Below are 62,404 nucleotides of genomic sequence, written 5' to 3' on the forward strand. Positions count from 1 at the left end.
ATAATGTGGCCAAAACAACACTTGGGGACACAAAATTCCTATCTCCCATCAAAACTCTACCTAACTCAAAGGGTATAACTATCAAGGCAACACTCCAAAGTCATACTAATCCATTAAAACCTTAATTCATTTCCAAACATCAATTAAAATTCAAACCTCAAGGACCCACTATAGGAATTCAACCTCCAACATCCCATTTGAGCAATTAAGGTTCCAACAACAAATCTAAACCGATTAAACATCCAATTTAACCCTCCTTAACATAACCCAAATCATAAAACTCAGAATCAACCTCTACATTGTCATCCTCAATCCCAAATCACCTATTTCCATAAACCCTAATGCCAAAAATTCGAGATTCTTTAAATCTAAGGAAACTACACCGATTAATTACTTAAACTAACCCAATGCAATCAATTAAATTCAAGACAATCGGTCAAAAACCTCAGTTCCATCACAACTTAGAAAATCCTAGGGTTCCACCAAAAATTCTCAGAAATTCCAAGAAATTCCAAGAAAGAAAGAAGATTAGAGGTTAAAATCACTTACTTGAGGTAATGGATCCTTAGAAATGCCCCCTCCAAGCCAAAAGTTCGAAACCCTAGCAGAGCTCCTCTCTCCTCCTTCAGATTTTCTTATTTTCGCACGCTGAACCCTCCCGCGACTATATAGATTCACGACTTTTCGCCGCGGCGAACTAATCCCGAGAGGGATTACTCGCCTGAAAACCCGACTTCGCCGCGGCGAAAGCTTCTCGAGAGGAAACTCTCGCTCGCCCAGAAAAACTTCGCCGCGGCGAAACCTTCCCGAAAGGGAAGCCTCGCTCACCAGAACAACTTCGCCGCGGCCAAACCTTCCAGGGAAGACACTCCCCTCTAAAACTCCCGGTGCATCGCAGTGAAGTAAGCTTCGCCGCGGCGAACATACCCTGAGAGAGGTACGTTCACCTATTCCTCCAACAAACCTCAAATCCAACCCAAACACCAAGATCAAGATTAAATTGCTAATCTATCCTCAAAATCAACCCAAAAGAGGCTATTAAAACCCGATAAAACTCAGGATGTTACACTACTCACCCTTGCTTAGTTAAGACAAAGTTGTCAATTCCTCTTGATTTTACAAATAACAGATTTGGTCATTGACCCTTTTTGTCATTTACACAATTCCGAAACCCCAATCAGAAATTTCCTATATTCCAATAGCTTTTTTTGGGATTTTCCCTAAATTATATGTAATTTAAGTTATTTATTTGTATGTATATTAAATTGTATCTACATTATTTGTAACTTATCTTGTACTTTAGAGTCTATAATTTATGCTCTTATTTCTCAAACTGTGCGGTTAAGCTTGGAATAGAGGTAACCAGGATTAATTTATTTTATATACATGCTTTGGATTATAAGGTGTTTACTATGCTTTTAGTTTCTCAAATTAATTTGTGAAAGCATGTCTATGAATAAAGTATGTATTTTCTTGTATGACAAATTTTGATGAAGTGTGAAGTATGTTGATTTAATTATGCCTGAATTGTATTTATTAAAAATTTTGTTTTCTTGTGGTGCTGAATTTGATATACTAATATTTTGTTATTAAATAAAATAAAAATGTGTTGTACTTTATTTGGAATTATATCATTGTAGTTTGAAGAATTATGATATTTTAATTTATATTGTGACTCTGCATGGGGTTCATATATGGAGGTTGGGATTTTTTTATGTAGAGGATAATTGTTCCTAAAGCCTGCGCGGCATGCCTTTACTATTGATCATAGTGTTTGGCCTTTTTGTTAGGTCCCTGTAGTTCTTCTTTTTCCTTGGCTTGGAATTGAGAACGAGTTTTTGATAGACACCTCTTGCACCATAGTCTATTCTTGGACAGTGTAGGTATAAGAAGAAGTATGTTGCTTGATGTGAGCGGGGTGACCTTTGCCCATATTACTTAGCACAAAAAGCTCGGGTCCTTATCAAAGAGTCATAAAGAGAAGTATGGTGATAGGAAGGCATATTTCATTATGTTATTGCATATGTGCATTTTTTTATGAATTGTGTTGTGGATGGTAAAACATACCCTTTCATGTGGTTGTATTTATTAAAGCATCATTTATTATTTAAATTATATTTAAGCACTACTTTACTAACTTGTCATCCTATTTGTATATCTCATAAATTAATACTTGGTTACTGAGACTTTATGTCTCACCCCGCTGGTCATCAATGCTTTTCAAGAAAGCTATCTAGTTTGGCTCGACGCGAAGGAAAGCAGCCAGAGGCATAGGCTAGTGCAGCCTAGTAATCCTCTTTTGGTTTGGGCATGTAATGTTATGTATATTGTCATTTTAGGGCCTATGATTTTGTTAACATATACTTTCTTTTGTTGGGTTGTTAGATGACTGTATTTGATAGAGTGCCGTTAGAATAGTTGGAGGCCATAAAACTCTATTGTTTGTGTCACTCTTATGTGTATGACTTGTGAGCTGGGTTGAGCACCCTGTGTTTCTTGTATCCTAAATCTTTGTGGGATGAATGTTTATGTTAGGCTTGTGAGCGGTTACTGTGTCCTGAGTCATTATTTTACGTGTTGTTAAACTTTTAGGTGTTTTATGTATCTTGAGCCTCTTAAGATGTTTTAAAAATAAGACAAACTCTTTATAACTATAGTAGTATTTTAACGCTTTAACTCAATTTTTTTTTACCATGGTTATCATCTTAAAAATGATTTTATAATTATATATTAAGAAGAGGTCTTTTTGTATAGCTTATCTATTGTAATGTAATAGAACACATAAAAAACTAAAACATACTACATTGCATTGTATTATTAAAAAAATATATTTGAATAATATTTAAAATAAATGAATCCCCAGCTTTCTTAGATTATACAGGGGGCTGTAGATGTCTTTATGTTTCAAGTGCCTCGGTTTTTCACCGCCCGGGGGGGCCTTATCTTTCCTGAGTTCCTCGTAAATCAAGCGAAACCTCCCCCTCCATTTTTCCTGTTCCCTGCTCGCTTTGTTCTTCTTTTCTCGAGAAAATAAAAGGTTAAATCATAGTACATGACTCCCTGAATCTGTCACATCTATGGGGATTTTTTTTTTGGTTATTAATTTTGTTTTATTATTTATTTTGTACATGAGTTATAGAAAGTTACTTATTGAGATATAATTGATTGATAGTTTGAGGGTTGTCTCTTAGTTTTGCATTAGTTTTTAATTAAAATTTGTCTCTTTTATCTTCTAAAAAAGTTGTCCCATCGACCCCTTAACATATAATTGATGAAAAATTCACTAACCTGATGATCCGGCTCCCACATGCTGATCCCATTTGAGGAGTGTGTATCAGAGCTTTCTGTCTCATGAAACTTTTATAAAAGAGGAAAGGAAATACAGGATCCCCCATTAAAATAGATGTTGAGACATAATGAACAAGTTAAAGGAGAGCCCAGAATTTGCATTGCGGAGTAACTTAGGAGGAATGTTATAACATAACCTTCTGGAAGTTGGACCTGACAGATGATGAAGAAAGCCAGTCCTTTCTGCAGAATTTTTTTCCCAAAACAAGATCAATATTGGAAGGAACCATAATAATCCTGGTGTTTCTGACAAAGCCAATCTGTTAACACGTCTAGCCAGAGTAACTAGAACTTATTGCATTCCCAGCTTCAAAATGAGATTAAGATCGTTGAAGACAATAGTTCGTTAAGCCAAGAAATCTGGACTTGGATTTCTTCCACTGCCCCTTTTATTCTTTTCCCCTCCACTATCTTTTTTTTCTCTTCATAGCCATTAGATCAAAACTCTAATAGTCCAGATTTAATATTTTATAACATTTTATAAAAATAAATGTTATTATAAAAAATAGACTAGATAAATTTAAATTGTTCAAATCTAATCTGAACAGTTCATAACTAAGACTGTTGTTATAAAGCAATTTTTTTAATTTTTTTTTTATTACAGTTGTAAACTGTTCAAATCAGATTTTAATAGTTTAAATTTATTTATTTTTATTTTTTTAATAATATTATTTTTATAAGATATTAAATCTGAATTATTAAAATTTTGATCTCTGTAAAAAGAAAAAGAGGATAATGAAGGGAAAAGGTAGTAGAAAGAATCTAAATGTGAGAAATTTGGCATCAACCTACGTATTTAGGCCAAACCAAACACCTGACAAAAACGTCGTAAGATGTTACTCACCGACAAGGCAAAACCATATCACATTCTTCCGTTATTGCAACTAAAATATAACGCTTTCCTCCAACCATGAACAAGTTCATTTCCAGCTGAAAACACACCCGTTTTTAAGTTCTTGAAAATGTCATTACTAACAGTGTGTTTGGATGAAATCAAACCGTGATTTAGAAAAGTGATTCTGGAGAATAGATTTCGAGAAGAATAGATTCTGAAAAGAATAAATGTTATGAAAAAGTGATTTTGAGAAGTGGGAGTGTTTAGATAGTTATTATCAGAAACACTTTTTATATATACAAATTATTAAAAAAAAGACATAAGTTAATATGATAATTACAGAAAAAATAGATTTTATAATATATTTTAATTTGAAGGAATAAAATTGTTAATAATATATTTTTTATTAACATAATTAATAATACATAAAATAATATAATTAATAATTAATTAATATGTATATATATTTATAAAATATAAGATTAAATATATTTATAAAAAAATATGTTTATAAAAAAAATAACAAGACACATATCCTATAGGCTCTCACACTCTTCCTTTTTTCTCCAAAAGCAAAAAAATTTTGCTTTTTCCAAAACCATGGTTTTAATCCAAAACCACGGTTTGTGCAAATTGGGTGGGTGTTTGGGTGACTTATCACCCAAACCATAGTTTGGGGTGTCATCCAAACAGTGCCTAAGCCTAGATAGTTGTAGGGGGTGTTTGGGTTTTTTGCCAAACCATGGTTTGGCAAAAAATATGCCAAACACCCTTATTTTTTTTGAAAACCATGATTTTCAGCAAAACTATGGTTTTGAGCTTGAAACTTTAGTTTCAGCTGAAGCAGCACGCGACCCGCTTTTTATTCTATACTATATATATTGGATTGAGTGGCCCCCACACGTTGGACTTTTCTTTTCGTCGGCAACAGCTCCGAAGCATTAAAACTTCTCATGCATTAATTAAATTGAATTAAATAATCATATTTTTTGGTTGGCAAAATAAATTATTTTATGAAAAACATATTTAATTATTTTATTAATATATATACGTTTTAATTTTAATTATTTTATTATATATATTATTTATTAATATATATACATGTTTAATTATTTTATTAAATATTTTGCAAAATAACATATTTATTTATTTTATTAATACATATACGTATTAATTTTTTTATTAATATTTTTTATTTACTTCAAATAAACATATATTATGAAATATATTTCATATGTAATTATTATTTAAACTTATGTCCTTTTTAGTAATTTTTACATATAAAAAAGCACTTGTGACAACAACTATCCAAACACTCTCGCTTTATCAGAATCACTTTTTCAAAAAAGCTATTCTTCCAAAATCTATTTTTTCCAAAATCTATTCTCCAGAAGCTATTCTCCAAACCATGGTTTGAGGTTATCCAAACACCCCCCAAGTTCATTTCCAGCTGAAAACACACCTTTAGGCACCGTTTGGGTGACACCTCAAACCATGGTTTGGGTGATAAGTCACCCAAACACCCACCCAATTTGCATAAACCGTGGTTTTAGCTCCAAAACCATGGTTTTGAAAAAAGCAAAAAAATTTTGCTTTTGGAGAAAAAAGAGAGAGTGTGAGAGCCTATACGATATGTATCTTATTATTTTTTTTATAAACATATTTTTTTAAACATATTTAATCTTATATTTTATAAATATATATACATATTAATTATTTATTAATTATATTATCTTATGTATTATTAATTATGTTAATAAAAAATATATTATTAACAATTTTATTCCTTCAAATTAAAATATATTATAAAATCTATTTTTTCTGTAATTATCATATTAACTTATATTTTTTTTTAGTAATTTGTATATATAAAAAGTGCTTCTGATAACAACTATCCAAACACTTTCACTTCTTAAAATCACTTTTTCATAACATTTAGGGTGTGTTTGGATGAAACCAAACCGTGGTTTGGAAAAGTGATTCTGGAGAATAGATTCTGTGAAGAATAGATTTTGTAAAAAAATGATTCTGAGAAGTGAGAATGTTTGGATAGTTGTTATCAGAAGCACTTTTTATATACAAATTACTAAAAAAAAGACATAATTTAATATGATAATTACAAAAAAAATAGATTTTATGATATATTTTAATTTGAAGGAATAAAATTGTTAATAATATATTTTTTACCAACATAATTAATAATACATAAGATAATATAATTAATAAATAATTAATGTGTATATATATTTATAAAATATAAGATTAAATATGTTTATCAAAAAATATGTTTATAAAAAAAATAACAAGATACATATCATATAGGCTCTCACACTCTCTCTCTTTCCTCCAAAAGCAAAAAAATTTTGCTTTTTCCAAAACCATGATTTTGGTTTTTAGAGGGGGTGTTTGGGTGATTGACACCCCAAACCATAGTTTGGGTCCCCAAACCATGGTTTGAGGTGTCACCCAAACCATAGTTTGGGTCCCCAAACCATGGTTTGAGGTGTCACCCAAACACACCCTTATTCTTTCCAGAATCTATTCTTCTCAAAATCTATTCTCCAAAATCACTTTTCTACACTACACTTTGGTTTCATCTAAACACACCTTTAGTCTGAATCAAATCACAATATCTTACCTTGTCTATTATTATCCATCATCACCTGCAATCACACTCTGTACATTCACAACGCCATTATATATTTCCCCATCTTGCTGCACCTGCTCTCATCATCAACGAATTTTCAAGTCCTTTGAGAGTTGCAGCAGAATTAATCCTTCTGCTTGCAACCTCATAATCGTCACAATCATCATCTTCTTCTTCTTCCTCGTGCAATGGGGTGTGGTAGTTCCAGGATGAATTCTGTTGAAGGGGTAGTACCTGAAAAAATTCGCCCCCTTTTTCTTCGTCGTTATGAGGAGATTACAAAACGCCGACAGAGACCAGCAGCCGCCATGCAGAGAGAAACCACCCTCTCGAAGAAAAAGCTGCTAAAGGAAGATGGAGATATTAACTCTAATTCTTCCGGTGAAGTTGAAGCAGTGTACCAGCCGGCGGTGACTTCTCCGAGCAAGGTTGAACCCACCAACAAAGTGGCTCCATTGCCTGACTCAGACTCAGAATATGAAACTTTCACAGATGCAGAAAATCACAATGGCAACACGAAACAAGCGCTCCCAGAAAAAGAGATAAACGCCGACAACGACAAAGATACTCAGGAAGCAGAGGAAACAGTTGCAGTGAATGAGCATGAACAAGTAGAAGAGAAAAATGATGATGGTGATGATTTTGATTTTGGCGGACTCGTATGTCCAGGCTCCCCAAGCGTTAGAATTTATTGTCTTCTCCCCAGAATGACAAGGACGAAAGTGAGTGTTTTCTGCAAATTCAAACAAGCTTGACTGTAACATGTTCTTTTGTGTGTGTGTGTTTAACAAGATCCTCGATATTGTGCTTCTGCAAATTTAAACAAAATCTTGTGTGTTAAATAAATGCAGGTAAGAGCCAAGAAATGATCACGCACCAGAAATCAGTCAGTGTTGAGAGTGTGCAAAACCCGGCTTCGGGGCACGTCAAGACATCGAGTGTTGACAGCACAGGTAGTGCCGCATCATCACAGAACTCAAAAATCTTGAACGAGGTGAGCAATTTCTACTTTCGCTCTTGATTTTATCTATCTATCTATCTGTCTATTTATTTATTATTTCACCAAATGCAACAATGACGGTATGCATAACAAAATGTTTCAAGATATTTTCCCCCCTCACATTTCTCTTCTTATTTCTCGATTCAGTGCGCTGAAACACAATCAACTGTTAAGAGAAGAAGAAACAGAAAGAAGAAATTCCGGGTTGTGAAGAATGCACTCGTTGTTAAATCATTATACGCGGGTTGCTCTTGCGCTGGCGTTGACAGAAATCGTCTTGCTGCTGCAAAAACAATGAAATGACTGTGACATTTATAGATATCAGAAAGAATAATGACCAGCCAACCGATACTCTCCATTTCACTGAATATTTCATTTTGTTCCTGAGTTCCCCTCATCAGGTGGATTATTAGGGAGCATGCCGTTATCAATAATACGAAGAACATAAATAGCTTGTCTTTGTTCTTCATGTAATTGGTATTATGTATTTTACGATTCTTTCAAATGCTAAATTGATTTACCCTACACAGTAGTCTGTCACATAATTCAATTTCTCTTGTCCAGACAAAAGACTTGGAGAAGGAATACTGCAGCTTATTGCAAACATATGTTGATTAGCATAAAACTTTATCTAGAACACTTTGACCACATCATCAAATCGAACTATAAGTAGCTCGTCCAAGTCTTACATGGCAACACATAATATCATATTCTCTGAATATGAAAACGCACACAAGGGCAAACATAAGAAACCTTTAGCAATTTATCAAACTCAAATAACATAGACTCTGCTACAGAATCGAAGAACAAGCGTTGCAGAAACTATCCACAGCAAACCTAGTTGGATGGAAAGGCAGCGTTGAGGAATTCTCCATCTTCCAAGAAAATTTGCAAATCCCTGGATTCCATCAGGAAGTCAACTGCTTCCTCGTCGAACTTCAGTAGAAATCCCAACTTGATCAGCTCAGAAAGTGCCCCTACATGATCAACATTCTCACACAGTATGCCCACAGAGATTGCTTCCGAGTAAAAAGTGGCATATTTGATCATGCTTGCATTTCCAGTTTCCAAGTCCATATGCTGGATGAAAAGTTTGGAATTTTCCCAACGCATCATCCTGTTCGCCTTCTTGGTAATGGTCCTCCCTGATGAAAGTGACAAACAATAGCTTACAGTGATTGGCTCAGTCATCTCATAAACTTTGAGCTCAAGAAGACCTTCGACAGCTTTGTGTCTCTTCTCTACTTCCATGTTGAGGCTAGAACAAGCAAGAAAACCAAGAACAAGCTTAACCAACCCCTTTCCAATGAAGATACTCCTTGGCTCCACCTCATTGAAATGCGCACCATCTAGTTGAAACGATTCTTCCTTCTGTACACATTCAGATATAGTGCAAACACCAATTTCCTTGTAGATGTCTAATAATTCAAGCCTGTCCAATGATGGCAAGCTTGGCTGAGGATACCAGACAAATACTCTCTGTTTCTCAAAAAGATTCTTCATATAAAGGTTGTCAGCAACAAAAACATCAGACTTGTCAGACAAAAGTATTCCACTGGAGTCTGATGTAACGGGTAGTTTCATCAAGCTCTCAGAAAGCTTTTTCCTTGTTTTCTGGCTGTTGTGCTGCAAAATAAAACTCCAGAACTTACAGCATTTGTCTTGTGAAATTTGTTCAACTGAATTCTCCCATTCTTTCCAAAGCTCTATGTAGTCATCAACCTGAGGATTGCTTCTCACGCCCAAAGCTGAGGAGAAAAAGTGAAGTAACTTCTTTTCGTAGTATCTCTCCAAAACATAGAACTTTGAACTAAAAAGATTATCCTTGTCATGGATGACACAGTTTTCAGGATTGACAAACTCTCCATTTTGATCTCCATTTGGAATCCACATCATTTTCCTTTTATCAGTTTCTTTCTCAGGCTTCCAATCATATTCACTCAAGTACCTGTAAATTCGCACTATGGTAGAAAATTCAGAATGGTAGCCGAGGTAACTAGCCATTACTGAGCTCCCTTTCTGACAATCATCAATAACCCCTATTGCCACGAGTTCTTTTTTGTAAGATGCAATTTTCGGTCCATAAAAAGTCTCATCAACGAATGGTCCATCCATTGGCTCCAATTTCCACTGAGAATCAAACAATAAACATCTTTTTGGAGTCTCATAACCACCTTTGGTCTTCAACCATCGTTTCGACAACTGTTTTGCAGAGTCCTCATCAAAGGATTGAAGACCCTCGTGCATTAAGTGAATGCATTCCAGCAATGAAAACACATTTTCAGGAGTTATGGAGGAAGGATCTGAAGGAAACCTTAGACCAGCAGAGATTAACTTGAGTCCGTCTTTCACTTCAATAGCAACTCCCATTCTTTTCAACTCTTCCTTGTACTCATGGATGCCCTTGCCATAAAAATTATCACTATCATCAATGAAGGGGAGACGGGTAATTGCAGAGAGAGACTCCCATTCTGGACCAAACAAAATGCAACCTTTGGAAGGCTTATAAGCACCAAATCGCGTCCGCAACCAATTGGCACTTCTTAACTTGGTCGAAAACTTTAAAGGAAATGAATATCGAGCTTCATTCAGTTGTCTGTAGCAGGAGAGAAATGACTCAACATGTTGCTTGGTCAAGGAAGTTTGAGATGCCTTCTGCTCAAAAACAACTCCAAATGCTTCGATTGCATCCTCAAAATCAACCACCACTCCCATTATCCTCAACTCATCCTTGTAACTCATAATCTTGTTCCCGTAGAATTTATGATCAATCACAGGAAAACTATTGAATACCTCTAGAATACAACCCCATCCAGGATCAGATAAGTAACAGTCACTGGGAGCTTTGAACCCCTTGCTTGTCATCAAGCAATTTGATCCTCGAAGCGCACTAACAAGCTTGCCGGAGTCACCTGAGAAATGCATGCATTCTAGTATCAAGATAATAGCATCAGCCGTGAAACAGATCAAATTAGAGGGTGAGTTTAAGTGGTCTATAAGAAGTTGGTATCTTCCACCAAAGCCAACCATCACACCCAACAACTGAAGTTCCTCCTTGAATTGATATATTTCTTCCCCATAGTAAGATCTGTTGATGAAAGGGAGATTGCTAATTTGTGATGCAGTTTCCCACTCACAATCATACAAGATTGCTCTACCAGGAGACCTATAACCGAGGTCCGTCTTGAGCCACCTTCCATTTTTTATGCTGCTCACAAAATCGTCCAAGGGAAAAAAATTTCGCCTTAGATATCTGATGAATCTAAGAATCGAAAAAACTTGATCTCTACTTAAAGTGAAAGAAGCTGCCCGAGACATCAGCTCATTCCCAATAAATGCACATGCCTCCTTACAACTGAACATCACTCCAATTGTTTTCAACTCGTCCTCGTACTCAGCAAGTTTATCCCCATAAAACCTCTGATCAACCAATGGAATGTCGACAAGAACAGATCCATTTTGCAAAAGGTTTCCCAATGTTGAGTCGACTAAGAATGACTTCGAAGGTGGCCTATACCCATTGATTGTAACTTTCAGCCAACTACCTTCCTTTATGGATTTCAGGAACCTCTCTGGCAGAATTCCCCTATACTTGAGATTCCGTATCCAACCCAGAAGCAAGAAAGCATTTTCCTTCGTCAGAGGATTATTAACCGAGGAAAAGCCAGCATTTGGAGGATATATGTGAGGTATATCACAGGCTCCAACACGAGCTCCAAGGAAGCCCATGAGCTCGTTCTGCTTGGTATATTGGCTTGCATAGAAGCGTGAGTGCAAATAGTCTTCTTTCAACTCAACATAGCCTTCATCCCTCCATGGATTAGAAACAATCAAATCTGCCCATTTACTCCCTTTAGCCGGCACAAGAACCCCCTGCCTGCATGTGGACACGCGACCATAATTGTCTATTAGTGGCAAGGACTGGCATAGATCATCAACCTGCCGCTTGGACAAATATCGCTTTGAGAATGAGTGATATAAGAAATGCGAATATGCAAGGGCGAGGTGGCAGTCACTGCTGATAGAATTGCAAACGCGATTTGCATAATGCTCTGCACCCAAAATTTCAACATTAATTTCTTTTTCCAGCCATCCCAACAAAGTCTGTTTCCGAGGGAATTGTTGTATTGCCTTCTGTGTATTTTCTGGCATAAAATAATGATTGCCCGCACAAGAGAATTCCTTGTTCCATGAAATGAGCCACGAGATAGGACAGGATTGATTCGGATCAGCTAAGAGAATCTTCACGGAACCATGGTCCCTTCTGCATTTCTCAAGATTGAAATAGGACATATTTCCATCCGAACCAACATATTTGATTGCAGAAATGTACTTCATGTTGGAGAACCAGATCCTGGACCCCCAATTCTCAGCAACAAACAGCAAAAGCTGCAAGTAGACTTCTTCTGATACTCCCATCACGAGATTAGAACTCAGAATACACTTTGCATACCATTCACTGTTGACTGGATGTACACCCAAGAAGTCCAGTATGTGATCATACTGAACTTGGTCAAACGAAGAATTTAGAATATAGTTTCCATGGGATGATAGGTTTCCCAAGTGCACTCCTTCCTCTTTGGCCTTTGTTAAAATATCCCAGAAAGCAGGCAATAGTCTGCCAACTTCACGAGGCTTATAAAAGTGCTTCTGCTTCGAGTATGTCTCACTAGGAACAATACTTTCTTCAACCACTTTTGCTTTGATTGTATCCCTCACATTATTCAACTCTCGATAGGAAGAATCATTGACCGGAAGGAATTGAAAGAACCGAGTCAAACTGGACACCGGAGCATCATCTGATGATATAACAAGTGATTTGAATGCATCCATGAAAGCGGAAGCAACACAGTTGAGTATGCCTTGGTTCCACTTATCATCCAAGAGAATTGTCTCTCTTGATGAAGCCAAGACAAAATCTGCTTGAATTATGAAAGGAAAGTTGGTTACCATCTCTGTAGGAAGAAACGCATAGATCCCAGGTGAACTCCTTCCCCTGTTAAGCCTCTCCTGATTTGGAAAGGCTAACGTGACAACCCACTCCTCCACATCCATTCTTCTTTCTACTCGATTTTCTGGCCTTACAGGAAATCTTTGCCTCCACATGTGGTACATACATTCCTTTTCAGAATCCTCATTCTCTTCAGCAGATAGACGGAGAATGTAGGACTCAGCATTCATGTTTTTTCTTGTCATAAAATCAATCTCACTCGAAATGGCTATGGCAGTTACAGTATTGAGCCTAGGATCGTCGTTATCTTCCTTCACTGAAAGTTGTTTGATTTTTGAAAGGAATAGAAGAATTTCTGGATGAATGATGGAGAGCTGCTGTTTCACTGGTCCCACTTTGTCTGGCTTCAGAGGCAATACAATGACTGTGGTTGGAAGGGAAGCACCCCCACCACATATTTGCTCTATGTCTTCAAGTGTTGGGTTCTCCTCAACCCATTCCGGCACTATATATCCAAGACCGCAATGGGGACAGGGCCCCTCATTGAACCGTATCTGATATCCATTGCTGAAAATATAAGGCGTTGCAGTAATCAAGAATACACTCTTGAAACCAATCCCTGCAATTTAACCATAAAATAGCTTTTATCAACATTGCTTCAGACGCTGCTTGTAAAATAGGAACGTGGTCAATTGCTCAGATAGTTGTAGATAAATTAAAACTAAAACTATCTATGTAAGTATATCCCCCAACCCTCTGCAGAACCTCACAATACTATTAAAACAAGTTGTAGTTAGTTATATGAATTGCCATTTATCTAGGCTTCAAAATACTATTAAACTATTTACCTCATCTTTAGTGATTAAAAGAACTTGAACTTGGTTCTTGTTGAAAGGAAATGCTCTGCTAAGGAAATATCAAGAGTAAGAAAGTACCTTTCTCCCCTATGTAACCACTTCTTCTGTTGCCCTTCTTAGTGGATCGTCCAACACTGCAGATGGATCTAATGTTTTCGGGAGAAAAACCCTTCTCATTGTTCAGAATGAGTAATGTGGCCGGAGCTCGTGTGGCTGTTATGTCCTTTGATGTTATGATGAATTGAAGTGTTGGATCAACCCCCTCATCATACTGATTATCTTCTGCATTCTGTAATGGCAAATGCAAGTTATGAAAAATATTCATGAATCTCATTTGTAAATGAGTAACCACAGAATAGCAAGTTAGGGAATATAAATATCAAACCATGAGAAGTTATGGTCTCATTAACAAGTTATTCCCCCCCCCCCCTATAGATAGGTAAATCTCATTTGCAAATTAGTAGTTTTAAAATAGCAAATCAAGGAATAAAAGTATCAAACCATTAAAAAGACTTTTGATACTTATTTTGGTGTTGTCAAATCTTTTGATCCTAATATTAAATTAATTCAATATTTTGATAGTCAAATGTCATTTCCCTTTCAAAATTTTAAGGAAAGCTGGTGAAACACATGGAGCTTAATTAATTTTAACTTAAGTATTTTAAAAACAAATTTCCCAGAGCAGTATATTAAAACGTACAAGGTTATGCAATCACACTGGAATTTCATCGTGTAGAGGGCAGACATACAAAATATCCAATACATATATGATAATAAGCGAGCTCTAATGCAGACATTGCTTGGTCACACACACACACACACACACACACACACACACACATATTCTAGTTGCAAGCTTTGAGGTATATTAAGATAAAGAAGGTAGAAGTAGTAAATGACAAGGTATGAAGGATAAGTAGAGAAGGAAACTAACCTGAATGAGCTCCATGAGAAAGTGAACATCTTTAGCATACAACTCGGCAGAGAGATTCTTGACAGCTTCGTGAAGATCGGGGATCACAGGGTTTTCTGGGCCTCCAATGGAGAACTTGTTCCTTCGTATCTCCTCTATGTGTTCCTTCGGACTTGGACTCCCCATTCGCAGTAGTCTACTTAATCACTCACTTCTCTCAAAGGTTGAACCAGATTTTTTCAGAAACGCATCGCAACTGGAACAAATATGAATGGATACACACACACAGGACAATGTGAGAGTGACTGATGGCTGATGAGTGAGTCGCCTTAAGTCTTGGTCCAGCTCTTCGTCTTTTGAGACTCCTTCGAGGAGAAGACTCCTTCGTTAGCAAGCAAGTAATCCCATACAACTTTTTCCATTCCGTGGTACGGAAAGTAACGTATTGTGCCCCCTTCTGAGACGCGGGCCCCTGTACGATGTCCACGTCGTCCCCCCCCCTTTCAAGTCACAATTCACACCCCAGCTCTAGGGAGAAGTATCTATGATCTCAAAAGTAATTTTATATTATATAAAATAGTTATATAAAAAAATTTATTTTTTTAGGGAAAATTGCAAAAAAAGACCTTGGAATTGCAAAAACGCAGATAGGGACCCTTGACAACTTCACTATGGGTTTTGACAAGAATAATATGCCCTGAAGTTGTCAAAACCCATAGTGAAGTTGTCAAGGGTCCCTATCTGCGTTTTTGCAATTCCAAGGTCTTTTTTTGCAATTTCCCCTTTAATTTATGTGAAAGTGTTTTAAAAAATATATTTGAAAAAAACCAAACACTCTCTTAGATCTGCTTTTAAAAATAATTTTATGAAATGCAAAATAATTACATAAAACAAATCACGTGAAAATACTTTTGTTAGGTAATTTTGAGGGTTTCTAAACACCACTTTACAAAAGATAAAAAGTAAAAAACACAAATATTATAATAAAAATCTACTGTTCTAAACAATTTAGATGAAATTTTAATATTTTAATTAATTAATAATCTATTTATTTATTTATTGCTACTCTAAGTTATTCGGGTTAAATTTTTAAATATTTAAATTTATTTATATATAGTTTTTATTTAATATTACAATATAATAATACTTTCATAGAATATTCGATCCAATCATTAAATGTTGGGCGTCGAGATAACAAGCAAAGGGAGAGGTTAGCTGAGAGATTCATTTCCTTCACATTCATGGCATTTAGGTCAAAACTCACAGTCTCGCCTTTTTTATAAAGACCGAAAGAAACAACATCGCATGAGAAGGGCCGAATATTATTATTTTATTTTATTTTATATAATTATTTTTATAAAAGAGATATTAATATTTTTTTTGGGGCCTCAAGATATTAATAGTCTATTGATTATTATAGTATATAGCTTATGTACTGGAATGTAATGGAACACATGAAAAAATTAAAAAAATACTGTATTGTATTGTATTATTAAAAAAATATTTGAATAATATTTAAAATAAATGAATCCCCGGGTTTCTTAGAGTATATAGGGGGCTGTAGGTGTCTTTACGTTCCAAGTGCTTCGGCTTTTCACAAAAGGGGGGAAAAAATGGAACCTATCAGCTCCCAAATAAGTGATTAATGAATGGAGTCCTTTCGTTTCTTCCATCACTCAAAAATCATAAATGCGCTATTCTTCTTATCTTTCCTGAGTTCCTCGTAAATCCAGCGAAGCCTCCCCCTCCTTTTTTCCTGTTCCTTGCTCGCTTTATTCTTCTTTTCTGGACAAAATAAAAGGTTAAATCATGGCACATAATTCCCTGAAACTCTCGCATCTATACAGATAATTTTTTTGTTATTAATTTAGTTTTATTGTTCATTCTGTACATGAGTCATAGAAAGTTATTTATTTGTTGGCAAATTTAAAGAACTTAAATGTGTGTGTGTGTGTGTGTAAAGTTGAGAGATATAATTGATTGATAGTTAGAGGGTTGTACACGTAAATTTAAAGATTTAGAGGGAATAATTATTATGCATCTTAAAAATTGAGAAGGCTTTTTAGATATTTTAAAGTTATGAGAGGCTTATGTAATCTAATCTCCTTACCCTAGGTGTGCATTTACACCACACTAATTGCTGCCCCTTTACCAATTGGCATTGCTCCCGTGCAGAAGGAGCTCCTAGAATCCAACAAATCTTATGCCCGGCTCTCCAAAGTTTTCTTCAAGATATGTTGATCATTGGGGAAATAATATTATGTTGTCTCTTAGTTTTGCATTAATTTTTAATTTAACTTTGTCCCTTTTATCTTCTAAGAAAGTTGCTTCATCAACTCCTCAACATATAATTGATGAAAATCCACTGTACAGGACATCCGGCCTCCTTGCTGACCCAATTTGAGAAGCGCGTGTCAGTGCTTCCAGTCTCGTGAAACTGTTATAGAAGAGGAAAAGAAATATGGGATCTCCCGTTACAGTAGATGTCGAGACACAATGAACAAATTAAAGGAGAGCCCAGAATTTCCATTGTGGAGAATGTTATAACATAACGCTTCCGAAAGTTGGACACTGACAAATGATGAAAAAGGCAATCCTTTCTGCAGATTTTTTTTTTTTTTGGCCAAAACAAGATCAATATTGGAAGGAACCCCAATAGTCCTGATGTATGTTTGTAACAAAGCCAATCTGTTAAAATGTCCAGCTAGAGTATCTGGAACACTTCACTTTATCGCTTTCAAATGGATTACTTCTTCCTTCTTCGTGGCTCTGAATCATAATCAAGATCCTTTGATGTCAGAATCCCCAAGCTCTTTGAGTTCAATCTCGCCTCACAGAGTCTCCCCATCGTATCTTTTATTTAGATTAGCCATTCCACCCATATTCCATCCCCCCACCCCACGTCATTCCAATCCCCCTTCTACTTTCTATGCATGGGAGCACTCAATCTCAAACACCTCTCTTCGTTCTTTGCATTATCGTTGTCCAAACTAATTTAAAATCTCATCCTCTCTCTAGTAGTTAATCAAGAGTAATAGTAGTACTCCCCGATTCTAATTAATTATAAGAATTAGTTCGAGTATTTGATTTGATTTTAAATATACATTATCTTTTAAATTTATTTTTTTCAAATTATTCCCATTAATTACATATACGAATCTTTTTGATTGTATATATACATGAGAGAGGTCAGGTTTCCCATCAATGAAGTAATAATTAAAGAGGGTTCAGTCGGCGAAAGGGTGAAACATATGACCAAGTTGGCATGTGTTCGATCCCTAGGGAGTACCACTTTGTTGTGGTTCCAGTTGCGGCGCTTGGGGAGGCATCCTAGCTCCTGGGTGTCTAGTAAACGCCTGAGGGTAATTGACGACTCGCCCTGCCCAGCATTGGTATGACCTAGGAGAAAGGGAGATTTCGCCCTGCTCTTGGATCGTGGGTGAGCCTAACCCTTTTCCAAAAATTTTTTCATAAAAAAAAGAGAGAGGATATCTTAGAGAAACTGATACACATTCATTACAAATAATTAACTTTTTCATTAATATGCATAAATTAATTATCTAATTTCTATAATTACATCTATACCATTTTATTGCACATTTCATACTTCTTTAGTCATATTTATAGAGCACTTCTAATACATGCTATATAGACTAAGAAAAACATTAAACTGTATTAATTCTCCATTAATATAATGACTTTCAAATTTTACCCTTATTTATTATAATAAAAAATTACTGTTCTAAATTATTTTGATGAAATTTTAGCATTTTAATTAATTAATAATTTATTTATTCATTGCTACTCTAAGTTATTCAGGTTAAAATTTTAAATATTTAAATTTATTTATACATAGTTTTTATTTAATATTACAATATAATAATATTTTCATAGAATATTGGATCCAATCATTAAATATTGATCTTCGAGATAACAAGCAGAGAGAGGGGTTGGCTGAGAGATTCATTTCCTTCACATCCATGGCATTTAGGTCAAAACCCACAGCCTCACCCTTTTCTTAAAGACTGAAAGAAACAACATCGCAAGAGAAGGGCCGAACATAATATTTTTATTTTATTTTATTTTATATAATTGATTTTTAAAAAAAAATATTAATACTTTTTTTCGCCTGCAAGATCTTAATAGTTCATTCAGTAATCAGTATTATAGTATATAGCTTATCTACTGGAATGTAATGGAACACATAAAAATAAAATATAATATACTGTATTGTATATTAAAATATACATATTTGAATAATATTTAAAATAAATGAATCCCCAGGTTTCTTAGATTATATAGGGGGCTGTAGATGTCTTTATGTTCCAAGTGCTTCGGCTTTTCACAGGGGGGCCAAAAAAAAAAAAGAACCTATCAGCTCCCAAATAAGTGATTAATGAATGGAGTCTTTTTGTTTCTTCCATCACTCAAAAATCAGAAATAAGCTATTTTTCTTATCTTTCCTGAGTTCCTCGTAAATCAAGCGAAGCCTCCCCCTCCATTTTTCCTGTTCCCTGCTCGCTTTATTCTTCTTTTCTCCAGAAAATAAAAGGTTAAATCATAGTACATGATTCCCTGAATCTCTCACATATATGCGGATATTTTTTTGTTATTAATTTGGTTTTATTATTTATTTTGTACGAGTTATAGAAAGTTATTATTTGTTGGGAAAAAAAAGGAAAGTTATTTATTTATGATTCCAAATTTAAAAAAGTTATGTATATATATACTCTTCTGGTTCTAAATGTAAGACCTTTATAGTGTCAACATTATAAGAGTCTTATATTTAGAACCGGAGAAGTATTAAGTTTAGAGATATAATTGATTGATAATTAGAGGGTTGTCTCTTAGTTTTACATTAGTTTTTAATTAAAATTTGTCCCTTTTATCTTCTAAAAAAGTTGCTTCATTGAACCCTTAACATATAATTGATGAAAAATTCACTGTACTGACGATCCGGCTCCCACAGGCTGATCCCATTTGAGGAGTGTGTATCAGTGCTTTCAGTCTCGTGAAACTTTTATAAAAGAGGAAAGGAAATACAGGATCCCCCATTAAAGTAGATGTTGAAACGTAATGAACAAGTTAAAGGAGAGCCCATAATTTGCATTGCGGAGTAACTTAGGAGGAATGTTATAACATAACCTTTTGGAAGTTGGACCTGACTGGTGACGAGGAAAGCCAATCCTTTCTGCAGAATTTTTTTCCCAAAACAAGATCAATATTGGAAGGAACCCCAATAATCCTGGTGTTTGTGACAAAGCCGATCTGTTAACACGTCTAGCCAGAGTATATCGAACACTTCACTTCATCGCTTTCAAATGGATTACTTCTTCCTCATTATTGGCTCTGAATCATAATCAATATCCTTTGAAGTCAGAATCCCCAAGCTCTTTAAGTTCAATCTAAACAGAGGCTAGCTAGGGCTCGTCACGCTAAACTTTTCTACTAATATTTTGTTGCTAACTTCAACTTTGAATTGTTCTCGTTTTAACATCGTAGCAGGTCACCGTATTCAACATATGGATTCCTCGTCGAAGTCAAACACGCATAATGGAGCAATCATAACTGGAACTTATTGCATTCCTAGCTTCAAAATGAGATTGAGATTGTTGAAGACAATAGCTGGTTAAGCCAAGAAATTTAGACATGCTCTCCCCATTCTCTTCCCCTCTTCTACCATCTTTTTCTCTTCATAACCATTAGATCAGAAGTCCAATAGTCCAGATTTAATATTTTATAAAAATAAATACTACCTCCGGTCTTTAATATAAGACCGCGTTTGACTTTTATTTTGGTTGTAAATATAAGACCCCAGTCCACTTTGTCTGTCATATTTATACATTTTTTTCCAAAGTAGATCTCATAACAATGATAGTTCTAGTCAATACACTTGATTAGCAAAGATATTTTAGGAAGACAACACATATTCAGGACAAATAACTAACTCAACTTACTTCCTTAATCTCCTCAAATTAATCAACTGACTCTTATAATTAGAACTAGAGGTAGTATTATTATATAAAATAGATTAGATAAATTTAAACTGTTAAAATCTAATCTGAGCAGTTCAGAGTTACAGATTGTTATTATAAAGCAAATTTTTTTCAATTTTTTATTCCAATTGTGACTTATTCAGGCCAGAGTTTAATAATTTAAATTTATTTATTTATTTTTTAATAATATTATTTTTATAAGATGTTAAACCTGAATTATTAGAATTATAATCCAATAGTTATGAAACGAAAAAAAAAATAGTAGAAAGAAAGGGCACTAGAGATAATCTAAATCTAAGAAATCTGGCATCAACCTACGTACTTAGGCGAAACCAAACACCTGACAATTAGCAGAAACCTTTTTCGCTGCAACAAGTCAACCTCTGAATATAGAGGGAGCATCGTGTGCTCTATGCTCACAGCTTTCTTCACTTGGAGGTTTCCGTATTTAATTACCCATTTGTTCAGGGTCGTGTTTCAGGGCATGACATGGACGTATTTAACAGAGGCGTAGAAAGAGTCACGTCACTGATGAACAAACCCCACATGACATCATGACCACAGAATTTAGGAGCTGGCGATGAGAAAAATCAAAGCCTCCCCCACTAACTCTTAAGCATTCAATTCAATTATTCTGTTCAAATTTTAAGTTGGTTCAGCCTTGGCGTGTTGACTTGTACTGCTTGTTTTCTCGCGTAGATTTATATCTTTTATAAGAACAACTAAAACTAAAGTGCATTCATTTATGCATGTAGAAGGAATCCAGAACAAATTATTTCATTCATCATTTATAGAATATCCTGACTTTTTCATGTCACGCTGCTATAATTTTCTTTGCTTTAACTAACACGTATTAAAGATGTGAGAATGTTATTATAACCCATTTCGTCTTGTTTTTCTTTTTTCTATTTTTCACGTACCAAACTAATTAATGGGGCGAAGAAAATATTGAATATTGACATTTAATTTGACCATTGCTAGCAGCTTGTTATTTTTGACAATTATGTTCTTTCTTTGGGTTCTTATAAATAATACTCATTCCGGTTTTAAATATAAAATTTATTTTGTAGTATAAATTACACTATAAAATGAGTTTTATATTTAGAATCAAAAGAGTATTATTTGTCATGATTTTTATATAGAAAGGAGTTATCAAATGGGACGATATTCATGTTTGGCCGTTTCGCGCGCTGATTTGGAGTCTATATATATGCATTTCTGCCTTGAAGCTAATGAATTGCTCGGCTTCTCCTGCGTTCATCACGGGTTTATTTCGCGATAAAAAAAAAAAAGCACATGGTATGTGGTCACAAGAAAAGTCAAAATACCAAATTAAATTAATGGTGTGTATGTCCCCTCTCTTTGGGGTTTTTCTTTCTCAAAAAATTATTGAAATTAAAAGAAAAGGTAAAATAAAATGCAAGAATGGAAAAAGCTTACTAACTTTAGCCAGACCCAGCGGAGAGAGAGAAAGTGGAGATGATGTCCTAAAACAGAATACGTCTCATTGCTTTCCATTGCCTTTAAGGAAGGGCCATTATTTAGTATTTATTGCGTTTGGACAAGGTTGGTGGAACTCACTTGATTTCCGCCCCAATATTTTAATGCCCCTTTCATATGCTCACAAACTCAAACCACTGTAGCATTTTCATTTTTAGGGAACTGAATTAATTATCTCTTGTTTTTATTAAGTGGATTAATATAGTTAAAGCCTTGCCCTATTCTTTTGGGTCATTTTGTGGCCTAGGCCTAACGCATAAATGACGCAATCTTATTAATGAACGTAAATTTGACTTTTGTTGTTGTTTTGGGCTCCAAGATCTCTGACTTCATCATGCTGTGTCGTTTTGGACTTTTTCGATCTCTGCAGTCTTTCAGTCTTCACGGTTTCACTGACAGCTCCAACTCAGACTTTCAGAAACTCAGAGTGGCAATTCCGTTATTGTTTCCAAAGCTATGGCCGGTTTCCTCATATTCTGTGCTATTAGAACTCTCAGCAGACTCGTAGTGGAGAAGCCCGCTTCCTCGGCGAGTCGTTCCTTCTCAGAGAGCTTGTCCTTGTGTTCCCGTTCGCGGGCTATTCCAATTTCCACCTTTGCCTACCCATCGTCTATCGCCGGCGATTTCTGCGACCCCCGCTTCATCGGGATCTGCCGCCAGTTACTGGCGTTTTGTCCTCCCTGCAAGGTCCCTCATTTTTTTTATTCCCATGTGATTTCGATTCTCTGCCACCGGACGAAGCTGACGGATGGGTTGCGTGCTCGGAGCGGCGAAGGATGATGCAGGCCCAAGGGGGGGCTCCGGAGCTCAGAACCGTCCTGAGCAAAGCTCTGTTGCTGACGGAGGTAATGCTGTTGGCGTTGGGAACAGAGGGAAGGCGAAGGAGAAGCAAAGGACTCGACAGCATGGCGGCGAATTTGTTTATAATCTCCAGGGACTGGAACGCCGGCAACCTAGTCTTGATCCACGTGCTCAAACCCAACAGGGGTGGCCGTCTTGGTTGATGGCTGTAGCTGGCGACGCAATCCGAGATTGGACTCCTCGGCGCGCCAACACGTTCGAGAAACTTGCGAAGGTGATCAGAGAAATTGACTTTATTTCTGTGATTCCCGAATCTCTTTTCCTTTTTTTGGCTCACAAAAGTTGAAAGTTTAAAGGGTGTTGGTATGCATTTTTTGTGTCCTGAGTTTTCAGATTGGACAAGGGACGTATAGCAATGTATACAAGGCGAGAGACCTTCTTACCGGAAAGATAGTAGCTTTAAAGAAAGTTAGGTTTGATAATCTGGAGCCAGAGAGTGTGAAGTTCATGGCGAGAGAGATTCTTGTTTTGAGGCGGCTTGATCACCCCAACATCGTCAAACTCGAGGGCTTGGTTACTTCTAGAATGTCATGCAGTCTTTACTTAATATTCGAGTATATGGAACATGATCTTGCGGGGCTGGCTGCTGGGCAAGGTGTTAAGTTCACTGAACCTCAAGTACGACAAATTTAAGCTCAAGTTTGTTCGCTGTGAAAGTATTTACCATCTGTTTTTTTTCTTGTCGTTTTCAATTTGGCATACTAGCTAAATTTAGGTATGCATCATTTAATTGTGCTTTAGGTTATTATTTTGTCTCCTTGCTAAGTTTAAACTCAAATCCTATATTATTTTTCAGTGATTATCATTGGGGCGTAGGTGTTTGATGTTGCTCTGAGTTTTCTGGACTGTATTGAGTCCTGTACATAATGATATTTATGTTTAGTTTAGGTATTTTTCTCATAGCCATATAATGCCTGAAGATTTTCGTATGATGTTTTCAGTTACCTTTCTCCTTCATGCAATCACTTTGAATGTTCCTTTGATCCATGGCTCCATAAAGTAAGGCCATTTAATTTTTACTTTATTTATTAGGATGTCAGTACTGAGTACTGAAATGAAGGAACTTTCCTCTTCTTTTGTCAAGAATGTCTGCAGTATCTACAAACACTGATACGAGGTGCCTGATTGGACATTCAATTGTGATGCGGCCATTGTTATGTTTTATCCATCCCTAGAATTTTTTCTTTTGGGGAAGAAATTCCTTACTAGTGTTATCGAATAACAAATGGGGATCCATTATTTGCTGTATGGAAATTTTATTCTTGACATGCTTGGTTGAGGAGTTTTTTAAATCGTTGATGCCTAATGCAGTGCCAAGAAAACTAGAGGTCTCCTCATTTGTGTGTCAAAAGGAAGAAGAAGAAGAAAAAAAAGAAAAGTAGAGAGGCTGATTTGTTTCTCAGTATTTTCTCTTTGGCAGGTGAAATGCTATATGAAGCAATTACTCTCTGGCCTTGAGCATTGCCATAGCAAAGGTGTCTTGCATCGTGATATCAAGGGTTCTAATCTGCTTATTGACGATGAAGGAATCCTTAAAATCGCTGATTTTGGACTGGCAACTTTCTATGATCCTGAGCACAAGCAGCCTTTGACAAGTAGAGTTGTCACGCTTTGGTATCGTGCTCCTGAGCTTCTTCTTGGGGCTACATACTATGGTGTTGGTATTGACATCTGGAGTGCTGGCTGCATCTTGGGAGAGCTGCTTACGGGGAAGCCAATCATGCCTGGCCGAACAGAGGTATTGCTTTTTGTGTTGATCCTCATGTGGCTGTTTTCTAGCTTTTAATACTACTATATCTATTGTCTTCTAAATTGCCCTGAAATATGTATAGTGCCAGTTTGTGCTCATCTTATCTTATTTCATCTTGCTCTATTGTGGGCTTGACTTCTTGTTGCCATTTTTATTGGCCATTTGGTGCTAAGGCAATGGACTCATGTTGAGCTGCTTCATCAGCCTGATTTTTTTTTTTTATTTTTTTATGTTACTGAACTGTGATTTAACGGATTAGATGAGATTCATTAAGCATAAGACTGACTAGATTAAAGTCCAGGACACTATTAATCCCAAAAAAAAAAAAGGCCAAGGCACTAGAAAGGAAAAGAAGTAACTGGAACAGAGGACCTTTTTAAACCGCACATTAGTTTATGAGAGTCTTCATTTTCAATACTGTACCCACTACTGGCTTGTATATGGCTGAATTACCACGACTCCTGAATGTAAACTTTAATATTTCTGTTTTGCAGTTAATTAGCCAATTATTTTTCTGCAACCCATTCATTATCTATTTACTTTTTGCTCTGCAATTGCTTTTTTCAGGATGACGTTTGACTAATATTGAATCTTTTGTAGGTTGAACAACTGCACAAAATATTTAAATTATGTGGTTCTCCATCTGATGACTACTGGAAGAAATATAAACTTCCAAATGCTACACTCTTTAAGCCACAGCAGCCATATAAACGATGCATTTTAGAAACCTTCAAGGATTTCCCTCCTTCTTCTGTACATCTAATATGTACTCTTCTTTCAATAGATCCTGATGATCGTGGAACTGCCTCGGCTGCTCTAAATAGTGATGTGAGTGATTACTTCAGGATTAACTTTATGTTTGAGATTTTTACCCCCAAAAAAAAATTGTTTGAGATGTAATGCATTTGCAAATTTTTCCTCTCTGCAGTTTTTTACCACTGAGCCCTATGCTTGTGAACCGTCAAGTTTGCCAAAGTATCCTCCCAGCAAAGAACTGGATATAAAACTGAGAGATGAGGAAGCTAGAAGGTTCTTTTTCTTTTCACGTGTTTGATAACTTCTGGTACTGATTTCGTCTGGGTGCTGACGATGTAGCACTTGTTTCATTTTCAGACAAAAAGCTCTAAATGGGAAAACTAATGCAGTTGATGGTGCCAAAAGAGTCAGAGTACGTGAGCGTGGTCGGGCAATTCCTGCTCCGGAAGCCAATGCAGAGATCCAATCAAACTTAGATGTACGTTACATATGTTTTCATTATTATTTTATGTTCCCCCCAACATGGCCTCGGCTCACTTAGATATGCTTTTATGAGGTTTTGAATTCCTCTTCCTTCAACCTATAGTTTTCATGGAGACTTGTCATTTTGTCTTCCTCAGCAATAAATTATGATCCAAGGCTATCCCGGCAGTTTAAGTTTTTTTTTTTTTGGTTTAATGAGTCCTTTTATTTTATTTCAATCTTAAAGTCATTAAACTTCGTGAGTCGCATTGTTTTATCTGATCAGTCATGGTAAATTGAGCTGTGGACCTGAGTATATTGTCCAATTTGATACCCGGAACAACATCACATGTCACGTGTTTCTCACTGAATTTCAGAGGTGGAGAGTTGTGACACATGCAAATGCAAAAAGTAAGAGCGAGAAATTCCCACCGCCTCATCAAGACGGTGCCGTTGGTTATCCATTGGATGCATCTCACAAGGGACCTGTTTCATTTGGTGCCACTGAACCTGATGCTTCCTTTGGCTCCTCAGTATTTAATTCAAAACCAAAAGGATCTGTTGAAGGTCATGCTGCTTCAGGACCTTACAGAGGTAAGAAAACAAAGAAAACAGATTCATCATGGAGACTCAAGCGTCCGTTCAAGTAATCAATTCATCAAGTAGGCCTGTAAATGGTTTTTTTTTTTTTTTGTTGGGTTACTTTGGGGCAAATAATCAGTCTCTGCTGTTCTCGGCATTTCGAGGTAGGGGGCCTGGATTTTTTTTTTCTTAAAATAAATTTTCTCCCTTTCGTAGTGCTGCCATTTTTTTGCGTTCATTTGATAATATAGTTTTTGCGGTATGATGTACAATGGGGATCCTTAGATTTTGTATGTTTAGGATGGAATCCCTTTGCTGTACAGTTTCCAGGGACACCCTCGTCTCCGTTATGACCCGCCAGTGTTCTTATTGGAAAGCACCCTCCCCCCAAAAGAAAAGTAAGCAATAAATTTATTTCCATTTATTATTTTGATATTTTCAACTTCTCTTAATACTATTTCTAGTATCAAATATAAGAATTAGTTGATTAACTTAAATAAATTAAAGAAATAAGTTAAGTTATTTGTAATAAATAAATGTTTTTTTTTTAAAAAAAATCTTGCTAATCAAGTTTTTTTTTGGGTTAAAACTAAGAATTATTTTTGAAAAATAAATAAATATGAAAAATAAAACGGATTGAAATTTTATATTTAAAAAAAAATTAAATAAATTTTTATATTAAATATCAAAAGTAGTATTATTTTGTCTGTCGCCCGGGATAGCGGCAAAAAAGAACTCCAGAAGTCTCCTCTTCTTATATTCATTGCAAAGGAGCAAAAAATTTTAGAATTTGTTATGGAGAAACACAAGTCTCCTTCCTCGCAGTTGCATTTGGAGCAAGATCTTCTCTTGTTTGTGAAGTTATTTTATTAAAAAAAACATAGAAAATAAAATGTAAAATTAGCGGTAGCAGGCACTATTATATCTTCCCTCCATCCTTATGTATAAGTAAACAATGTTGATTTTCTTTTAAATGTCCTTATATGATGTTTACTTATTTAATACTCGTCTGGTTCTTAATATATGATCTAATTGTTGAGTTGGTTTTGGTCCTAAATATAAAACCCATTTTTTATATTTATTAATTTTTTTCTAAATTATCCCTATAGATATTCTCTCAATCATAATCAAGTAGAAGAGGGAGAAGAAATATTAAAAAAGATGATTATGTTGTTTTAGAAAAAATGTGTCACATTTTTTATAATTAGCTAACTTACCTAACTTTTTTAATGTAATCAAATTAGTTAAATAGGTCTTATATTAAGGACCGGAAGAGTAATATTCATTCATGAAGAATTTACTGTTTACGAAGTCATATATTTGAAGTCTTGAATTTGAACGGTTGAAATTGAATTACAACAATTTAGATCTTATTTTATAACCACTACCATCTGATACTTGTCATAATGTGCACCAAATGAGCACATCAGCTGATCATTCTCTCGTGAAGTTACGTAGGCTGCTAAAGAAGTTGCTTCCCTTTCTTTTTTTTTCAATTAAAAGATAACAAAACATGAAAGAAAAACTGTTGTTGTCTATTTACTTTTGCAGTGCGAGTTTTTTTTTTTTTTTTTTTATGACTATTTGTTATTGTTAAACTTAATTGAGAGTCTAGAAACATCTTTTGTATTCACATGAAATCTAACCTGAGTTTGTATTTAAGCAACCAATTAAATATATATAATTTAGTAATCCCATAAGTTGCATGCCTAACGTCTAATTAAATATAGCCCGGTCAAAGTCTAAAGATTCGTAATTAACAAATATTGTATGGATTATTGCAATAATCCATGTTCTCTTGGCCCATTGTAAGGATCCACATTGATGGATACGTGAAGTGAAAAGAGTGGCGCAAATGGCAACACAAAGCGGATATGTGGTTTCCTTCTCGCAAGCAGTGGTTTTCAAAGGTACAAACGCAGACAACCAGAAAATTGAGGCTAAGCCATGTCCCACATTCCCTTCCTTTCTTCTTCTTCCCACGCTTCCTCCAAATCCTCCCTCCCTCCATTTTATCGCTCCCACGTTTTACGTGAGAGATGGGATATGCCTTCACTGGTCAATCAAACCAACATCGTTTTCTTCTTCTTGATCCCGTTTGAATCCCTTTGATTCGATTTCTTTGTGATTTCCAGAGGCTAGATTCTGCCCCTTCTCTGGATTGTCGCTTAATTTGCGTTTTCTCTGGTGCGTCTTCTCATCGCACCCCTGGCCCCCTTGTTGCTTTCATCTTTGCTCTTCTTCCGATTTTGGAGTAACGCGGGGACGCATTATCACTTATCCATCCTTGGATGTATAGCATTCCAGATGATGGAAAACCCAATTTTTCCGAACAACGAATCACAGTACTTGTCTGGGTTTACGGACGTTTCTATTTAGTTTTCCTTGTGATTGCTGTTCGAGTCTTAATATGGTTGAACTTAGGCAACTAATTTCGAAGTTTTTGAATTATGTCTAACTCCATCAATCTACTTCTTACTAATATATAATAAAGTGGAGGACTGAATTTTGAAATTTGCTGATTTTTCTTATAAATAATTTATTTGTACTGACTACTAAACCAGCCAAACAGAACTGGTAAATAAACATTTTTTTTCGCAATAATTCGGCAGGAGATCGCATCTGGTTTGATAATGGTGGTTGCCTTTTGACATGGAATGATGTGTCTGAGTCTGCTTAGTAAGAATGACTTATTTCACTGGAGGGGGTTAGGTCATTCTCGGCTGCGCGGGGGTTGGTCTGCTTGGTTTTCCTGGTACAGACGGTAAATGAAATTACCAATTCTTGTGCATCAATGTGCTTAAAACAAGGTGTTGATAGAAGAGAGTGAGTAAAGAAGGAAAGTTCAGCTCAAAACTTTTGAAGTACTGTGTTCTTAATATAGAAATGGGGTTACCACATATGCCTTCAGGCTGTGTTGCCGAAGAGGTGGCTGCATCACTAGGCACTCTTGTGCAAACTCCGCCAAGAATTGCCAACTTGAGCAGCTATGATTTCAATGCCTTACCTGGAGAAGACCTAAGTAATTGCCTGCAACTTGACATGCTCACCACTGAGAGGAAAAAAGTTGCAGAGCTTTCAAAGGAATCACAATTCTTAAATATGCGTAATGATGGTAGCTCCAACCTGCAAAAATTAAAGCTCAACCCCATGGAACGAATTGGCAGGTTGTCTGCCAAGGCTGGGCGTCATACTATGCATGTACCTGCTTCAAGGACTGTAGGTTTTCAATTAAGGGCATTATCTTCCCCTGCTAATAATGATGGGGGTGGAAATGGCTATTCCTCGACCATTTTTAATGTCAAAAGAGACGCAAGTGAGGCTACCGGTTCACATGTCAAAAAGCGATTATTGTCGCCCTTGAATGGGATGCTTCTTGCTGATCATTTTAAAGGTGATCCTCTGGACATTGACATTAGCACATATAGGAGTTGTTCAAAGGGTGGTGATGATGGTTATAAGGATCCTGTTCTGCAAGAGTATAAGAAGGTTCATTTTGCAGACTCTGGCTATCTTCACTCCCCTATTTCGTCTGAATTTTGCTTTCTGGGCGCAACAAATTTATCCTATACTGACTCTAGAGAAAACCATGTCCTACCCAATCGTGACCTTTCACTTTGCAAAGACGGGAAGCGAAACAGCAGCATAAGTTCCCAAACAGCAGCATTGTCTATACCTCACAAAAAAGTGTCGACGCCACCATCCTTCCCTTTATCTCCTCTAGGTCCAAAATTTTCTGAAAGAACGAAATTGAGCGGAGAACGTGGGGATGTTACATTTATGTTGGATGATGACAATGTCAATTTAAAAGACATGGAACTTTCACTTGATAGAACTGTTGCAGGTTTTTTATCTGCTCAGAAGGTGGACAACTTTAGCACGCCAAGTAATTTACTGCAAGACTCTAACAATCTGCACCATACATTCAACATGTTTACTTTTGAAGATAACAGTGGCATAGAAGAATGTTCGCATGGTGCAAGTTTTCCTCCTCGGCATGGCAAGTTTAGAACTTTAAGTGGAGTCCCAGTAAGAAGGTCCTTAGTTGGTTCATTTGAGGAATCCCTGTTGTCTGGTCGTTTACTCTCTGGGAAAGTTAGTCAGGTTGACATTATTTCTATTTACGATCTTGTTTTGCTCTGTATTTATTTATAATGAATTTGGTAATTTTTGAGTGTTCATCTTTTTATTTTAGTCGTAAATGTTACCACCAATTTACAGAGAATTGATGGCTTCCTTGCTGTGCTGAATGTAACTGGGGGAAACTTCTCGCCACGATCACAGAAAATTCCATTTGCAGTAACAAGTGTGGATGGAGATAAGTACCTGTTGTATTATTCATCCATTAACATTTCAGGAAAGCTGATATCAAGCAATTCTAGAGTAAGCAAAGTTCAGAGGACCATTAAAATGGATGAATCCCGAACTGAAAAGAGCCGCATACGTATACCCGTGAAAGGACGTATTCAACTGGTACTTCGCTACTAAACCTCTCAGTTTCTTAATTAGTTGAGAAATGAAAGCATAATGAGGTTTTTACGATATATTGCTATCAACATGACAAGAATCATGATAAAATTGGAATTTGGATGAGGTAAATGAGGCTACTCTCAACATAGATTTTGCTGATCTGTAGGGTGAATTACGGTTCCACTAATTTATTCATGCAGTGACGGATGGTTTTAAATGACGTCACACAAGATGCATTCAGGATCATTATTACTGCTGGGCCAACAAGTTATACTGATAGATAATTGGTTAGTTTTGACGTGTAATGCTGGGTAGAAACGGTTAGAATTTCACCAGTAGCTTCTTAGCTACATGTTTTTCATGTGTGGAATTGTGCATGGTGTACAAGACTTGCGTGTGAAAAATGACTGAGCTTGTAACTGCAGGTCCTCAGCAATCCAGAAAAGACTCCCATTCACACCTTCTTTTGCAATTATGATTTGTGCGACATGCCAGCTGGTTCTAAGGTAACGAATTTTACGTTCAAATTTTGACAGCATGCAATCATCCATTTGCATTTGACATGCTTTCTGCTCTTTGATGAAAATTGCAAAATTTAAACTGAGGGGCATACGAAGATATCCATTTCTTTGTTTCACAATGATCTTCCTCAACCTTCATATATGGAATGCGGATGTGCAACTTCTCATGTGAAAAGAATTAAACCCCGCCTGTCATGGGCATGCCTTACATGATTAAAATCAAAACTTTTAGGCTGGAGCTATTTCGTTTCAATTTAAATTGAAACCTGACATTGTTGTTAAATACGATCCACATGTGACGATGTTTTTTTCCGTGTAAATTGCAAAGGGGTTTTCCTATCCCTCGAAGGGTGAAATTTTGGTACCATAGTTTGATTTGCTTTTTTCGTGAACTTCTGAACCAGACATTCCTGCGGCAAAAGATTAGTTTGACGTCACCTGGCTCGAATTCTCTGACGGCTAAAGAATACCAAGGAGATTCTGAGATACAAGAGGATGCTAAGTCCTCAATGATCTCAAATACTACCAGTAGAGATAAAGATGGATATGGGAGCTGCAAACACACCAAGGAGTGTAACAATGGAGTTCTGCTTTATGCTCTTCACCTCCGCTTCTTGTGCCCTTTGCCTAGGAAACGTTCAAGGGCTGTTCATAAGTGCAAATCTGATCCTGTGTCTGCAGAAGCGAAAAATATTGCAGACATTGAAGATGAAAGGCGTTTCTACTTGTATGACGATATGAGGGTAGTGTTTCCTCAACGTCATTCAGATGCAGATGAGGGCAAGGTATGTGCAAGTTTTTGAGAAGTAGTCGTAGAAGCATTCACGCATTAAATTCAAATTCTCTCTGTTTTTATGTGAAGTCTCATCATCTAATCATGGCCTTCTCTTTGTTTACGTTGCAGTTACATGTGGAATATCATTTTCCTTCTAATCCAAAGTACTTTGACGTCGGCAGCTGAAATTACGCTGTTTCCCTCCCAAAGTGGTTATTGTATATACAAATGTAGATATTGTACATATCCAATTCATTTCATCTCGACGGCTTGGGGCTATTCTCCCCACAACTTGTAAATCATGTTAGTTTCTGTCCATACTCGATTCAAAATTTTAGCATGAAGCGTGCTCCTTTTTGTTCTCTTGCGAAGGTGTAGAGGAAGTGGAAATGAATGAGCCGAATCTGAAAAGGAAGCCTTGGAGATGGAGAGATAGGTAATCCACGGAAATTAGTATAACTACATAGAGGGATATCAAATTTAAAATTAACAAATTGGACGCAGTGATACGTTCAGAGATTTTATATATATATATATATATATATATATATATATATAAAGAGAGAGAGAGATGTAAAAAGTCCCTGTTTTTTCTTCCAACAACCATCTTTCTCTTCTTTATATTACCTACGGTTTTAATTGTAAGAGTCAGTTGACTAATTTGAAGAAATTAAGAAAAGAAGTTAAGTTAGTTATTTGTAATAAATAAGTATTGTCTTTCTTAAAATATCCTTACTAATCAAGTATGTTGGTTAAAACTATAATTATTAAAAAGACTATCTTGAAAAAAATTGAGTAAATATGAGAGACAAATGGATTGGGGGTTTATATTTAGGACTAATATAAAAGTCAAACGGGATCTTATATTAAAGACCAGAGGTAATATTATTTTAAATCTGGTATATATATAATAACTTACATGAATGTGAAAAATCAGCGCCAAGCAAGAAAGCGTTTTATATGCCACAGCCTATCAATGCGACGGGAGATACATGGCGTGCAATATTGGGTGGGGGCATAACTATTTATAGAACCTAAGCCAACTACTCCGAAACAATAATCTGCTACTCCCCCAAAACAAAACACCAAAAAAAAAAAAATCGAAGCAAGAAAGAAGAAGAATATTCAAAAAGAAAGAAAGAAATAAACACTTCTTCAACTGGCTATCTTTGCCAATAATCTGTAAGATTAAAGGCACAGCCGCTGAGAAAGGGAAGATTTATAACGGACAGTAAGAATGCAAAACAGCTCACACTTTGGCCATCTAGGCTACTGCATTTACAGAGATGGTACTTACAGATATCCACATTTAGGAATATAAGTTGGGTCAAGCTATACTAGTAATTTAAAATTAAGCAAGAGAACCAGCCTTGTACTGAAAAATTCCCTTGCTTTTCAAACATTCAAGCATATCGTTCGTGTCAAGACACAATTTCAGTTAAAGGCCAGGAAGAGGAGAAAGAAGTGGAACGTAACTCCAAGTGGAAGGAGGTTTTAAAGGTTACTTGATGGTGATGTAGCGATTTGTTCCGTGTCTGGCCCAGTAGTCCTTGAGATCCAATGGTATAGATAAATCACGGCCTTGAGCGGCCACCCTGCTAAGAAGTCTTGTAAATACACTTCCACTCATCTTTCGCCCTCCAACTCGTGCATGTCGCTTGTTTGGAAGCTGCGGTAGCGGATACATGGACAAGGTGGTGGTACAACAAGATGACTGCCACCCACCATTCCCCCATTTGTAGCATTGCCGTGGTACTCCAGTACATGTGCAAACAGGGGCTGGCATGGTATTTTCATCAAATTGAATCAAATTCAATCCAACATCCTGTTTATCCCACTCAGACTTGATCTTTGTCACTTCGGAAGAAGCCCGCCTATTCAAGTCCTCACTCACTTTTTTCCCTTTGCCTGGTGGTTTTGACGCCTTAGAAGAATCTGCCTTGTTCTCCCTTGTTCTCTTGGCCTGATTATACTTGCCTGCTTCAGAAGAGACTATAGTTACCGGAAGGGCATTAGTTGTGGTCAAATCCTTTGTTCTATAAGTACCTTCTGCCATTTGACTGAAATGATTTGAGGAATGGTGCATCCGCTTTGATCCACGTTGAGAGCCACAACCCAATGAGAAGTTGGTAGCATTATGCTGGATTTGAAGGGCAGCAAGAGCATTATCCCGTTCCATCAAGGCATTATCCCTCTGCAGAAGCGCTTCGTCCCTCTGCCGAAGGGCTTCATCTCGAGCAGCCAAGGCTTCATTCTTTTCAGATAAAGCTGCATTACATTCTCGAATTGCTGCTTCTCTCTCGGCAATAACAGACATAATTTTCTTATTCATAACCAGGGCATTTGGTTCCTTTACCTGAGGCTGGGGAGCCATGCTCCACTGCACAATTAACTCCAATCCAATGAAATTATTCCAGAAAAACATGGCTAAGAAAAACATAGAAAAATTTAACCATTCTACTTACCAGGGAATGAGCTCCTCTGTAGTAGTCCACCTTTTGTCTTCCATTTTCACGCTGGTGTCCATCATCCATCTTGGATCCAGGGGATTTAGCTACAGATGGAGAAGTTGGTGCAAGAAGTCCCAATCAAAATTTACAGCTGAAAGACATATTCAATTAACAAATTTGAATAGCAACAGCATGCAATATAGTCAATCAATAATATATTGGTTGAGACAGTTTTTGGACGAAACAAAAAAGATAACAAAGAGAAAAGAAGAAAGAAAAAAGACACAAAACTTTAAACAAATTCAAGTCCAATAAAATATAAATAGAGCAGAAACCTTCAAATTTAACCTTTCATCAAGAATCCAAGTAGGGAACACTCACAAACCCTGGGCATAAGGGAGGCAAACATATAGGTATGACAATCACACAAATACAATCAGATAATATTTGAAGTTGTGGTCACACTGCTGTGCTAGCCACTGAACTTATGGTCGAATGGGATTCTGGGAAAGCTTGAAATCAATCCCTAAAGCCTTATTCTAACTCTCCAGCACTGTTGCACACCAGTATAGCCCTAGCAAACCATATAACATGCGTAGCTCTGAAATTTTGCAATTTGCAAACTCGTGCATAAGCTAAAACAAAAAATGCATGCAATCTACGAGTCAAAATCTAATATTGAATTTCTAACTTCCCCTAAATGGAACTGAAATGAATGTTGTATTGCAAGTAAAAACAAATAAAGCATAACCATACCGTACGTCACTTGCACTAAAGTTAGGGCGCTAAAACAAGGGTCAAAAGCAGACAAATAGTATAGCTAGAAAGCTAAGAATACGTACAATCAGATAATTAGGAAACGAGGGGGCCAAAAAGAAAAAAAGTAAAAAAACACATGTAACTTGAAAGAAGACTTACAGGTAACGCACCAGTTACACCGTAGGCAGCGCGGCAAGACTCGAATCCGAAAAGGGATGGCTCAATTCTCTAACTTGACAGTGAGAGGAAGGAGAGACGGAGAAGCAGGAGATTTTGCAGATCCCATTTCATGTCTAGCGAGAACAAGCGTCAAACGACAAGTCGTTTGAGTCTATAAACGTTTCGTCGATTCATCAAGTTGAACGCAGCCTTTTCAGAGGTGTTTGGATAAAAACTAAACCATGGTTTCAGAAGTGCTTTTACGGATTACGAAGTAAATATGTGGAGGAGATTATCTCGTTTTGCGAAAAAGTGTTTCTGAAACCATAGTTTTAAGTTTCCCAAACACCCCTTCAGTTTTCCTCAACGGACGGGGTTCGGCTCTCCCCCCCCTCCAGTCCCCGTTCTAAAGCCATGCCAAAAACAATGCCGTTTGGGCCCTCCCATTTTTATTTTTTGAATAAAATGATCATTATTAATAACTTTCAAGCTTTAATTAAGTCAACTAATTGTTGTAAAAACAAGTTGATAAATGACAGCTTTTCTGATACATAGAAGATTAAAAAAAAAACCCTAATATCCTTTGCCTCTCTTATTTATTATTTTTTCTTAAATTACTTTTACTTTTTTTCCATTAAATTACTTTTATTGATTGTATATATTAAGAATAGTCTTCATATTCTTAATGAGTAAAATGAGAAGTACTTTAAAAAAGTTAACACACATCTATTTTGGATAATTAACTTACTGATTTTTCTTAATTATATGTTAAGATAAGAAAAAATAAATTATTTATAGGTAGAGGGAATTTTTTTTTGGGGGGTGGAGTGAGGAAAAAGAAGACAAATAGGAGTCATAAGTATTCTCACTCTTTAAATTTTTTTTTTAATTTAATCGATTGAAATTTAGATCTTTGAGAATTTTCTAAAAATCTTTCAATACAACACCTGCCTTATAATCGCTGGCCCAAAAAAAAAACCACAAGAAGTTGACGGCTTGGCGGAACAAGGGCCAATAATGAAATTTAGAATTTTTTTTTAATTTAATTGAACAGTGAAGCTGGTCCTGATTAATCATTCAATCACGTTGTTGCAAAGTTGGGACTTGGGAGCCCCATGAAGATAGTTATGAATATTGGTGAACAGCTTCCATCATCACTCGTCGCATTCACAAGGCTGCAACACAAAAATCTGAAGGAATCTTCAAGTACAGTACAGTAGAAAGGGAGAATCAGTGAACCAAGAAAGCAGAAACCTCTCATTATTTTGCGTGTGGACATAGCAATGCTAGCACACCACGAGTCTCAGCAATACTTGTGACCATATTATGAAAACTGAAAAGTGGTAGTTTTTCGTTGCTAGCAACAAGCAGAAATGAATCCATGTTTCAAAATATTCAGACATCTTTCATTTCTGTTTTTCCCTCCCTGAGTGAGATTTTGTTTGAGACAATAACAGAATCTTTTAAAAACAATTTTTTTAATTATGATTTATAGAATACAAGTAAATATATTAAAATTTTTTTGTCTCAAATAAATAAATATTTTTGAAAATCCCAATCGTGATCCAGAACAAGCATTGATTAGCAGCTCATTATTGGTTAACTAGATTATCAGCTCCAACATGATTTTTAATCATCAAAACAAAGGCAGACACACGTTACACGTTTCAAAAACTAATAAATAACAACTCGAACCCTTTGGAGACAGATAAAGTTAAAAGATTGAATAATTGGAGCATATGTTTCTTACTAAACAAGAATTACATTCCCCCTGTTAAGATATGCAGGCAAAGTATGAACAGGTTTGGGGCTTAAACTAAAAAAAAAATTGGTAGCTTTTGGCATAGCCTCGGATGGGAATAAATAATAGTTGTCATGAAAGAGAAATTTTGGAGACGGAGAGGGTGAGCAAAGATAAATATAAATAATTCATAGGAGAGCAACATCTAATTATTTGGTCACCGCACAGTAATCCTGTGAACTTACCAAACAGGGACACTTTGGCCCCATCCTTGTAGGCATGTTTTCTTCATCATATAGGGCAAATCAGATTTCAATTATTAGCTTCCCACTTGATTTTACTTGCTTTTGCAGCCAAGAACGTCATGATCTGATCTCCCCTGTTCTCAACTACCTTTTGTTTTCGAACTATAAATGATCTTTTGCAATTGACAATCTACGTTTTTAAAGAATTTACATGTGCAACATTTTAAAAATCTGTTAATTTTAAACTTAAAGAGCAAAAAAAAAACAAGAAGAAGACGACATGCATTACTAACATTCAATCATAAAATCGAAGGTTTCTTATTTCTTTTTCGCCTTATTTCACAAAATTTTCACGCAGGAAACACTGAATTTCTCGGAACTACACACTGAATTTATAAAGATTCGCCAGCTGCAGTTGTCATGTACTCTGTCAAATTTGGTTCATCTATATGGGTGAGGAAGAAGAGCAGAGCATTCCAACAGATAATCTTTCAAAAAGGATGATGATGATGATAATTTGAAGCCATAGCAGGGAAGAGCCAACGGGTTTAGGTAGGTCCTTGCTAAGGCAACAGCCAACAGAAATGCAATTTTTGGGCAACCCATAGACAAGATGCACATGATCGAGAACAAATGCACATGGTGCTCACTGAAAATTGAGTGGAGGTCGTTCAGAAAACTACAATGAAATTTCCACGCTGACCAACCCTTCTAATAATCTAATCAAATACTCATTAAAATAAAGCCAGAGAAAAGGACACGACCAGGCAATTTGTCAGGACGATCAGGGTCAAGTGGCCTTTGTGGTAAGTATCTACTCAAGAAGGCAATAACCAAGATCATCAATGTTCAAAATATAGAAATAGGTTTTTTCACTCAAGGTTTGCATTAGTAGGCCAACATCGATAATCAGAATTAATCATAATTACATTAGATATGCTATTTTCCTTCTGGCAACCTAGCTTGAGGGAAACTGCATTCTTTTCTGAACCAATGCTCTATCATGTGATAGAAGTAAAAGCATTTAAAGCAGACTGCAAAGCATATCAGAATTTACTTACACCTCTTCCACCATCAATGTATCCTGACTGTGATCTGCTTTCAGGTCAGACTCAGTAGGTTCTACGCATTGTAATTGTCATATCAACAAAAACTGTCTAGAACGTAAGTGAATATTTCCATGTATACAGATTAACTCAAATTTGATTAGGTCACATTCTACATCAAGTTTATAAACAAAAGAGAAGTGAACACAAATTATTAACATGTGGAAAAAAAAAAGGGAAGAAAGATAAACTGAATAAATTATCATACATACAGATCAACAAATCAACTCTTGCTCCTTTATCCATAGTTTGGAATTTGAAGAAAAGTTTCATCCGAATGATCTTGCTAATGCTTCCCATACCTTTGCGCGACCAAGGCTATCCAAGAGTTTCTTAGATCCCTCAACATTCATCTCTACAAGTTTTCGTGTATGTACACTAGCACCAGCTGCTGCAATTTGTTTTCTACAGGTCTTGGAATGCACAAGTGAGACCAGAATGGAAACTGGGTATTTCTTATCTAAATTCTCTATTGAAGGATCCAACAGCTGAACAGCACTCACTATACCCCTCTCGTCCTTCCGGAAAATCCTCCTATTGCCTGTATAGAACATGAGTATTGATAATGCCATTGCAGCTGCTTCTTTCTCTTCAACAGCTTTGCCATCTAACATCTGTATCAATGGAGTAATGCATCCACATTCGCCCATCTCTTTCTTCGCCTTTGTGGTGCTGGACCCTAGAGTATAAACAGCTCGAGCGGCTGCAATTCTCACCCTTAGTACACCACAATGTAACACGCCCACCAGTTTCTGAACAAACCCATCTGAAATAAGAACTTCGGCAATCGACGGACTCGAAGCCAGGCTTCTCAATAACTCAATTGCTACTTCAAGACTCTGAACGGACGAAACTGAGTCCCAGAAATTCTTCAGACACTCAATCCCTCTTTCCTTAACACTCGTTAATTTCAAGCTTTCGTCGTCAGAAATTAGATTAGACAAACAACCAATTGCGTTTTCTTGGGCTATTGCAGTACCCGAAGAAGCGAGCCCGAGCAGAACAACAACCGCATTTTCCTCGACGAAATGAACTCTGACTTCAGGGTAAACCACAAGATTTCTAAGAACTCCAGCTGCAGAAGCCTGGGAACCAGGCGTGCCAACTTGGCAAATGTCCAATAGAGAAGAAATTCCACCTCTAGAACCGATTGCCCTCGCGTTCTCCCTCGAGAACGTTAGAGCTTGGAGGGCAGTACAAGCTTTCTCTTTGGCAAACCCACTTCCATGGTCAAGGATTCGAAGCAGGTGATTCAAAAGAACCAAACCTTCGGCAATTAATGCATGCTTGATGCTATCCACCATTGAAACTCTGGATATCGCGGCGACGATCTTCTCCTTCATTTCCGAAGAGCTCGAATCCAGTAAGCGAACGAGCAAGGGAACCACACCCTGTGCCACAGCTATCATCACATTCTTATCATCCTCTTGTAGTAAACCCAGAAAGGAGTCCATAGCGAAAATCCTAGAGTCAGAGGACCCAATTTGCAAACGAGCGGTCAAATTCCTTAATTCAGAACGAACAGCGTCCCTGTTAGACGCAGTTGAAATGGCATCGTCCCGGAGGACACCACTTTTGAGGAGAACATCGCAGTCTGAGAGGTGGCGATCGAGGCTGGCAAGGAGGGAATCAATGAGGCTCTGGGTCTTGAGCTTGCCGTGGGACAAGGTGGGGAGCTGGCAATCCTTGACGAGGGAAACGGCATCGTTGAGCGTCTGGGCTATGGAGAGAAGAAGGTCTCTGGATAGTGAGTTGGAGGAGGAGGAGTGGGGGAAGTGGGAGGAGAAATCGGCAAGTCGAGAGCGAAGAAGATGGAGTTTTGAAGCGATGAGGGACCATTTACCTTTCAAGTGAAGAATGGCAGGGATTTCGCCGAGAAGAGAGGAAAGCTGATCAGAGAGAGTGATTGGATCGGAGTTGTCGGTTGTTTTCATGGTGTGAGCCTGTTGCAGGGGAAGCGCGAGAAAAGAAGAAAGGAAAGAGAAAAGTCTTCGATATGGTTGAGAAATAGACGCAGTTATTTGAGGCACTGTTGATCCTGAAACCTATCAGATTTTAATTCCCGCCAGTTTTTCATTTCCTTTTTCTCTTTTAATGCAAGTTATGTGGACCCTTTTATCAGATCAGAAGATTTCGGCTGGCAAGTTACCTCTGGCATGCACGATTCAGTGTTATTTGATGTAAGATTTACAATTCCATTCTTGGTAATTTCTAATCAATAATAAATAAATATTTACTCTTCTAATGCACCTATTTTTGAAGGAGGAAAAAAAGGTTCATATGCTGAGTTAAACGAAGATATTATTACTCAAGTGATCTTCTATTTCTCCAGTTTGCATCTATATCAATTTTATATGTATATTGCCTTCGGTACTAATTATAAGATCTCATTTATATTTCAAATGAGATCTTATAATTAGGATTGGAGGTAGTATATATATTTTTTTAACCACAACTAACGATCTCCATAATTTAATTTTAGGTAAGGTGAATCCAATACCCTAATTTTATTTTAGGAAAATTGTAATAAGATCCTACGTAAAAGAATTAAATGCAAAAAAGTCTTTTAAAATCATTAGATTAATCTGAAATCCCAAAGGATGTCATTACAAGAGATTCCATTTGTTTGATAATCAAATTGCTGTTATCTTTTTTTTTAAAAGTATAAATTGATAACTGAAAGTACAGTCGTTGACAACTTAAGGTGTAACAATTAACAACTATCACGGTAGATATTGACAACTCACACATTACATTTTTGTGATGCTTTGAGAAAATATGTTATTAATACCTGTCGTAATAGTTATTAATCGTTATACTTTAAATTGTTGACAACTGCTCTTTTAATTATCAATGTATACTTTTTAAAAAAAATTAGTAATTAAACAAATAAAAACTCTTGCAATGATATTCCTTGGAGCTTCAGATTAATTTGATGATTTTAAGATACTTTTTTTTATTTAATTATTTTGATGGAACCTTATTGCAATTTTTCTTTTTATTTTTCAAGTATATCTAATATCTTGGTCAATGCATCCAACACTCCATGTTATTTTTTTTTGGGGTCACGTTTAGCACAGATACACTATAAATAAGATTATGGTGTTAGTTGGAAAAAATTAAAAACAGGATATTGAATGTATAATAAATAAGATTATAGTGTTGGATGCATCTAATAATAACATCAGGGTGCTGAATTCATCTTTATCTTAAAATGATATTAATTTGTGTGCATATTGACGGGTAAGTGTTTTAGAGGAAAATAAAAGGGACGTTGTAAAGTGAAAAGCATGTGAAGAGTTGATCCCTGAAATATGCTTCCTTATTGAGGAAGCTTGGAACAATGCATAATGCACTACTGTCCCTAGTTATGGTCCTCTGCTTGCTTTGCTTCTTTCCTTCAAAACTTATGCGTGTGACCACAAATTTTAAGTCAACCCCAGTAACTTTCTTTCCACACCCCCAAAAACAAAAATCTGTCCTTTTTTTTGGGACTCTAGTAGCTAGAAAGTACTACATCCGGTTTTTAATATAAGATTTATTTAATTTTTATTTTGGTCCTAAATATAAGACTTCAATCTACTTTATCTCTCATATTTATGCATTTTTCCAATATAGTCCTTCTAACAATAGCAGTTCTAGCCAATATACTTGATTAGTAACGATATTTTAGGAAAGACAACACATATTTATTATAAATAACTAACTTAATTTTTTTTCTTAATCTCTCAAATTAATCAATTAACTCTTATAATTAGAATCGGAGGTAGTGGTTAACACTTCGATTTTATTGTTAACATACACATCTACTTCGACCCAAAAAAATACACACACACGTACACATCTCAACATGTAATCATTGAAGAAAAACTACTTAGTATTCAATTCCAAGTCATTTTTAAAATTCAAATTAAATAATTTCTAAAGATAGACGAGATTTTGCTGAGTTAAATGAAAGTTTGAGATGGGTATTTCATGTTCTGGCCCCAAAAATAAAAATAAAGAACTAGGTATTCACGTGCGTCAGTTTATAAGAATAATGAGCCCATAAAATGACGATGAAGGAGGAAGATGTCTCTGTTACTGCTTTTTGTTAAGACATTTGATGATTCTGGAAAACCTATGCCCATGTGAACGAATATGGAGGAGGACAAAATAGTATTTTTGGCTTGCTTATCAAGGACCATTAAATATGAGCTTATCATCCACGTTTAATTAATTCATCACGTATAATAATAGTAGTAGTAGTGGTAACAATAATAGTAGTAGTAGTAATAGTAATAGTAGTAGTAGTAGTAGTAATCCCTCATCACATGTTATACTTAGCAGGATTGATGAAATAAGGTTCAGATTTATACATAAAAGGCGGGTTTGAATTCTCTAAATCAAAATCTTGTGTTAGCCAACAATTGTTTCAAAGAAGATCATTTAAAGCAACACTGATCTTCTCTGTTTCATGCTCAAAGGAATCTCACCTTGTTGTAGATATGTAAGAATATATATAAGTTTGCTTTTTGTAAGTTCCAATTATACAAATGAAATTGATAGTGTGAAAAGGGAATCATTGGGATGCTAGCAAGCAGTGGCTTTATAGTAATGTTATGGTAGATATATAGAATTGTTAGATATAACATGAAAATGATGAGGAAGAAAGAAATAATGATGGGGATGGAGGTCCCCAAGAGATTAATAATATGGAATTGGGGGGGTTGGGGGGAAGAAGTGAATGTCAAAACGAACAATATGGTTGACTCTGCCATTGATGATATCAACGTGGTTGGTCCCTCTTTGCCATAGAACATATTCTTCTCACATTCATAATGAATGGAAGGCAATTAACATAGTATAAATATGGGAGTCTGCTAATGCAGGGTGAGGCATCAAATGTGTTATAGACAGATAGATAGAGAGCAGAAGAAGAGGAGGAGAGGGTGTTTCATGGAGACATAGAGCCATGTGTGGTAGCCAGGGATGGCTTGCCTAGCAATATATATCCATTCAATGAGTTCTTTGTGCTCTTGTCTGGTTTTGTGTTTTTTGCTGGCAGGCATCCTCGGCTACTTCATTGATTCTTGTCTTTCATGTGACACCCTCCATTCTTCCAACGTTAATTACCTATGCCAACGGGTTATTTTAGTTTCAATTCTCTTTAAGCCTTCATTTCTTTCTCCGGTGTTGTTTTGTATAGCCCCATGCACGCAATCATTTTTTTTTACCTCTCAATTTTGGTATCAGGATCCTCTTAACATATCGAGTTTAGGTGGAGAGTTATAAGAAGATCTTGCAACACTATTACCCAAAGAGAAACTCAGAGATTCTAGAGGAAAAACAATGTTTAAATCCCATATGGAGAATAAAGTATGGTCAAACATGATGAGATTTAAAGGCCTCATTGTAATCTAGGATGTTCAAGTGTAGAATCTATAAACTATGATTAGAATTGAAAGGATGGAAGGAGGCTAAAAGGATGGAGTTATATACTATTGTTATATATGTAGCAAAACCCTTATAATTTGGTCGTTTTACTTTTGTTGCTTTGTTGGACGGGGAAAAAAAGAAAGACCAGTTAGTTTCTACACTAAAATGGCTTTTCTTACTTGCTTAGTTTCTTTTTCAGCTCCAATTAGGGGAGGACTGTTTATTCCATCATTCAACCATTAGTATTTAGAACTGTGAGAGACTACAGAGAGTGTAATTGCTATAATAAAAACAGAAATTTGTTTGTTCTTTTTATTTTTTCAGCAGGCGGAAGTTTGTTTGTTCTATTTGGTTCTTTTTAACCTGCGGTTTTTTTTTTTTTGAGCTAAGAATTTCATGTTTATTTCATTTTGACGCTTTCCAAATTATAAAAAGCTATATAATTCATAAGTTATAAACGGTGCAACTTAGTTGGATTCCGTACAAAACACAGTTCCGTGATTTAGTTATACATGAGGAAGTGAAGCTCCAAGTGGGGGTTATTCAAGTCTTTTATGAAAACGGTACATGGTGAGGTTTGTATTGCCTTAGAAGGAGAATTTATTGCTGTATTGTGCTACTCTTTTGCAATACATTTGAATAATTCAGATTTAATTTAGATCAGCTAAACTTCGTTATTTCATAGATAAAAATTATTTTTATTCTCTACTCTGTTTTCGTAAAATTGAGTATATTTAACTATCAAATGCAGCTACGCATATTCGATGGAGAAGTGTCAAGTCAGAGTAATAGCGGTACATGGAGTCAATACTTCTTGGTGCTGATGCTTTTAAACACGCTCGATACTTCGAATGCACTTTGCCGGGCTCATCATTTATTAGTATAAAATATCAAAAGAATCCATTTCTTTTAATCTGATTCCTCGTCCTGGAACTAAATTTGACAAGCTGTAAAGAGTTCAATCCTCATTGATTACAATTAAAATGAGACTTCAGATAAGCCGTCAAGTTTTCAATCCGCATGAACGGGCGAAACCGGATTAAATTAAACTCAACAAGCACCTTGTTTGGCAGCGACTTGAAACCATTCATGTTCATTGTCTATTGATATTGGTGATCCGAGTTGCAGCGGTCATCTCACGAGAGGCATAATTGGCTATTCAATACTAGTCTCCGTACTAGAAAGTAAACCAGTGACACATCAGTGAGCACCACAGCTCTTTAGTTGCAAGCTGGGTGAAACAGTCAGATTGAGGGGGAAAGGGATTTCCGGGATAGTAAACCAAGTGACATATCATTTATTTTCGAGGCTCATTAATGGATGTTAATAGAATACGGAAGTTACCACTCAGGTTCCTTCATTGACTTTATTCATTTGAATTCCTCCCCACAAGACACACACACACGCACAGCTTCCCACCTGATGCAATCATTTGACAGTTCACATATTGACCTTCGTCATCATCACCTCACCTCCTGATTGCTCTATGATTAGCAAAACTTCCCGCTCTTTGAACAAGTAAATGGCCAAGAGCATGAGAAAATATTCGGTCCTCTTGGCACTTGGAAGGGCCCACATTGCTTTGAAGGAGAGAGGGAGTGACACGTGAGCAGCCTCACAGAATTATTGAATCCACTACGATCTAGTAAACACTTCACCAGTAAGGCCTGAAAGGAGGATGTAAGAAACAGTGCCTACCTGAATACAAAGCAAGCCCATCTCCACCCTCTCATTGTCCAACAGTCAAACACCAGATTCTCAACACTAGCAGAGAATAGAAAGTTGCCCGTGCATAAATCGCAAGTAACAAAGAGATTTAAAATGCATAAACTCCAACTAATCAGTCAAAAATATGCAGGGTATTATAACAAAATTACCAGAAGAATAACACCTCAATGACATGTGAAGCGAAACAAATTTGGCTTATTTTTAGGAAGCTCCTGGCTTGGGAACTCTTCCAAAATTGTAAGCATCTATTAATACAAACAGGCCAAGAGTTTCAGAGGCGCCCACGGAAAATGGTATGAAGATTTATCCGTGTCTCCAATGGATACAGTGACGAGATCATACAGCATTTCACTTCTTTTCTCATTCAGAAAAATACTTTCCCATAACGGTAGCCTTTTGTACTTATCAATGATATCATTAGAATTAGTTCATTGGAACCCCCCAAAAAAAAAAAAAAAACTACTTCAACAAAATTAACATTCTCGTATGTACTTGCACTGGATTGAAAAAAGATGTTTGGAAGTAAGAACAAGTGAGGACTAAGATTAGCTATTCTAAGCCAAACAAGTTATGGAAGAACATACTAGAGCTGGGTTCAGACTTCAGACATCCATCATAATTTGCTATGGCTGAGAATTCTCCAGTGCTACATTAGGCAAGAAAGGTAAAGAAGCTTATGAAAACCCCTTCCCGAGCTTCTGAATAGCAGAGTACATTTTTCTTCTTGATCCAACTGCGTTTATTCCCATATCTTTAAGATCCTCCAGCGTCAACATGGGCAAGACCTCATCATCGACCTCATGAATTTCAAACACAGGAGCATATCGACCAAGTCCTAATCCATTAAGCCAAATCCTAACCCCATCTTCTCCACAACTCCCTCTTCCACCATTGCCATTCCTATCCCCACATTTCCAGTCCCTCACATCCGTATCAGATGGGCCAGACAGCTCAATGCCATCGTGATGTTCCCTACCCTCTGAAACCCTCGCCCTAACTGATCTCCTATTGCCGTGATAATGCACCTCTCTGTCATTTCCATGACCTTCAACACCCAAATTCTCCAACGAATGAATTGGGCTTTGGTCTTTCAAGGGGCTATCCGAATTCTCTTTATCAAAATCCCTATATCCATCATCAATGTCTTCGCCGGCGCTATATTTTTCCTCCCCTTCCACCCCGCCGCCTCCTTCGTCGATTCTGGAAACCCAATTTGATCTGACCCGCTTGGTGGCAGTGGTACCTCTCTTTTTCGATTCTTTCACTTTCCAACTACCAATTGCCACGCAATCCAAATTGCTTTCTTTCTCGTCGCCCTCTAGGGTTTCGGTAAAATCCACAAAACCGCTTCCGGAACTTAAATTCGTCAAAGGTCGAGTCTTGGAGGATTTACCTGAGGCATTGGAGTCCTTCCTGTGATCGAGACCGAGCTTCCATGGCTTGTTGCTCCGACGAACATGCGAATCGTACGGCTGGTCTCCGATGTCGCCTAATCTGACGCTCGGCCTCCTTTGACGCTTGGACGAAGGGACGGGTTCGCAAGAGTTAACCATCAGCGTTCCTGCACCATTATTCAACTGCCCCTCCGGAGGCTGAATCTCCGCCATTTCTACCTGTTGGAGAAGAAACCGTGCGATTGAAAAATGCCCCAAGATTCGCTAATGTTTCTAGAAAGAAGGGTTCTTAGGGAATATGAAGAGAACTTATGATTGAGATTTCGGGGAGCGGGTGAATTAGATTAGAACAGAAAGAGATAATAGTAACTGCGGAGAGTAGAGCAGATGAAGAAGCGATACGAGTGCGCGTAGCGGACGACCTGGACGCTTGGCCTTGGAAGGTTGAGGAAATTGCTTGATTTACCCTCGACCATCTACAGTCCACAATACATACGGACGCGTGTAAACACTCTCGCTCTCGCTCGCCTGAATTATTGAAAATTATTAAATTTAATTAATAATTTGTGAGCATATAATATTTAATGATATTACCTCCTGTCCTTAATATAAGATCTCATTTTGACTTTTATTTTAATTCTCAATATAAGATCCTAATTCACTTTGTCTCTCATATTTATTTATTTTTTTCCAAGATAATCCTTCTAATAATGATAGTTCTAACAAACAAACTTGATTAGCAAGGATATTTTAGAAAAAATAATACTTATTTATTACAATAACGAACTAAACTTATTTTCTTACTCTACTCACATCAATAAACTAACTCTTATATTTATGACCGGAGATAGTATGATGTGAAAATAGACCCGCTGGTCAAAAGTCAAAACCAAGGCCTGCGTGTTATTAATATATTAATACATTTCAAATAATATATTCTTAAAATGATAAAAAAAAATTATTTAATTTAAATAAAAGTAATACATAGTAAAAACATATAAATTTAAAAATGCAATAATATATAAATAATGACTAAATAATTTTTTTTAATCGAGATCAAACAAAAACATGCACAAATATTTCAATACACAAATACACCTGCGTACAAAGCACAAATTTAAATCTTTCTCCAAGGGGAAAGAAAGATTGGTAAGTTTTTATGTAGTTAAATGTTGCTAATAAATGAAAGCAGACGAGTTTGAGCGGAGACCAGGTTTGCCGACTCGTTCATGGAGAAGTTAAGGGTTAGCATTAATAGGCAAACGGTCTATGTGTCCGCTTTCTTACGAACAATATCAATGAATGAAGCTTCGTACACATCAATGGACGCGTTGACCAAATAATTTTAAAAAAGAAAAAAACATTCAGATACGCCATTGGATTTGGGTTATGCCCAACTCAGGCATCAAAATTAAAATATGGGCCATCTTCCTCACAAGTTCGGTGGCGACCAACTCCGTTTCAAAATCAAACAGCGTTTTGGGCCTGTAAGTACCTTTGTATCCACTTTGTCTCTCTTTGCAATATCATTTTGGACAATTTATGTTCTGGGCCCTTTTCATTTGCCTTGAGGGCACATCTAAGCCCAACTATGTCAATAATATAGGGCCCAATAGCATTTTGACCCATGAATCCCAAGTCCAAAATAATGAAGGTTCATTCATGAACAGCTCCAGGCTAATGAATGAATTTCAAACTCATTTACTTTACAGGCTTTAAAACTTCTATATTTTTTGCGCCCAAACTTTTATCTTACGATTGGGTTAAGCTCAAGTGAATATGAATTATTTTTTTAACCAATATCTCAAATTTAAGTCACGAGAGAAACAGATGATTATAGCAACAGTGCTTTTGAGGCTTGTGGCTGGACACTGTTCAAACATGGATGATTGGATGATATTAGATGTGAGGTGTTTTTTACCAGAAAGAATAGTTTGTTATTTATTTTAATAAATAATTTTTAATATATATATTTTTATAGAGGAGGCGAGCACCTTGCCTAGTTAACTGAAGGGGGACATGGGGGAGGAAGGGACATAAAGGGACAAAGGCAGTTGAATGGGCAAATAGGCCATCCCTGGAGCATGCGTGCTTGCTCCCTGGTCTGCCAGTCCAAGTAGGACCCATATTGTGGGGCCCATAGGCCCATTGGGCCGACGTGGTCGTATCTTGGAAGTCTCTCTCTCTCTCTCTATGAGGGCAGGTCCGTCCCCTTCTTGTCGTCCTCTTTATCATATGAATTGAATAGTATGATCTCACGTCATTTTCTTCTCCCAACACTCCCAATTTCTCTGTCACTTTCTCTTTTTTCTTTCCCGCCAGACACCACTTGGCTTCAAACTCCACCACCTTGTTTTTAATAACGACGAGAGAAAAATTATAAAAATTTAAGACAACTAGTAAATATTAGTAAATATTGTTTATATTTAAAAATAAAAAGAAATGGTTTATTTTTTAAAAAAAACGCAGAGAATAACAACTAGCAAGTAGCCAAGTTAATTGTACAATCCATTGTCTACCTTCAGCTTCCTTTCTTAGTTATCTCGTTGGCATATCAAGTTTGGGCAGGGGCTGTAATAAGTTAAAACATGTGATCGGATATGAGGCGTGCCCGACAAATTAACTGTAGGTACCGACAATTAGATCCTTAATTAATGATTCCTTAATCTTCTCACTAATCACCATCACATGACCGACAGACGACAAGGCCAAATTGCATGAGAGTTCAGATTACAGACAGTTAGAATGGGAACGAAAGGCAAATAGTTACCCGCAATCTATTCATAATTGGTTGGTATTTATCATTAAGTGGCGTCACTAATCCAACGCGTTGTATTAGTAAGTAACTTGTGATAAATACGGGAGAGACGAGGTTTTGTGATTCGCTCAGACTGATTAAGGTTGTATTAGGCCTCCAATCATTATTAAGTAGGATTATATATAACAGATAATGATGATAAGACTAGTCATATCCCTGTCAACATTTAATCCAAGTCGGAGATTGCTCCAAAAGCCAAGATCTGGGCGTGTCTACTTACGCTCATGTCGGCTAAGTAACCAGACAAACGACTTGATTAAGCTTAACAGTCTCCTGTCTTTTACGTTTTGATGGAATCACTCCCATTCATGAAATTATATATTTTTTTTTTGTTTGTAAAAACTATAGTACTTCACCCAGTGTTGTTAACTACTTATTCTCGCAAAAAAAAAAAAAAAGACAGAGAAAGGAGAAAATAACATCTATGAAGCTAGTTTAAGAGGGTATTTGAATGAAGACAAACCATAATTTCAGAAATAATTTTACAGCATACAAAGTAAATATGTAAACGAGTTTATCTTGATTTACGGAAAAGTATTTTTAAAAAACACTTCTCCTAATTCCTAAACACCTCCTAAATTTTAACCAAGCCCGCATCTAATAGTTTTACTTTCTATTTATTCTTCTAATTCTATTTATAAATACTTTCAATATATTTTAGTCACATCAAGAAAAATCTCAAATCTTACAAATTTTACTTTAAAGTTTAATAATTTTTAAACTTTACCCTTATTTAATATGTACACTTCCTAAAAAATAACAAATGAAGGATAGGATATTACATACATGTTAAAAATTTAATAATGTGATTTCTAAATCAGATTAAAAAAACAATCTTTTTTCTCTACTGTGTAAATAGGACCGAAAAATATTTGTATAATTTACCAAATTCATTCATGATTAAAACGATTCAATAAAGTAAAGAAATTATATAAAAACAAAATAACCTAAAAATATTTCTATATCTTATCCCATGTTTCCTATCATCTAAAACGGCAACACTGCATCATAACAACGTCACCGGATGGCGACTGATCAGCACATTTTTTTTAGTTCATGCAGGTTCTGATGTAGTACATAACGGTAAAACTTTATTGCTCGCACTTATTAAACTTGAGCCACTTTTTACTTTGCATTTGCAGAACCCAACAGCAGCAATCCATGTCATCCGTGTATGAGCTGGCATCTCAGTGACGTGGCTGCTTCCCAATCATAAGCACATTGACGCGACCTCCCAAGTCACTGTGCCTACAGTAACATCTAAAGCATAAAGCTTTATATATATCCCCTTAGCTTCTTTTCCAGAAATTCTAAAGCGCTCAGTAGTAATAAAGGTTGTAAAAAGATAAGAGAAGGCTCTAGTTGAGCTTACCTACGTGGAGACAAACTGATTACAGAGAGGGACATTCATTCTATTGCATGCTTATGCCCAAAATCTGATCTTTTTTATCTGTATTTTTAACATTTAGGGTTGAACCTGGCAAGAACATGCGACAAGTGTCATATGTTTTTCATTATGTTTAAAAAGTGAGTCCTGGGTTTTGGACGATGACTTGTCATATTGGATCAGTATGCAAAGACAGGAGATCTGCAATATTAATTGAGTTGCTTGCAATCTTGGGAGACAATTCCACAGCAAAACTGTAAATGTTGCTGTCGTAAGATTCCTTTCAAACCCAATTTTGCAGATGAACTGATAATAATAATAATAACAACGATGGATTGGGAGAGAGAGGGAGATTTTGCAGGGAGCTAGAACGACCCCACGAGAAAACATTATGAAAGCTCAATAATTAATCAGTTTTTTTTAATAATTAATAATAAAAAAAAACATTGAATAAGCAATGATCATAATATGGCAGAAAGATGTACTACCAGAAACAATGTCATTACTGGATTACTAGTCAGTTTCAGGAGAGAGGGTCCAAGTCCATATCATGAAATGTTGTGTCTAAAGAGCAAGGGGGTCCCCTCTGTTGCAGATGGACGCGTTGGTGAGCAACAGGTATGATACAGCATTTACTTCTTTAGGTACTAAAATTTCTTTAAATATTAATTAATCAATTCGTAATTTATGGGGAGCATTTTGTGGTCTTCTATTAGAGCTTTCGTTCATGTTATTGCTTTTTCTTGACTTAAACTTGTAGGGGGGGCCAAGTGGCTGCTGATCAATTAGCTATCTACCGAGAGAACACAACAAAATTTGTTGTGTTGTCCAAATCCTGCATCGATTGGTCATCATTTGAAAACTTTTACGGTACTCTTCACGCATTAGTTTCCCTCACCTTTAATCGATTTATGTATGGTTGACACCAAATACTAGGATTTTTTTTATTTTTTTTTATTTTGAAGGAGTTGGTTCTAGAGCAGACAAGCTGGGAAGGAGAAGAAACCAGGCATGCCTGAAGTTGTTTTTTGGTTTTTTTGGGTGAGAAATTTGAAGTCAAATTTGATAAACAGATATGCAAGTTATTAAGTACATACATATACACACACACACACATATATATAACTTTATAATTTACTTGATCTGTCTATAAATCAAATCCATCTCAAGATCAGACACACAGAAGAGGACGGTGTATATGATTGGTAAGGAAAAGGAAACATGTGTGTCGACAGAGGGAACAGGTGGAACACCAAATCCACATGGCTTGTCTAAAACCATAGCATTCAAAGCTTAATAAGAAAGAAAAATTGCAGCTGCTTAGGGGATGGATTTCTGATTTCTTTTTGGATGGTAAGCGATAATGTCTCTCTTCCTCAATTCATAATTTTTCTTCTTGTTTCGAATTAACATTCCCCTGCTAAAGGCTACTTTTAAGCTTAAAAAAAGTTCATTCCCCACTTGCAAATTTAAACTGCACAGAACTGTGAAGAAAGCATGTCTTTTAAGGTCGAAGGTGTTTAATAATGTTCTTTCACATCCTTGAATACGTGGGCCATTTGAAAAGCCGAAAACAGTAGTACATGGGGAGAAAATGAAAAATGAAATCCCAGAAAGAAAGGCTTTACTGCTCTTGGTCATTTTCTGTTGACAAGATTGTCGTTTCAATTTCAAGGCGACATCCGGAAGGCATCCATGTTTTCACACCAGCATCTTCCGAACTTATTGATGAAATTCTGTTATTGATAGGGCAAATTTGAAACCAATCTTCTGAAATTAAGCTGAAGCTGTTCAAAAGCCTACATCAATATTAAATATACGAAATATAGAGGTTATTGATAAACCGAGATCGCAGTATGACTCATCTTGGAGCTCATGTTAGTTACGCAAGGTATTTTCTAGTTAATGATGCCAAAGAAATGGAATTTCTGACGTTTTAAGTAATCATATATTCATAAAAATCCAAGTCTTGTGAGTTTTAATTTTTAAATGCTTTCTTTTGAGTAAAACTTCCAAGAAAACCAATTAATTAACGAAGCACATCTATACGAGAACTTTGACATTTGTAGCTTGGACATGACAAGCTTTGGCAAGTTCAATTCACACAGTTTGGTTGTCCTGTCCCACATACAGAGAGACAGGAGCTACCCTGTTTCCAGAGAAAAATTGTCCCTCCTTGCTTGTTTCATTTTTATTGTCTTTTATTGGGACGTGGAGGATTGGATTGTAATTTCATACAAAGGAGTTCGGTTGGGGGAAAAACGAAGCTACTGTCATAAAAGTTCTGATGCGTATTAAAATGAAGTGAAAAAGAAGACGTAGATGCTCTGTCCATGGCTGATCCGCTCAGGATAATAATTTAAGAGAAAATATAATAAGGCCAAACCTCTGAAGATTCCGCAGATAACATATACATAAAGCTAACTGATCAGAAAACTGCGTAGCTTGTCATGTCAAGAACATGATCGTAGCATCGGCCTCTCATTTCTCAATAACGGTGAAATTAACTGTTGCAACGGAATAACTGCCACCACAAGAATCTTTTTTTAATATACACACACACACATATAATATAATTTACATGATTGAAATGATCTATTCAAAGTCTGATGTCTTTAAGATTGACCCAGAGCATCTTGGAATATGTGCAACATATCACTTGGAGAGTTAACAGGAACAGAACAATGGATCTAGAAAAGATATGGTCTTGTTTGGTCGGCAGTATATGTCCTCTGGGTTCTTCATCCATTGATTTTGCCGCCCTTTATTCATGTCCTAAAGGCCACTTTAATCTGATGGACTAGGAACCAAGCCAGAGATAATATTATGGCGACCAATTCTAATTTCTTCTCCGACTGATAATAATGATTCCAAGTGTGGCTCTGGTCTTTCGAGCATAAGAACTACTTTTTCACTGATTCTCGTGGCTGTCTGGAGCTGCCGTACCTACTGGAAAAGATAAATCCTCTGAAATAAAAAGAAAAAAACAAAACAAAATAAAGCGTAAGAGAAAAGATAACAACAGATACGTAAATCTTGTATTGTTGTTTATTAGGCAGGATTTGAGATCTTACAACATGTTGTTGCCTTGCAGGGCAGCTGTATATAAATTTATTGTTAATGAAAGAAACATAAGCTGTTGTTGATCCCATACGGATGAAGAAACTTTTGGCGTGGGTCTTCTATGTCCCAGAATTGACTACCTGTGTCCTGAAAATGATGTTTTCATCAGAATCAGGAAAAAGAAAAATAATATTATTGTAAAACCTAGATATTGCACCCATATATATATAACGCGAATACGACTTGATATAAACTTCATATGTTATATTGATTTTGATATTTTTCTCTAGTTATCTCTAGAATACCTCAGATAAGACATTGGCTCTCTGTCCTTGGAGAAAAGAAGAAGCTGAATTGTCCAATGGATAGTCATTAGCAGTAGGAAAGCCAGTGCTAGCGGTGGCGGTAATGGTGGTTGTATCAGCAAAAGTTGTGGCCTGGTTGAGGTTGCCTTGTTGCACAGATGGCGGTGCTGATGCCACGCAATTTGATTTCTGAACATTTTCAAAGCCAAATATTTGAGTCAAGTTCATAAGCCATAATTTTACATATAAAAATCATAAGCAAATCCCTAGGTTCCACTTCACCTCTGGTCTGATCATGAGGGAGTCAAGGTCCATTGTGAAGTCATAGAACATGGGATTCACAGAAGCAAGTTTCATTGACAAGAACTGCAGAATATAGAGGCATATAGCTAACTTGTTAGTTTTACTCATTGCAGGCAATCAACAATGTGGAATCATCACCACAAAAGAAACTTGATTTCATGGTACCTCCACTTGATTTTGTAGGGACTGAACATAATTGATGATTTCATCCAACATGAGGGCTTTTCCAGTCACCTATATATATAAACAAAACCCCGTAGAGGTGTCAGAAGATCTGAGAGAAACATAAAGATGCATCTCAAGAGAAAGAAACGAACTTCAAATTACCTTATCACAGCCTGGCACAAGTCGCTGCAACAACTTCATCCTCTCACTTATCTTCTCTCTTCTTGCCTAAAACATCCACAACCAGACATCAAGTTTTGGTAGTTTTAGGAATTTCCATGTCCAAACAGCTCTATCTAACTTCTAAGGGGACCCAGAGTTTAAAGATGTTTTAGAGTGTATATTAATTTACCCTTTCAGCTAGGCTGTGGCTATCGGTTGCCTGACCCCTTCTTGCTCTTACGTGGATATAACCTGTTGGAGGTTCTTCAGGACTCTTCTTCTGATTCTTCTTTTTATCTTTTGGCTTATCTCCTTCCTTCACCTCACCATTGTTGCTCTTTTTTTGTCTCTTGTTTCTTTCTCCGGTAGGCTCCTATTGAAGATAAGCACGAAGCAATCAAACAAGGATAATCAGTTTCTGGCAGCAAAATTTTGAGAATTTAGCGCATCCCGCACAACAAAGCTGTAGCAAAGAACCATGAAAGCTCAAATTTAAAGTTTACCTACCTTCGATTGAGGATGACTCAGGGAAGAACGATTCCTGTTTCTCCTCCTCTTCTCCATAGGAGTCACCTTCTGAGTAACCTGCTCACCAGGTTCAAGCTTATCCAACACCACAGAGGTCTCAGGACTCTGGTTTTTGGTCACAGAAGAAGGCTCATTATCACTCATGTTAAACTTGGAGCTTTGATCAACGAAGCAATTCTCTAAAGATGTCTCTTGAAACTGAGGAGCAGGATTTGTATGAGCCTGAGCCTGAACCTGAGGCTGCTCAGTGAAAGCTGGCATCTTAATGGGAGCACTAGAGAAAAATGGAGAGTCAACAAGGAAAGGGTGGTATTGGAATGAAAAAGCTGCCATGGACAGAGGTTGGAGGTTTTGAAAATGGAAGTTATGAAGGCAGTGATGGAAGATAGAAAGGGAAGGAAGCAGAGTGGTGATGAAGAGTGGGTCTGTGACAGAACTGAGAGGGAAGGTCTCAATATATAAAGATGTTGCCACATATTATTGCTCAAATCTCTTTAAAGGTAAATCATTACCATGCAAAGATAGTCCAGTCCAATCCCTTTGACTGGTCCAATCTCATCAACTCGAATTACAGATGCTAATAATAAATTTTATTCAGCATTCAAAATTGCATATATATATATATATATAATATTTTTTAAGGAAAAAAATGAGATGCTGAAAAGATAGGTTGATTTTTGGACCGGTTTGCTGGTGGCTTTGATGCGTCATTTTTACGAACACCTTCTGTGCATGAAGTACCAGGGTTTCTACTGTCCTCGCCCGAAAAACGCGCGGTTATTAACCTTATAAGCAATAATAAACTGAATTTACAGGCAGCATGTAATAAGGAAACTAACAATATCAGATGGTAAAGTACCGAACGAAGTCGAAACATCACGAGGATTTAAAAGAAAAAGGGAAAATGGAACGACGAAAGATTCACTCCACTCAAGGGTAAAGAATTTGTTTGGATTTTTATGGAGAAAATGAGAAACACGTTTAGAAATAAAACAATAAACTCATTTTCGTTAGAAATGCTGCCCGGAGTTAAATGAGAGTAATTTTTACAAGTTTAAATCTTGATTCATCACATTATAAAATAGGAGTGTTCACGGGACGGGACCGGGATAGGTCCGTCCTGATCCTGTCCTGGTGAATAGGGACAGGACGGGACGTCTGTTTTCTTTTTTTTAAAAAAAAAATACTACAATTTTTTATATGAAATTTTTTATGTTATAATACTTATTTTTTATTGGACTTCTAAAGATAAAAACATTATAAAAAATATTATGTGGAAAACTCAATTATTTAGTATAAAAAGGTATAAAAACAATACTATAAAAAATACAGTAAAAGAAACACTATATACTACAACTTAAGAGCTAAAAATCACTATAATAATTATTATTATTAATAAGTAAATTGAATAATCTAATAATAATTATTAATAAATAATTTTTTTAAAAAAAATGCCCTCGGACGAGATGGGACAACCCCGTCCCGTTACGATCACTGTTTCCCTCCCATCCCATACTTGTCCCGTCTCGAACTCATCAGAATCGGGACGGGACGAATTGAACACCCTTATTATAAAAGACTAACTTTAAATTTGTGTTTGAAATAAGTGATAAATCTATCTTTCTTTCTTCTTCTTTTTTTAACAAGGAAAATCTCGTTCTTTCGCTCTCAATATTTGATGAAAGTTAATTTTAATTTCTAGCAAGGAAAATATTTGAGAAAATAATGGCTTGTCAGATAGAATATTTCACATCACACCTCAGACAAGAAAATGAATAATTTAGGGCTTGTATATATTAACCTTGGCAAAATAGTTTTTATCCGAGTTAATTTTTGTGAACTGAAAATAAAATAAAAATTAATTAACTTATATTTAGATAATTTTTTATAAAAATATCAATTTAATAAAAAACTTATCTAAATTATATATTTAACACTCAGTTTGAGATGGTTCAAATCTTTAAAAAAAAAAAAGTAGTTTTTGTGTGAAAATTAAATATTTCAATCAGTTTTTTTAATCCTTATTAATATGAATTAAATTGCCCCTAAAAGTCATGTTAAATATGATTTTTCATCAACCAATTTTTTTGCCCCAATTCCGAACATGCACTGAAGGAACAGAAAAAGCGAAAGGTCACCGGGACATGGTCAGTGGAAAACAACAGAATTATTTAATGAGGCATCAGGGACGATCGATGTCATACAAAACAGGTTAGTACTTACAAGCGAATAAAAGAAAATTAAATAAAGATAATAAAAAATATAAAACAGTAACATTAATTCATAATTTGGATTCACAGAAAGATATATCATTAACCTGTTAAATTTAACTTTTTCACCCCCCAGGAGTTAAAATTTGTAAGGTTATGTATTGTGCAAATTTCTTCGCCTGAGAAAGAAAAGGGGGCCCCATGAAGCTGTTTCCCTCAACCTATAATAGAAACAAACAGTTGTTATTAAAGGCAAGTAACACTTTAAACCCCCATAAAAAAAAAAGGTATTAAAATTTCAATTAAAACCTTAATCCTTTATTGACATTAACAAGTTAATTGACCGAAATAGCCCTGTTTGTGTAAAAGAAGAAAAATAGTTGTAGGCTTTTTAACTTATATTTTGAAATTTTATTGAAAACTCTAAAAGTTGAATTAGAAAAATAATGTACGTGAGTAGAAAATCTTAAAAGTTTGACTGCAATCATTTGTCGTTGAGCACTTTTACATCTAAATTTTATTAATTTCTCAAAATTCTCGTTTTCCATCTCTTTTTTAGATTTGTGAGACAAAAAATAATAAATTATAAGAAGATTTCATTTTATTTGTTTCTCAAAATCAATCTTTATAAAATATAAAATAAAGTTTTAAACATATTTTTTTTTCCCAAATATAAAAGTCCATTCTAAAAGCATGGAATAAAAAACTTGTTTATTAAGCTGCGTGATGGGCTGGCGATGTTTGATCGAATTTTTTAGCACCCGGCGGCCCACACGGCATCAACCTAAACTATCACATGGGCGTACCAAAATGAAGTCACCACAATATACGAAAAATTAATCTTTACATCTTCATAGTTTTAATTTATTTGTAATTTATCTCCACACTGTGATTTGATGCAACTTAGTTAAAATCTAAGAATTGAGTTACAAATAAGTTAAAATTACATAAATAAAAAGAATAATTTTCTTTACAATATAGTATTTACGATTACTCATTTATCATATACGTACACATACAATAAATATGCTTGTAAATAAATTATACATCCTTTGAAAATTTGTTAAATTATAAGAATATTTTTTTTTATTTTTTGAATGAATATGTTAGGTTAATTAATTATGAATTTGTTCGTTAAAAACACTTATATCATGGACAAAATAGGTAGGAATATTTCAGCTCAAAAATTTAAAATTGAATTAAAATGTGGCACATCAAGTTTCGTTTTAAGAAGTTCGGGCAATTTAGGTCAAATAATTAATCTTTTAGTTCATACATAGCTTCCCTCAACTAATTTAGTTCATACTACCTCCGGTTTTTAATATAAGAGTTGTTTGAGTTTTATTTTGGTCCTAAATATGATATCACTGTTTACTTTGTTTTTTATATTTGTCTATTTTTTAAGATAATTATTGTAATAAGAATATTTCTAACCAATACACTTGATTAGTAAAGATATTTTAGAAAAAGATAATGTCTATTTGTTACAAGTGACTAGCTTAATTAGTTTTCTTAATCTACTTAAATTAGTCAGTTCTTATATTAAAGACTAGAGGTAGTATACCATTCTATTTTTTTCAGCTCGCTCCATAAGTTTAATCTTAATTCATTTGTTCGTCATTAAATTCCATTCACTCTATAAATTAATTAAATCATATTTGGCATTAACACATATACAAGCGTAAGATTTAAGTCGACTCACATTCTTCATATCATTATCTGGTACGCAATTTAATTAACTATCAGACTGTATCACGTGTTTTTTATATATATAATACACTCACACACACACACACACACGAATTATAATACGCACACGGTAAGTACTGAATGGTCAAAGTAAGCAATAAATTCAAAGGAAGTGAAAATGGCTGGCAAAGACTTAGTGTAGAAGAGTTGGAGCAGAGGGCGTGATTCACATTTAGAGGCTAAGACCTTAATTGTTCATGAACGTTAGGAAATTAAATTGGTCCAAACTCCATACTCCCGAAAGCAACAGATAGAAAAGGACACTTTAACCTTCAAACACTGTAGAAATCACTCTGCTAATTCACTGTTCATTTACACTTCCCTTCATTACTCCTCACCCCCTTCATGTCCCTCTTCTCTGCAGATCTTTTTCTACCCAGACCACTTCCCATATCACCCTCTCTGTGTCTCTGTGTGCATGGCTGTCTGCACACACACGCGCACACACACACACAAACACAGAGACACGCGCAGTGGCTTTCCTCGGAGTTCACAACCAGATTCCGTCAAACCTTACCTATATTTCATGTCAATGTAGCCACCTCCTTAATCGCAGCCTTAGCAGCTAGCTGAGTACACTGTCTCAAGCTGTACATGCATTGAAAACTACACGTGCTTTTATCATGCATTTATAATTAATTAGTCGATCTCTTCTTTAATTTCCCAAAAAAAAAAAGAAAGAGATGCTGTTCAGATTCAAAGCATTGTTACGCTGAAGGTTAACTTATAAGTATACAGTGTGCATGTGTGTGCGTGTGTGGTTTGTTGATATATTATGCATGATTGGAGTTCTGTTTCGTTCTGATTGGTCATTACTGATCAATCAATTAGGGTTTTTGTTTATAATATCAGCATCCTTTGGATTCTTCTCTCTCTGTTTTTTCCCCCCATTTTGTGTGTTGCCGACGCTGTTTGTTTCTATTTCTGTGTGCGATTCCATTTTGACCTTATGCATATATTTACGTGTGTGAGTACTATTATACATAGCTTGCCTCTCAGTGCATTCAAAAGCTTGATATAAACTAAAATCCCGTTTCCATATACTATATTCTATTTTTAATATAAGAACTAATTGACTAATTTGAATAAATTAAAATTTTTTATTAAATTAGTTATTTATAATAAATAAGTGCTGTTCTTTCTAGAATACCTTTACAACCTATATGTATTAGTTACAATTATTATTTGATTAAATATTTAATATGTACAGCTATTAGAATGATTATTTTGAAAAAATGGATAAATATGATAGACAAAATAGTGGATTGAGATCTTATATTTAGAACAAAATTAAAAACCAATCTAGTTCTGATATTGAATATCAAAGGCAGTATGTGTTTGGTGGTTTTACGGCCCAGTTAGCGGTGTGACTGCGTGATTAGTGAGTCTTAATTAGATGTGCATTATGTCACACGTGAACTTTAAGATTTTCGTTGGAAGTTGAATTTTCAAAGTGTTTCTTTTTGTTTTGTTTTGTTTTGGTGTCTTTTTAATTGCTGGCACAAAATGTATTAGGAGTTAGGAGCCGCGTAAGACACACAGGCGGTCTCGTCGTGATTTGACTTCTATCAAGCCATCGGCCACTGGGGTATTTTATCGCACGTTTCCCAGATATTAAGACGCAAGTTAGATTGTAGATGAAAAGAAGCGAAGTAAATGCAAAATGGTAGGTTCAATAGCAATTTGAGCCTTCAAAAATAGTTGTTTAATCCTAATTTACAAAATACGAAATAATAAGGATATGAAAAGAGTTTGTCTACTTACACACATGATAGAATGCAAAACGTAAATGGAAGCAAAAACAATAAGTGTTTTGATAGACAAAAGTATCATCAAGATTTCAGGGATGATTGCGCAGCCTTTTACATCATTATTTAGGTGATGCTCCAGACTAGTTATTATTTGACTTCTATCAAGCCATCGGCCACTGGGGTATTTTATCGCACACGTTTCCCAGATATTAAGACGCAAGTTAGATTGTAGATGAAAAGAAGCGAAGTAAATGCAAAATGGTAGGTTCAATAGCAATTTGAGCCTTCAAAAATAGTTGTTTAATTGTGATTTACAAAATACAAAATAAAGATATGAAAAGAGTTTCGTTTAACTTACACACATGATAGAATGCAAAATGTAAATGGAAGCATAAACAATAAGTGTTTTGATAGACAAAGTATCATCAAGATTTCAGGGATGATTGCGTAGCTTTTACATCATTATTTACAGGTGATGCTCCAGACTAGTTATTACACTTTCATCAATCTTTTGCACAAACTTCCCACTAATAAGCCTCGTCTCGCCTTTTCTGTATTAGTGAATATTAAGTATTCGTGAAACACGTTAGCTTCATTGTTTCATGATCACAGGTTGCGTTTCATCCCCTTATTCCTTCGAATCGTTGTTAAACAATAAAAATTCGTTTGAGAATGTAAATCATCGTTAAAAGAAAATATTCCAAAAAAATCATTTATTCAGTCTTTTCATTAGAATATT

The 62,404-nt window shown here is 35.9% G+C and overlaps 7 protein-coding genes across 17 annotated transcripts; 2 read left to right on the forward strand and 5 right to left on the reverse strand.

Moving 5' to 3' along the window:
• Positions 1-8,555: 8,555 nt before the first annotated feature.
• LOC114724136 (uncharacterized) lies at positions 8,556-14,833 on the reverse strand. The gene is made up of 3 exons (XM_028910445.1): positions 14,573-14,833; positions 13,717-13,927; positions 8,556-13,400 (listed from the first exon to the last, which is right to left on the reverse strand). The coding sequence occupies exons 1-3, from the start codon at positions 14,735-14,737 to the stop codon at positions 8,668-8,670; spliced, it is 5,109 nt and encodes a 1,702-aa protein (XP_028766278.1). The 5' UTR covers positions 14,738-14,833; the 3' UTR covers positions 8,556-8,667.
• Positions 14,834-22,512: 7,679 nt separating this feature from the next.
• On the forward strand, positions 22,513-26,893 carry LOC114724093 (probable serine/threonine-protein kinase At1g54610). The gene is made up of 7 exons (XM_028910381.1): positions 22,513-23,122; positions 23,242-23,526; positions 24,329-24,646; positions 25,259-25,486; positions 25,587-25,687; positions 25,772-25,892; positions 26,254-26,893. The coding sequence occupies exons 1-7, from the start codon at positions 22,796-22,798 to the stop codon at positions 26,524-26,526; spliced, it is 1,653 nt and encodes a 550-aa protein (XP_028766214.1). The 5' UTR covers positions 22,513-22,795; the 3' UTR covers positions 26,527-26,893.
• Positions 26,894-28,411: 1,518 nt separating this feature from the next.
• LOC114724092 (uncharacterized) lies at positions 28,412-32,564 on the forward strand. 2 transcript variants are annotated; one of them, XM_028910380.1, is made up of 6 exons: positions 28,412-28,645; positions 29,071-30,562; positions 30,680-30,931; positions 31,354-31,434; positions 31,854-32,234; positions 32,354-32,564. In XM_028910380.1, the coding sequence occupies exons 2-6, from the start codon at positions 29,345-29,347 to the stop codon at positions 32,408-32,410; spliced, it is 1,989 nt and encodes a 662-aa protein (XP_028766213.1). In that variant the 5' UTR covers positions 28,412-28,645; positions 29,071-29,344; the 3' UTR covers positions 32,411-32,564. The 2 variants fall into 2 exon arrangements, with proteins under 2 accessions (XP_028766213.1, XP_028766212.1); XM_028910379.1 differs by having other exon boundaries at positions 28,412-30,562.
• Positions 32,565-33,378: 814 nt separating this feature from the next.
• On the reverse strand, positions 33,379-35,804 carry LOC114724070 (protein BASIC PENTACYSTEINE4-like). 7 transcript variants are annotated; one of them, XM_028910345.1, is made up of 4 exons: positions 35,593-35,804; positions 34,690-34,778; positions 34,271-34,604; positions 33,379-34,201 (listed from the first exon to the last, which is right to left on the reverse strand). In XM_028910345.1, exons 2-4 carry the CDS (start codon positions 34,756-34,758, stop codon positions 33,726-33,728), a joined length of 879 nt encoding a protein of 292 aa, XP_028766178.1. In that variant the 5' UTR covers positions 34,759-34,778; positions 35,593-35,804; the 3' UTR covers positions 33,379-33,725. The 7 variants fall into 7 exon arrangements, with proteins under 7 accessions (XP_028766178.1, XP_028766174.1, XP_028766175.1 ...); XM_028910341.1 differs by having other exon boundaries at positions 33,379-34,604; positions 35,604-35,804; XM_028910342.1 differs by having other exon boundaries at positions 33,379-34,604; positions 34,690-34,825; positions 35,604-35,804.
• A 2,917-nt stretch (positions 35,805-38,721) lies between these two features.
• On the reverse strand, positions 38,722-40,646 carry LOC114724113 (uncharacterized). The gene has a single exon (XM_028910406.1). It carries the CDS (start codon positions 40,616-40,618, stop codon positions 38,954-38,956), a length of 1,665 nt encoding a protein of 554 aa, XP_028766239.1. The 5' UTR covers positions 40,619-40,646; the 3' UTR covers positions 38,722-38,953.
• Positions 40,647-45,367: 4,721 nt separating this feature from the next.
• On the reverse strand, positions 45,368-47,669 carry LOC114724061 (uncharacterized). 4 transcript variants are annotated; one of them, XR_003738290.1, is made up of 2 exons: positions 45,801-47,669; positions 45,368-45,682 (listed from the first exon to the last, which is right to left on the reverse strand). XR_003738290.1 is itself a non-coding variant. In XM_028910327.1 (2 exons), the coding sequence occupies exon 2, from the start codon at positions 47,435-47,437 to the stop codon at positions 46,505-46,507; it is 933 nt and encodes a 310-aa protein (XP_028766160.1). In that variant the 5' UTR covers positions 47,438-47,443; positions 47,534-47,669; the 3' UTR covers positions 45,368-46,504. The 4 variants fall into 4 exon arrangements, 3 of the variants coding, with proteins under 3 accessions (XP_028766160.1, XP_028766162.1, XP_028766161.1); XM_028910327.1 differs by having other exon boundaries at positions 45,368-47,443; positions 47,534-47,669; XM_028910329.1 differs by having other exon boundaries at positions 45,368-47,443; positions 47,627-47,658.
• A 6,125-nt stretch (positions 47,670-53,794) lies between these two features.
• LOC114724131 (transcription factor bHLH137-like) lies at positions 53,795-56,389 on the reverse strand. Its single transcript, XM_028910435.1, has 8 exons — positions 55,935-56,389; positions 55,618-55,800; positions 55,428-55,493; positions 55,266-55,334; positions 55,080-55,163; positions 54,798-54,986; positions 54,504-54,639; positions 53,795-54,396 (listed from the first exon to the last, which is right to left on the reverse strand). The coding sequence occupies exons 1-7, from the start codon at positions 56,286-56,288 to the stop codon at positions 54,547-54,549; spliced, it is 1,038 nt and encodes a 345-aa protein (XP_028766268.1). The 5' UTR covers positions 56,289-56,389; the 3' UTR covers positions 53,795-54,396; positions 54,504-54,546.
• Between the last annotated feature and the right edge of the window lie 6,015 nt (positions 56,390-62,404).

The sequence above is a fragment of the Neltuma alba genome, unplaced genomic scaffold (genome assembly GCF_004799145.2).
Source record: "Neltuma alba isolate B1F8T4 unplaced genomic scaffold, ASM479914v2 tig00012167_pilon, whole genome shotgun sequence".
In the NCBI taxonomy this organism is placed as follows: domain Eukaryota; kingdom Viridiplantae; phylum Streptophyta; class Magnoliopsida; order Fabales; family Fabaceae; genus Neltuma; species Neltuma alba.

What these genes read in the sequence shown, in the direction of transcription:
- LOC114724131 (XM_028910435.1), bottom strand. Translation starts at nt 56,288, where the DNA reads ATGGCAGCTTTTTCATTCCAATACCACCCTTTCCTTGTTGACTCTCCA. An exon ending in TGAGTCATCCTCAATCGAAG is followed by an intron (nt 55,801 to 55,934) that starts GTAGGTAAACTT and finishes TATCTTCAATAG; the next exon opens with GAGCCTACCGGAGAAAGAAA. An exon ending in GAGCCAATGTCTTATCTGAG is followed by an intron (nt 54,640 to 54,797) that starts GTATTCTAGAGA and finishes CATCATTTTCAG; the next exon opens with GACACAGGTAGTCAATTCTG.
- LOC114724092 (XM_028910379.1), top strand. Translation starts at nt 29,345, where the DNA reads ATGGGGTTACCACATATGCCTTCAGGCTGTGTTGCCGAAGAGGTGGCT. An exon ending in TGAAAGGACGTATTCAACTG is followed by an intron (nt 30,932 to 31,353) that starts GTACTTCGCTAC and finishes TTGTAACTGCAG; the next exon opens with GTCCTCAGCAATCCAGAAAA. An exon ending in CAGATGCAGATGAGGGCAAG is followed by an intron (nt 32,235 to 32,353) that starts GTATGTGCAAGT and finishes TTTACGTTGCAG; the next exon opens with TTACATGTGGAATATCATTT.
- LOC114724070 (XM_028910341.1), bottom strand. Translation starts at nt 34,758, where the DNA reads ATGGATGATGGACACCAGCGTGAAAATGGAAGACAAAAGGTGGACTAC. An exon ending in ACAGAGGAGCTCATTCCCTG is followed by an intron (nt 34,605 to 34,689) that starts GTAAGTAGAATG and finishes TTAATTGTGCAG; the next exon opens with TGGAGCATGGCTCCCCAGCC.
- LOC114724113 (XM_028910406.1), bottom strand. Translation starts at nt 40,618, where the DNA reads ATGAAAACAACCGACAACTCCGATCCAATCACTCTCTCTGATCAGCTT.
- LOC114724136 (XM_028910445.1), bottom strand. Translation starts at nt 14,737, where the DNA reads ATGGGGAGTCCAAGTCCGAAGGAACACATAGAGGAGATACGAAGGAAC. An exon ending in TTCTCATGGAGCTCATTCAG is followed by an intron (nt 13,928 to 14,572) that starts GTTAGTTTCCTT and finishes TTGCCATTACAG; the next exon opens with AATGCAGAAGATAATCAGTA. An exon ending in TGGTTACATAGGGGAGAAAG is followed by an intron (nt 13,401 to 13,716) that starts GTACTTTCTTAC and finishes GTTAAATTGCAG; the next exon opens with GGATTGGTTTCAAGAGTGTA.
- LOC114724093 (XM_028910381.1), top strand. Translation starts at nt 22,796, where the DNA reads ATGGGTTGCGTGCTCGGAGCGGCGAAGGATGATGCAGGCCCAAGGGGG. An exon ending in CGTTCGAGAAACTTGCGAAG is followed by an intron (nt 23,123 to 23,241) that starts GTGATCAGAGAA and finishes CTGAGTTTTCAG; the next exon opens with ATTGGACAAGGGACGTATAG. An exon ending in AGATCCAATCAAACTTAGAT is followed by an intron (nt 25,893 to 26,253) that starts GTACGTTACATA and finishes ACTGAATTTCAG; the next exon opens with AGGTGGAGAGTTGTGACACA.
- LOC114724061 (XM_028910327.1), bottom strand. Translation starts at nt 47,437, where the DNA reads ATGGCGGAGATTCAGCCTCCGGAGGGGCAGTTGAATAATGGTGCAGGA.